At 42.4% G+C, this 70,795-nt stretch overlaps 2 protein-coding genes across 6 annotated transcripts; both read left to right on the forward strand.

Annotated features, from left to right (window-relative positions):
• Positions 1 to 20,456: 20,456 nt before the first annotated feature.
• SMAD1 (SMAD family member 1) lies at positions 20,457 to 44,905 on the forward strand. 5 transcript variants are annotated; one of them, XM_084263694.1, is made up of 6 exons: positions 20,457 to 21,093; positions 33,840 to 34,144; positions 37,208 to 37,324; positions 40,628 to 40,849; positions 43,063 to 43,319; positions 44,699 to 44,905. In XM_084263694.1, the coding sequence occupies exons 1-6, from the start codon at positions 20,645 to 20,647 to the stop codon at positions 44,840 to 44,842; spliced, it is 1,494 nt and encodes a 497-aa protein (XP_084119820.1). In that variant the 5' UTR covers positions 20,457 to 20,644; the 3' UTR covers positions 44,843 to 44,905. The 5 variants fall into 5 exon arrangements, with proteins under 5 accessions (XP_084119820.1, XP_084119821.1, XP_084119822.1 ...); XM_084263695.1 differs by having other exon boundaries at positions 20,457 to 21,044; positions 33,887 to 34,144; positions 37,208 to 37,366; XM_084263696.1 differs by having other exon boundaries at positions 20,457 to 21,044; positions 33,887 to 34,144.
• Positions 44,906 to 51,962: 7,057 nt separating this feature from the next.
• Positions 51,963 to 57,084, forward strand: RWDD4 (RWD domain containing 4). Its single transcript, XM_084263083.1, has 7 exons — positions 51,963 to 52,103; positions 52,417 to 52,497; positions 54,499 to 54,608; positions 54,717 to 54,861; positions 55,623 to 55,737; positions 56,684 to 56,733; positions 56,906 to 57,084. Exons 1-7 carry the CDS (start codon positions 52,080 to 52,082, stop codon positions 56,960 to 56,962), a joined length of 582 nt encoding a protein of 193 aa, XP_084119209.1. The 5' UTR covers positions 51,963 to 52,079; the 3' UTR covers positions 56,963 to 57,084.
• The last annotated feature ends 13,711 nt before the right edge of the window (positions 57,085 to 70,795 follow it).

A 70,795-nucleotide genomic window follows, 5' to 3' on the forward strand; every position in this document is an offset into this window, starting at 1 on the left:
CGGCAGCCCGGGGGAGACCCGGGGCCGCTTCCCCGCCGGCCGCTCCCGCCTCGAAGTTTGTGGGTAGGTGCCGCGTCGGGCCCGGCGGGCGGGGAGAGCCCTTCCCCGCCGGGAAGCCGCGTTCCTCCTCGGCGAGCCCCGGGCCGGGACTGCGCCGCAGCCGCCGCCCGTCCCCATTGTGCGCCCCGCGGGGGGACCGCCGGAGCCCCGGCCGGACGGGGCAAGTGCCCTCCTTTGTGTTTGCGGGGGAGAAGCCTTTCGCCTCCTACCTCGGCCCATCGCGCCCCTGCCCCGCCGTTTGACGGCGTTTCTTTTCCCCCCCTTTCCTTTCTCCCGCAGCCCCCTCCCCTCCTTTTCTCTCTCCCTCTTTTTTTTTTCTTTAATGACAAATCTCTGCTTAGAGGTCAAGGAAAGTTCACTTAATTTTTTTTCTCCTCCCTGTTAGGAGGCTTGGATGCATGAGATTCTCCTCTCCTTGGTGTAGTTTCTTCGAGTGCTTGGGCTCTACAGCTAAATAATCTTATCCTGAATATAGATCTTTAAAGCTTATTAAAATTTACTGGTGTGGAAATACTCAGTCATGCATTCAGAAGGATCTGGGCCAAATCCCGACTTCTTTTTTTTTTCTATAAACTGAAGTCAGTGGGAGTTCTGACTGAGGAAGGGTTGCTGTGCTTTCTCTTTTGTTAGTAGATCAGCCTGAAGAAGGTATGTGGTCTGGCCTTACAGTTTGCTTTTATCTGGATAATTAGTGCTTATCCCCCCAAACAATCATTATTTTGGTGTGTTATGAACAAATGATGCGCACTGCCCCTAAAAAAGGTAAAAGTTTTACTTGGGGAAGGAGCAGTGTTGGTAGATCCAGGTGAGGAGGTGTAGAAGTAGGTGCATGTTTCAGATACTAGCAAACAGAGAAGATTGTTGGGCGAAACGTGTGGGTGTTTATTGGAGGTCAGTGTTTAAAGGTAGAGCATCTTGAAAGTAACATCCTTCGGAAAAAGCTGTTTCAAACACGCTGTGGCTGAAGGTTCGAATCGCTTCTGCAGGGAGAGAAGACAAAACCAGAAAACTTTGTTTATTCCCTTCCCCTTCCCCCCCCAAAAAATAGTTACATGCGTTTTCAAGTAGCACTCAAGAATAAAGCTAAAAACGGAAGCTAAGCTAGCCCACGGAGAGCCCTTTTCTTTGCAGGCTTGTGTCCGTAGTTCTGCTTGTCTTCAGGAGGCTGGCTGGCTGCACCTTGCCCTGTCAAACAATAGGAACAAATCCTGTGGGGGAACCTGAGGTGTTAACACTGACTTCACTTTTTCTTTTGCTTGTCAGTAATTACTCTGCTGAGTTGTGGGAGATTAATTTGTTACTTACAACTGATTAATACTCGGGGTTTGGGTTTTTTTTTTTTTTACTTAACTGGAGAGCAGTGCTGTGAAGCATTTTAAGAGATTCTCTTTGGATCTTAGTGCAAGTTTTCAGTGCTTGCTTCTTTACTGTGTCTGGAAGAGCACCGTTATGAAAATGGAAGATATCTCCCCTCCTTTGAAGTCCTTGCTCTTAGGTATTGAAACCTTACAATTTACTTCAGACTGTGAGTAGGTGCTTGAGAGAAATTTCCTTTGATTTGGGTGATCCAGAAGACTTCCACAGCTACCAGAGAGGATCAGTTCAAGGCGCAATCAGGTTACCCTAAGGGTAGGGACTTGCTCTTGCTTTGGCTTTGACCCCATCAACCATTGGGTATGTTATCAAATACATTTTTTTCCTACGTTGTCCTGTTCAGCTTGCCTTTTTTGTATACCCTTGAAGATGTGATGATACAATGCATTTGAGAAAAGGGACCAAATAAACAGATGGAGATCTTTGTGCTGTATAAATATTAACCATCAAATCCAAATGTTTCAAAGCTGATGAGTTTAGTGTTTGCTTTTCCTCTGTAGTTTGAACACAAAGCAAAGAGTTGAAAGCGAAGAAAAGCAATACAAAGGTTAATAGAAGTGTTACTTGTTTCTGAATACTGGCACATCATTCAGATTAAATGATGAGTTTTTTTCCTTGTTATAAAGATCCAAATTTTTAAAAAATTGGGGGTTTTGTGACTTTTTTTTTCAAAAGGGGCTGTGACCTTTTTTAAAGCATGAATGCACAGCCTATTACGCGTAGCCAGTGTTCTGTTCTGTGAAGCCCAAGTTGCGTGCGTAAAATAAAAGCTCATTTGAGTAGCCTTACAAGCCTAATGGAGGCATCATCTCAGCTTGATAAATAATGTAAGTTGTGTATAATGTGGAGTCCCCAGAGACTGCAGAGAAAGCATCATTACCAGCCTTTTCAACCTGCTGGAGATCTTAAATTGATTTACAGCACTGAACTGGTGCAAAATGATACATCAGGATGACACGGGGTCAACCTGTAAAAGTCTATGATGTGAGCCCGTTAGTTCAGTCATCATAATTAAACCATATTATGAGGGCAGCAAAGCAAGTGTCTGTGACATATCCCCATTGTGCTTCAGATATGGGTGGTTTAAGAACGAAATAAAGCGAGGGCCGTGTTTATTATTTAAGTTATGCAGAAAGTAGTTGAAATTAAAGCTCGTGGCCCTGTGAAGAATAAATGCTGAACCAATTTAGGCTGACTCTTAACCTCTTTCTTGGAGTCATTAGCAGCTGACACAGATGAAGGCATGTGCAGCTTGGAGGTGTGTGTGGGGGGTGGAGTGGTTGTGAGTGAATATCTTTGGATTTTATGTATCTATTCTGAGGCCTCAAAATCAGTGTTGCTTTACCTGCAGGCTGTGCTGTCAGACACCAGAGGGACAAACAGGCAAGAAAGCCAATTGTTTAGGTTTCCTGCCCCCAGTATTTTTATCCTGGTAACGTTGAAATGCTCCTGCAGTTCTGAGTTCTTGTACAAGACCAGGCATCTTAGTCATATGTTGAACTATATGACCAAACTTATTTTAGAACAGAGACTGTAATTTTGAATATGGGTTGGCATAAGTCACTCCACTTTTCTTGGTGAGGGCAACCGTGGCTTCAGAGTCATGTTTCTGCGCTAAGTAGCTCAGTAGCATGCCAGAGATAGTAAAACATTTATTATATACGAAACGTCTTAGTTTCTCCTGATAAAATCCCTCTGAAGTGTTTTGGGAAAATCCTGTGAAAACTCCCCCTTTCTGCTAGTCACTGTGCTGCTTGGGGATTTAAAGGTTTTGCACGTAGTTGTGGTTAAATCAACTCTTCATACCTGCTTTGGTGTGAACTCTGTGCTGCATTTCCAGCGCTTCTCCCAGCCAACAAAGAAGCAGCTCTTATTTTTAGTCACAAATGTAACTAAAAAAAAACCAGTTTTGAGGCATGCATGCAATAGAAGCAGAGAAAATAAATGGTCACTAGTGGTGAGAAATCCATTAGCCTCCAGGTTCACTTTCATCTCAACAGGATGTACTTTAGCTAAGGTGCTTTCTGAGTGGCAGATAAAAGAATTAAAGCTCGCTTTTGGGCGCAGTGGATATGGAGCTCTCATCTGCTGTGTCAGTGCAGATGAATAAATGAGGCTGCCTTATTGAAGAAAGAGCCATAAAATACCTGAAAATGAAAATCAGATTTCACAAACTGCTTTATGGTTAATGAAATGATTCTACTAATGTTTGCATTTTGGTTTTAATTTCTGGTTTAGGTTTTGATGACAGACTCACCCAGTCGTGCTTTCAGAGAGGGGAAAGGTCTGTTCTGCCTTTCCCTGGCCTTTCTTCCACATATAGCAGTGGTTAAAAAAACTGAATGCATTCAAGTCTTAATGAAGATGATACGCAGTTCCTAGAAGTTTACCTTTGAAGCTTACTGAGCAGAAAATCGGCGTTTAAAACATAAACACAAAATTGGCAAGGGTGGCTTGAAGTGTTGGTGACTTACAGGCTCATCTGCGCAGGCATCCAGCACTTGTCTAGCTGTTCCGCTCGAGTTAGGATGGTGTAACTTTAGAACAGCGTGGAGAGATTTGATGTTAGAGCAGCGTTTTTTTGCTTGGGATGGGAAAAGTTATTTTAAATTGATACTTTTTAATTGATAGCGTTGTGTCTCTGCCGGCTGCTGAATAACTATTGCCATCGGAATGTCGCCTTTCTTCAAGATTCAGACTAAGCAGAGACAATGTTAGATTGGGCCCTTTGTGAAGGGCTTAGCGGTGACCGGATTCAGGGGTGAGGAGAAGGACACTCTTGGCTGCTAATGGCTGCCACAGAGATCCCTATCCTTTTCATCCTCCTCCTACCTTCCTCCTGGGACAAACGTTAATTTGCATTATAGAAGCTTTTTGGGTTTGTGTGTATTGGAGTGGGGGGCATCTTTGTTTTTTACAGGATAGAGAAGCCAAACATTTCATAAAATAAACAGGGTAGTTTGAAGGAATGCAAACCATCTTCCTGAACCAAACCAAATGTGCAGGATCTTGTCCTGCTTCAGTTTTATGCCTGCACGTGTTGGCTTGGGAAGTGCCTCATAGTCAATAGGGGCAAAGATTGAGCATGCAACTTCTAATTAGACTGTGTAAAGTCAAGTGTTCAGTGCACCTAGGGCTGCACTCAGCAGAGTTGTGTAGATGGGTCTGGTTTTATTCTTGCCAATGCAAGGAACCTGACCAGTAAAACTATTCTGGATACTTGCACACCTCAGGCTTTCTAACCTAGCTCTGTTACTGTTCTGGACTATGTCACTTTTATTCTAGTATAAGCTATCTGCTTGAGAGACTGATATTAGAGTAGATGTCACCAGTCTTTCCCATTTTGTTCTTCCCCCACCCTTTCGCTAGCGTGCGCAGGCAACGTCTGGAGTACAAGGAGGAAAACAAATTATTTTTAAACATGTCTTTGTATAAGTCATTATATTTAGGCACTGTTCAAAGCAGTATCATCCAAAGGCAGCTATTATGATGACTTGGCATGTAAGCAAATCATTAATGTGGTTCAGCAGTGATTTCTGAAGCATTATTTCATATTTCTATGCTTATAAAGGGAACACTCTTCCCGACATGGCAGCAGATGAGACTGACTGACTAAGTCAGTATAGACAGTCTGAATTATAGCACTGAATGGTATTCAGAAGTATTTAACATGCAAGTTTTTGTCATTAAGATCGTTGCAATGCCAATCCACATCAAAGCGATCTATGCACTATCAATCCCGTGCTGGGTAACTTGGAAATAAGATACCAGCGAAAAGTCTTTTTACAATGTTGGAGTGATTAATACACAGAATGGTGAGAGTTCTCACTGTCTCCTTGCTTCTGTCCCCAGCATGGGTAAGAATCACGTCTGCTTTCCAGCTTCAACTGATGGACCTTCTTTCAGTTCACAGAACTATCGTTAGAGAGGAAGCTGAAAATGTATCCTCTTAATACAGATGTTGTGCACGAGTAGAAGTTGGGTTTCAGGATTTGCAGCTCTATGGAGCTCCTTCTACAGAGGCTGTGAGACTGGTGTAGGTGCTTTAACACTTGCCTAGGCAGATGAAAGCAACGTGTGCACTGGGAGCGAACACTTGACGTTTAGGTAGCAGGTTGAAAAGTCTTTTATGAATTCAGAGAATCCTTTATGTTGAGATTGCTTGGCTCGTGCAGTGACCATAGCTGATCATATTTTTGCTTTCTTTTCTTCCTTGCTTTGCTCAGTATTGGGAATCAGTATCTTTTGTGCTTATATTGAAAGACTGATTTACCATCAATATTTTTCTTACCAATTTTTTCTGACTTCTGATTTCAAGCATTTTAAGGCATTGACAACAGTAGCAGCATTCTGTCTGGCATAGTGTGATGAACCTGGACTAAGAATAAGGTATCGTTATGCTGGTATAGGTGTAGGGTTATTCACACTTGGCAGGCATGCTGTGTGTGCACATCTGAATGCCTAAACAATCAGTGCTCTTGAAAGTTACATTGTTTGGATCAGGTAAAGATAGACTCAACCTATATATAGTTGAGAAGAGCTGTAAATTTACTAAGGTGTGTGTATGTAATAACTATTTATATATAAATACTTAAATGCTGCTTAAATGCTTAAAAGCATAAAATCATTTTTGGTTAAAGATGAGGTAATTAACTGGAAAATCATGTTGCAACAAACTGTGGCTTTCACTTAAATGCCCTTCTGAGGGTGATAGGAGGAAGAAACATCTGCTGTTTGGTCAGATGCTGTTAATGAGTTGCATATTTGACTTTCTTCTACCAACAAATTGAATCTTTAGGTTTAATTTGAATATTGATGTGGGAGGAATTACTGCTATGTCCTTGCTGGCTTGCATTTCCCTTACTATTAAGGACTTTCAGCTGACATGTTGAGTGACAAAATATGTGGCTTGTAACTAGCTGTATTTCCTGAGGCAGTGGAAAGAAGGCTCTCAAAAGAAAAAGAAAAAAAAACCAAAACTCCCCAAGACAAATTTGGAAGTGTGTGTGAGAGAGAGAGAAGGTGGCAGATCTCCTGATGTTTTACTTGATAGTTTAATTATCTGTGTCCATCTAAATTATAAAGCTGAAGAAAAAAGTTTCTAGCAAATCTTTCCAGCCCTCTCAAGATGTTGCAAAACAAACTGGAGAAAAATTTTGGTGGAACACCTATGGTCGCTGTTGGCAGTTGTCTTCTTTCCAAGGTTTTCTGAGCTATGTTGTACGAAGCAAGAAATTTACTTTGAAGTTAGGCCACTACTACCTGCTTAGAAGTGTAGACTGTGTTCACAGGTCCTGGGAAGTTGCTAAAACTGGCTCATCAAAAAAACAGTACTACTGAAATACCTTCCTCCTGATACCTAAATTCTCCCTTGTGAAATTTGACATTTCTGACATTGTTGTGGTTTCTTGACTGAAGTGTGCTTTGGGGAAGGCACTTTAGGGTGGGTTCCTTTCAGCCATATGAGTTGCCTGAGGATTTTTAAAATCTTTCTGATGGTTTTGCTCCATGTATATGAAGTCAATCCATCCTGCCTTTGCAGATGGTCTGGGAAACAAACAGTGCATTAATGTGTCCAAGGTTGCTCCTGGTTGCATAAGGTACTTGGTGCTATAGTGATCAGCATGGTGTGGGAGCCTCTGTAGATGAGAAACTTTCAGTAGCCAACAAGCAGTGGAACAAAAGGAGTGGAAAAGTAGCTTCACATCAGGACTGTATATGAAGCAAGGTAACAGCAAGTCAGACATCTTGCCTTTTAATGGAATGAAGCCATACACAAAGCCAAACTTCCAGGGTCAAGCAGTGAAGGAGGGATGAGTGAGGCAACTCAAAACTTCTGGATGCTTTTGAAAATGTTTTTGAAGTTATGTAAAATCTGGAGGGACTATTTGTTTTTCTCTCATTTGTCTTCTGCTCTTTCTGGTTTATGTTTGGAATTCTTAAGAGAAGTATAGTAAGGTCACAGGCCATTTTAAATAGCACTTAGTGAAGTGGTCAAAATTCAAGGAAACAGTGATTTGATTCAGATTTTCATCAGTTTTCCCAACCCAGTTGTTACTCTGATATGGACATTTGAAATGATTAGCAGGTGGTTGTTTTGAGAACTTCACGGAATCACAGGATGGTTGAGATTGGAAGGGACCCCTGAAGTTCATCCACTTGGACCCCCTGCTCAAGCAGGGGCACCTGGGTTGCCCAGGGCTGCATCTAGATGGCTGGTTTTTTTTTCCAGTTGTATGACAACAGCGTTATTATTTTGTCACAACAGTGATCAAAGCAGATTTGAAATTTAGCTAGACTTTCTCATAGACCTGACAACATGCACATGATGGCTTCAGGGACTGTTAAATGCAGGATGTGATTGCACTGGTTTAATTTCAAATGTGTAGTCTTTTCTGAGTCTCAAACATATCTACAATGTGTACTTACCTGCTCAGGGAGGAAAGGGGGAGGTGAGGGAGACAGAGACTCAACTTGTGGGGCTTTACTTCTCTCCCTTCACATAGTCTTTTGATCTTTCCTGTAGTTGCCAGATAGTTCTGGCTTTTCATCACTGAAGAGATAGATACATAGATAAACAGACAGTGGTTATGTCTTTGTCCCTGCTCTGTTAGTTACCTGGTGAATACAGTGACAAACTGTACTATTTTGAAAAATGTGAATTCTGACCTTTCTGAAGGTTTCAGCAAACCTGACTTACTTACAGGTTGCCATCTTGGCTGTTAAAGTTTCCTGTTTTGCATTTTTGCCTGCTGCTGGCTTTACAGTCTGGCATACTTAATAATAGGGCCTTTATTATCCATGCTAGCTGGTGTCAGTGTTAAGTGCTTCCACTTGGGTGTAGTAGCCAAAGGAAAAGGCTTTGTCTTTATTAACTTAAAAACCTAAGATAACATAATTATTGTTTCTGTAATGTGTTGCATTAGATTTCATCTGGAAAATATTTCATAAATACTCTCAGCTTAAAACTCTATGGTGTGTGGTATTTCTGGTCAGATGTACATAAAATCACTCTTTTTCTGAAGCTTGCTCTCTAGTTACGTAGAGCAGGAGGCAGTGGTAGCAGAGGTGGGTTGAAGTGCTTGCTCTGGAGCGTTCAGAACCGGTTAGAGCAGAGCTCATTGCTATGGGGGTGAGTTGAGTTTTTGCAAATCAACTCAGGTACTTAACGTCTGAGTGGCAATGATGTTTGTCCTGGATACTATTTAAAATGAGGGGGGTGGCTCCCCTCAACCCCAGACACAGATTTCTTAGTGTATGCTGGCTGGGTGCCTTTGGTGCTCATCCTGGTCTAAGCTGATCCAGCTGTTCTGCGGAACATTGGTTGTTTTGCCAGGTTAGGAAGGTGAATTGGCTGCAGACTGTAAGTGGGGGGTGGGAATTCTGTTGGAGTACCGAAGCTGGGACAGGGGAGTAAAGGGAAACCTTTTCTCTTTGGGTGGAAGCGAGCTGTTCGAGCTGCCCATCTGCTTGTGGACCTGTGACCTTGCTGGCCCAAAGCAGCTGTCGGAGGTAGCCAGTTATAAACGAGCACTGTAGTACTCCCAGATGAAGACTTCCTTAATATGCTTGCCAAGGAAAGGTCTAATTTACAGGGGTTTTTTCTCAGATGCTTATGTTGGTGATTAGCATGGTGAGATTAGACTGCCAACAGTTACGTCAGTCACAAAGCCCTAGTGTAGTTATATTGGCAGCACAGCGACAATGATTAACGATACAGTGTGTTTTATGGGGGGTGAGGGAGGATGGATGGGGAGGAACACTTAAACAAGCTTTTCTGGTCAAGTGCTGTTTTGCTGGTATAAGCTGCAACTGGTATGAGAGATGTTCTTCTAGTTTAATACAACCATATGAGCAGAGCACATCTCGTACATGTTCTGTGTGAGACAGGACAAATGTTTTTCCTCATGGGGAAGAGAATGTCCTCCAAATTTAACTTCTCAGTGCTAGGCACTTTCTTTTCCTCTCTGACTTGAAACAGCTGTCAGACCAGGTGCTGTTAGCATTATCAAGAAACTAGAGAAAAAGCTAAATATTAAATCCATTAAAACCCTTCTGTAATAGCAGGCTGGTGTTATCAGAAGCCACTGCCAGTGATGACAATTAGGGCACCTGAAGATGATATGTGCTGTAAGCTTGTAGCTCTGCTTGTAGCTTTCCTGAGTTCTGCACCACTGCTTAAGTCACTTGGATGTTTTCAGCTTTCAATCTATTTTTCTCAAAAGAAATTCAGAAAGCACTTGTTTCAATAGTACATAACTATGTTTTAAAACCCTTTTTCATGTTACTGCTAGCTATTTGACATCTTCAAACACTGCATTTTGTAACACATTTCCTTACTTCAAGGAATTAGTCTATACATTTAGAACAGAAACTTTATGTATTTTGCATGGTGTCAGGCCTGGAGTGAGGTTCTCACTGCGTTGTCTTGCAGCCTTTTGCTATGCCCAAGAACTGTCCTTGGGAACCCAACTGTAACTTACTATTTTTTTCCTCTCTCACTTGGCTACCAGCTTCTTTGCAGTTTTGTTACATGCAGAAAACATTGCCTAACAAACTAGCATAAACACTTCAGGGCTCTTTACTGCCGTTTCCTGTGTAACTATTCCATTTGCCCTTGCACTCGCTAGTTTATCAGCTATGGTTCTTATGATCAGACCTGATGCATCTCCTGTGGTTTGTGAACTGGGAGCTTTTGAGAACTGGGAGGGTTGGTAGCAGTCTGCTTTGGCTGAAGTCCTGTGAGTATAGGCAGATTTTCATCACAAGTTTGACTAGCTTATTGCCTCCCCTGACTTGGGATACACAGGGCTTTCAACCCTCTAGGCCAGCTGGGAGTCAGGGTAGTTTGAGCCTAAGGGCTTGTTATCTCAGGAACTGGGGAGTACTGGTTTCAGAATTTAAGTCGTCTAGATTGTCAGTTTAAAGAAAGGGGTCTGAAGTCTTTGTGTGCTCCTTTTGTGCACTAGCTTTCAGCCTAGAAGTGAGTAGTCTTGGAAAGCTCTAAGTCCTGGAAATTCATCCTTGCAATCTCCGTTTGGAGCTTGGAGTCCTTCTGTCTTCTGTACTAGAACAGCTATGACTGTTCAATAGCAGGCAGCAGTGGGAAATTTGGGCAGCATTGCAGCTGTTTCAGCTAGCCTGCTGCTGACCCTTCGGAGTGCCTGGTGTTTGGGAAGTGCTGTGTTTTGGTGTCTCAGCTGCAAGGTTGCAGTACTACAACTTGCAAAACGTGAACACTGAAAGTTTAACCGGCTCCTGGAAAATCATGGTGGAATGAATAATAAATTGCCTTAATTCCATATGCAGAATCATACAGGCTCTTTTAATAAAAAAAGGTCGCAGATAAGGAAAGAGCACCGAGTAATTCTTTATGTGGATTGATTCCTCTTCTAAAACCCTAAAAAGCTTACAAATAACCCGGGGATCCGATCGGTAGATTACAGACATCTTCTCGTGTTGTAAAACTTCCGTATTCCTGGTCAGCAATGTAGGAGGATATCTCCCACTTCCTTTCAGGCTGTGTGGTTGCCAAGTGCTGTATGAACTATCAGTTCCTATCAGCGGGCTGGAGCCTTTGTACAAACCCCTCCAAAGCCTTGATCTCAGGAATATGAGAAAACAGTTTGACATGAAATTCTGCAGATGTTCTGATGCAGGGCTGTGGCTGCTGCTTTTGCCTCATCCTGTATTTGGATTAAAAGAGTCCTGAGAAGGGAGCTTTTAGACTTCACTGGTGAACTGACGGTCATCGGGAAAGGGTTCGGCCTCCCAACCGCAGTAACACGCGGTATCTGTGTTGTTCCAAGTGTGCCTGCTGGTTCGGGCCAGAGCTCGTGCTCCTAACAGCTCGTCTTCAGTTGAACCAAGAACTGCTCCTTTGGTTATGTAGAGCGATTATCTGAATGAAAACATCTGTAGAAGTAAGAGACCACGTAAATGCCTTTGTAGTTGTGTGCCAATAGCTTTATTCTTCCATAATATAGTTTTTAATATTGGTGAAATGGTACCCTGTTCTGGGATACATTGGGGCATAGTTGAAGGCAGCTCAAGTTTTTAGTAGGCAAGTTCAGACGTACCTCACATTACCAGTAAAGGCCTTGATCAACCTAGATCTGTGTTTGCTGGTGTATTTTAAACACAAATCAAAAGTTTCATTGACCAGATCTCAGGAGGATTCCTATAAATTTGTGTTTGCCTGTAAATCATAATCATCAGAGTGTCTCATTTTCACTGTGATCTTGGCTCCTTCCATTTGTGGAGGGTCTGATCAGTTCAGCTGGTGTAGCAAATACCAAGGTGCTGCCAGGGATTATCTGCTGCAATGTGGTAGCTGTTCCTCGTAGTCCTGGGGCCAAGGAGCAGACTGAGTTTTGTGTCATCTTAAAGACCAGTCACGGTTTTTGGAAGACTGCTACAAATTAATGCTCTAATTAAACAATGTTTCATTGGACAGTGGACATCTGGCAAATCTTGATGTTTTGTTTCTGGGTTGTATAAACATGGCTTTGGAAAGCTGTATCATCTCTAAACACTTTCTCTGTCTAGAATGGTAGTTGTGAATTGCAGGACACTTTATGAAGTTTAATGTAGACCTTTTGCTCTGCCTCTCGGCGCTTTAAAGATGTGATGAAGGTACAGTTTATTAAAGCTCATTTAAAGCAAGAAATACCTCCTTAGGTTTTGCAAAGGAGGCAGAAAAGAGTAATCTAGACAATCCTTTTTAAAATAAGTAAAGCATGAAATGCATTGAAATGTCTTCAGTATTGGAAAACTGAAGAAAGAGGCTGTTCTTATTTCAAGTGTATAAATGGTGGGTGGGGGACTGATCTGTGAAAAGATTTAATTATTTCAAGTGTTCCTTTTTTGGTTTAATTTTCATCAGTTTATTCTGCTTTGCTGAGGCTTGACCTGATAATGTATTTGTTAGTGAATAAGTTATTTTTCCTTCTCAGTTTTTGTTGTCTCTTGCTTTGGTGAAACTTTCTGCTTTAAAGATGGGTATCTTGAGACGTAAGTTAACATCTTTACTTAATCTCTGATAAATAAGGTCTGGGTCAGTCTTCAGAAGTGGTTTAATGCAGCTGATGCAAATGTATTGGTGCACACTCTTAGTAAAAGGAATTGCTTGCAGGAGCAGTGGCTTGCAGAAGCCATCAGCTGAGTGCAACTGGAATGCATTTGGTGGGGTTTCCTCCTTAAAAGACGCCGTCGTACACTACTCCGGCTGGGGCTGGCAACCCCCTTGCTGAATCCACGCAGTCTGTGCTGGGCTGTGCTGTTCTGTGAAGACAGAACACGTCTTAGGAGCTTTATTAAAATAATTCGTTGCCTGAGTGGTGCTGAGCATTTTTATTTTTGCTTTCAAAGGTTTCCCTTTATTCTGCAAATGTATGTTTTAACTACTTTTTTTTCTTTTTTTTTTAAAAAAAAGGGGTCCCTGAAAGTGACATGTCAGTAAATTTTCCCCATCTCACCTGTGAAGGAAGTTTCTCCCGCCCTGTGCTGATGAATCAGAGGGAAATGCTTTTTTCAGCTGATAAAAAGAAATAAAATTCCATGCCCTTCCCAGAGGAGGAATTCAACAATTGGACAAGTGGCGTGGGACCATGTGTTGGTTTGTAAAAGGATATAGTTTGTAAAGATGTTTCCTTTGATGCCTGTGATGAATATGGATGTGTTTCCGTTGGAGAGGGTTTTGATTAAATTATGCAATTAGAGCTGACCAGACAGATCTAAATATAGGAAGAGGTTTCAGCTATCCTGCCTTTGTGTGTATTAACACACCCACACAGATGTGTGTTTGTTATTGTTGTAAACAACACCTGTTTTCTAAAGACAGTTCAAAAAGTCAGGAAAGGGAATGGCCTTTGTGGAAAAAGGGAGTTATATGGCAGTTTCACGATGAAAGGGACACCCTCCACCCCCATTTTCCCCAGCCTTTTGACCTTTTAGTAAAGGACTTTCAACTTACTTTAATAGCTAAACTAGTCATGGTATCTTTGTGGATGTCCCATATTCATAAAGCCGTAGCTACAACCTGATCTGTAGGTTGTTCTGTGTTTTTCAGGATTTCACCTGTGCCATCTAGAGATGCTGACTGAGCTCTTTGCCTGCTTCTGTACTCCTGAGTGTGCCTGGTGGGACAAGTGTGGAGTTTAAACACCCCACAGCACAAACGAAGTGGATAAAACTGCCCCAGTGATCCACGGTGAAATACTCACTGTGATAGCTCAGAATTCATTCTGTCTCTTGATAGCTGTTTAGGTATTTTTTTCTTCCAAATATTTTGTGTGAATTTGAGGATTTCCTTAAGAGACCTTTAGCTTCAGAGAGTGTGGAAAAATGAAGATCCTTCTCCACAGCCATTAGAAGAAAAAAATGAAACCCTTGTGAACACCACACTGGCCAGTTTTGTGGTTCATGGCACTGCGTTTGTCTTGCAGGTCATTTGAGTGAAGTTAATAGTTCTGTCACCCCATTTGTGCCAGAGTTTTGACTGAATCATCACACTGCAGTTCTTCCTCACTTAACTTAATATTTTAAGTATTAGTTTTATAGATTATTTTTGATAACATGTCTGATTCAGTCCAGCTGTTTTCTGATGCCAGAGTGTACAATTTGATATGCCCTGGTGTGCACTTGGCTTCTCTGGCTTCCTCACCAAGTCATTTGGCAAACTTGCTGCCTGTTTTCTTCATTGTAGTCTTGGCAAATCAAATCAGCATGGTGAGAAGAACCATGGAAAAGCTGGCAGTTTGTGACTTTGTGGAGTCTGGTGTGCATCTGAATGCAGGAGTGAGTAAAACTGCACGATGTGAGGATTTGGTGATCATTTAAGAGGTTGTATGTGTCAGTGTTCCTTGTAAACATGGAGGAACTGTGCTTTAATGAAGGTATAGATAAACCTCTTGCAGGGTGTGGTGGTTGTATTTGTGTTCAAGAGTACAGTTCAATATGTGAAAACAGCTGCAAAGGCATTGGGAAGAAGTGTTCTTAATCAGAAAAAGGGCAAATTTAATTGCTGATATATCTCTGTTAAAAATGGGAAAGCATCTTTGTTATGTTCTCTAGCTTTTTCACAATTTTGCATTTTCTTACAAAGACTTTTATGCCATTTTAGTTGGATTGTAACACAGGATCCAGTTTGATGTGTATGGAAACAGAGTATTTTCTCTAGAGAAGCAACAATGAAGTTACCCTACCATATGTCAATCTAGTAACTTCAGTTTGAGAAGGCAAAGTACAAATCCAGAAAACCTGTAAGAATTGGCTATTGTTTTGCTCCTGTAATAACGATAATCAAGACTTCCAGGACCAGGATCAGTGCTTCGTCTGCCAGAAGCTGGGCGGGTAGGCAAACAGAGGAAAAGCTGCAGTTCAGTAGGAACTGGCTGGACAGTGTGTACTTGGTTTGAACTGTGGAGAGCATTGGGAAGGAGCTGGCAGATATTGATAGTATCAGGTTATTTCTTCATGCTCTGGAGTAACTGAACTGTGGAGTTTTGTTGCTGTCGTGTTCTGTTCCCGTCCCATGTCCCCCCCTGCCTTCCTCCCCCAGGTTAAGCGTACATTGGCTCTACAGTCTTGTTTTGAGGAAGTGGTGAATCTGCTCGTTGCTGCTCAGGTCGTGCTGAGAATTCATGGATTTGATTTGGCTTAATGAACAATTAAAAGTTGTGCAAGTCTTTCTTCTAAAGACAAATTACCCCTTTGTTGAGAACAGCTAGGTATTTCTTAGAAGAACCTGTACAGGCTGCTGTTATGGTTATCTGGGGCAGAGTCTGAATCTGCTCCTTATGTGACACTCTTGCCTCCTGTTGTCTGCTAAACTAAAGGATGCATGCAGGTCTATAAAAGGATTTTCTCTGTGGGCTGAACAATGATTATATGGGAAGCAATTTGGGAATTGCTCAGCCAGAATGTGTGAGCGGTGGTCCTTAGAGGAGGTTTCTTAGGCCAGGTGCTTTCATCTGTCTCAGGATCCAGGCTGCTTTGCAGAACAGGCTGGAAGTATCCTCCTTACCCTTACTTACTCCCTAAGTAAGGGAGTCTAACACACTGTCAGGATAAAGAGCTACCCTTTCCTGTTAAGCTTGTGGAAGCATTTTCAGCACCAGTGTGCTCTCCCTTCCTCAAACACTCAATACATGTGTCTATTGCATATTGATGCCTACATCAGTGTAGTGTGTCGCAGAAGTTAACAAGATTGTATTTTTAAGTGATTTTTGGAGTGCTTTTTAATTCATTCTACCATGCCAAGAAGACCTAGAAAAGAGTTAATTTTTTTTTTCTTGGTTCTCCTTGTCCTTTTCAGAAATACAAGGGAAGCAAAGTCATGTTCTGTATGAACTCTCTAATGAGTTTTACAGCGGTGTGAAATGGAACTTGCTTTCTTTTTGCATGAGATTGTAATGCCACTGAGGCTTCTAACAGGCTTCCATGAGGTTTTTTCCAAGATGAGCAAGATCTGTTCTTCACGGTGAGAAGGTGCAAAGAAAGAACTCTGATTAAAAGAAGAGGAATTCAGCAGAAGACTCTGGACTTTCTGTTTTACGGTCACACAGATTGAAGAAAGAAATCGAAACTTTGCTGCTTGCTCCAAGAATAGGGAGCCAGAGGAAGTTAGTGTGCAATCTGTTGTAACACATTATAGCATTACAGCTGCTTAGGCTGCTGCTTTTTAGTAATACATGGAAATAGTTCTTGTAGGAGTAAAGGGACAGCTCCCTGTTTTCTATGCCAAAATCTGATCTTTTTTTCTTTTTTTTTAAAAAAAAAAAAAGGTTGAAATACTGTGCTGAGTACATGAGGTGCTGAAGTGATGTGTCTTTCAAAGTAGATAAATTACTAAATATTTTTTAAGAAGCAAATTAAAATCTCTCTGCTTGTTATTTCTTTATATTGTCAATAAGTAATGGACACTGGGAAGAGGTACACTGAATAAGATAAATTGGATTTTGAAAATGTAGTCAAAGACTAGACAGTTATCTCCATTAACAATTATGTAGATTCTCTTCACTGTGGTTCCTGCCCCTTTTTATGTCCAACTGTGCCAAGCATATATTAAAAATATATAATAGGATCCTTTTTGCCTTCATCACCGAGCCTGTAATACAAATAATGAAATTAGTAGAAGAGTTAGAACTGCTTCTTGTTTGCCTGAAACTTGGGCTAGGAGTTGTTTCACTTCCTTTCCCAGGAGAGGATCACGTAATTGTCCTAACCTTCTCACCACCCACCAAAAACAGTCATTTATGCAAAGTGGGACAGTTTCCTATGGGATCTCCTGTGGGAATTTGAAAGCAGTCTCACTGAATATTTTACTGTCTGCTTAGTGTTGCTGACAGGGGTAGAAAAATAGAGCTTCACTCTTAGGCATTTTGCCTAAATAGGTTTGTTTAAATAGAGGACTGCCTAAACAGCAATGTATATAATGCTTGCTTTACTTTTTTCTCACAAGCTGCATGCAGGTTTGTATGTTAGCCCAAAGATTACACAAAAGACAGCACTAGTGAAGGAAGACAAAGCAGCCTTGGGCTCTAAAAGAAGTCTGTTTGTTCCAGCTTACCCATCAGCAGATAGAACATCATAAGAAAAAAAAGTGCATGGGTTTTGGTGTGTAAAGAGTGGCTGATAAGTGGATAACAAATCAATTGCCTTTAAACTGATTCTAGGCTGCCTTTTGGAGTGTGTCCTGTCGTTTGGTGTAGGTTTCTGTTTCACCTGGACCTCGTACCTCATGAATAAACACACCCTTCAAGGGCTGATGGTCACACTGGAAATACTAACTCCTCCTTTCCCAGAAGGGCACGCGTATTTGGGGAAGAAAGACATGGACTGTGTCATCTGCTGACTTGCGGTTTAATCTTTATTTTGCACTTCCAGCTGATAAGACCACTTTGTGCAAAAGTAATACAGGAAATGATGCACTGCAAAAAGCAAGAGTGGCAGAAAGGGAAACAGAATGTCCTGGCAGGGACTCAGCGCTGGGGACGCGTGCGTGCTCTCCTTCTTGGAAACGAAAAACTCCACCTACGCTGCCTCTTTTTTTTTTTTCTTTTTCTCTTTTGTCTTCCAAGGTTAATACTGGTATTTGAGCTTAATGTTAGTAGCACACAGCAGCCTGTGGGGCTCCTCTCTCTTGTGGCTTGTTCCAAGCTTGGAGTGTTTCTTTGGGCAGGAGTCCCTGGGTTGGAGTCTGGTACCAGCTCGGTCCTGCTGAGCTGCGTTGCTTCCCAGTGTATCTACAAGTACTGTATCTAGTGCTGCTGCTCTTTCCCACAGCCTATTTCTTGCAGCAGTCCTTGCTACAGAGATGCCAACTGTTAAGATAATGGTGAAGCACATTTTGGAGTGTATGGTTGTGGGAGTGGGATGTGTGTGTTGCAGGATTTGATCCACAAATTGATGGGTTCCTATGGCTTGACTACTTGGGGCTGTGTCTGAATGTCATCTTAAGTCTTAGCAGAGCTTTTGTACTAGCTGATGTTAGGCTTGTGTTTTCAGGTGCTGGTATAAACATATAGTCTTAATGGACAGGACCTTTTCCTTTGTCAGAGCAAGTAGGTTGGCCACTTATTCTTAGAGCAGCTTGGTAGAAATGGGAAACACGTGTCTACATTATCAGTCTTGAAAGAAGTCTGGACTGAGATTTAGACTTTGTAGTTTCTTTTTTATTAGAACTTTAACTCAAGTCTTTTAAGTATTTTTTGCGAATGCAAATGGGTGTGAAGTAGGAAGGTGGATTTGATTACTTGGCCATGCATGTCTGGAACTTGTAATTTTTGTGTGTGAAACTTGTATCTTGTGTTTGAAAGATACAGAAAAGATACTTAGACTGTGACTCAACCAATATTATATATATGAGTTCAGAATAACTTGTTGGTTATAAACACATTTGAAACACATGTACTTGGGCTCTGGTAATAGGGTTCTTTAAATTAGGACAGTGTTTTAATTGCACTTCACAGTGTGTGTAAGGATCAAGTATACCTGGGGTACAGTCAGTGACAGGAATGGAATTTCAGTTCATTTAACAGCATAGCATATGTCCAGGTAACAAAACAAATTCTTAAACTTGCCCCAGGCGTGTGCAAATCTTCCACTGTGCTGATGTTACTGCTTCAAATGCAATTCTTGGTGTGAAAGGAAAGGGAAGTACCAGTACAAAGTGCAGGTAGACATGGTCTGTGTCTTAGATCATAATCATTATTTACATAAATATAGCTTATGCATTCAGCCTAATAAAACTGAACCTTTGCAATTAGATATTTGTTTTAGTGAGAAATTAATTTGAATCAACTGGATGGTTTTCAGCTTAAATTAATTCACGTATAGTGGTGCTCTGTGAAACCATTACAGCACACGATGGGGGAGAAGATAGATGTGGCAGAGCATTTACAATTTGAAGATCTGCAGTCTTTTCTTAGTATAACTGTAAAATTCTGTCTGGGAGGGTGTACCGACACCACCTATTCTGTGTGTGCACGGGTTGTTGATTGCTTGGGGTGGGGTTTTTTTGCCTTTCTGATGACAACAAAAACATTCATATCCTTTTCCCTTTCCCCCCTCCTCTGCAACCTGTTGGTATCCAGTCCAGGATATGTTTCCTGTCTGTCTTCATGCTCTGTTTGAGTGTTAAACTGCTGATTTTCTTTGTCTCAGTTTCCCCTCCCTGCCTGTGCAGGTCTCTCCAGATTACCCTGGCAGAGCCTTTTGCTGCCTCCTCAACCCTGGGCAAGTATGACAGTTGCTGCTCATAGCAGGAGCTTCTTCATGTACAGAGTTCCTGCCCTTCTGCACCCATTGCTTCATCCCCATTCCATATTTCTCAACTCAAGGACCACTGCACCATCTAAAATCCTTTTATCAGGACTTCCTCCCCCCTTCCTAGTCCTTCATGTGTCCTTGAGTACATCAGGCAGGCATTGCAGTGGGAAGGGGCGGGATGTAATTGGTGAAGTAGCATTTATGGTGTCTTTCCCTCACAGTCTGCTTAGGAGCTGCAAGGGCTTTTCGGTGGGGTGGGGAGATGGAGTTTTCTTTCTCAGGTGAGTGAGGGCAAGAATCTTTCTAGTTTCTTTTTTTCTGTTTTGGTTTGTTCCTCAAAGTAAGGGGGAGCAGCAGTGTTTGTTTCGGATCGTAATATGTACAAGGAAGTTTTAGGCAGTTTTTGGTTTTGTTGTTTTTTAGCTGCATCGCTGGAGAGAGCACAATGCTGGGTGGCACAAGGCTGTTGGGGCGTGTTGCTTACTTAAAGAAATTTAAAAAGCACTAGCCATCTAGCACGGGTTCATTAGGATGTTTTGCTGGTTAAGGTTGCCACAGCTGATAAGGAGAAAGGAGCACCCTGCACACTTAATGGTGAAAGAGGAAATCTGAGGAACTGATTTAGCTAAATTTAATGTGAACTGCATTTTTAATATAGCACCCTTGACCTTCTGTGGAGTATGCATGGGAACACAGCCATGTCTTTTTGTGTTTAGGCTTTGCTTTTTTTTTTAACTGAGCTTCTCGTGGTACTACCTGAGACCATGCTTGGGCACTGAGCAGGAGTATTGTTTGAAGCTGGCAAATGCAGTTACTGTCCTTGTTGCATGGAACAAAATTCACTGAGGCAACACAGCAGTTTAAATGAGGGAACTGAGCTGATGGGGAATTGTCCCACCATCTACTTCTACCCCCACTCTTCCCAACCTCTTTCGGTTTTGTTTATGCTCTCCCATTATTTTTCAGACTGATTACCTCACTGACTCTGGGCTGTTGTGGGGAGAGGGATATACAGGGCACAGCAGCAGACCCTGCTTCTTAAAAGCCTTCATCAGATGTACTGAGTCCAGTTCTGGAGGCTTTGTGTTTTCTTGTTGCTGTTTATTAGTTTTTTTGGCCACACCATTCTTGTGGTTTGGGCTGTGTGTTTTTAACTGCTGTGTGTTCGTTTAAAAGGTAAAATCCCTTTTTTTCTCTCCCTCTGATAATCTGCAGGTTCTCGGCCAGAAGGGTTTAGAATATTGAGAAGGTTGTATCTGTCAAGGGGGGATGTCAGCACTGCCTTCCTGGGACTGGAGGACTGAAAGGAGAAAGGACCAGAATTATTTGAGGCGGGCTGCTTTTGACTGCTGACGCAATCTGCTGTACCTTGGTTGTGCTGGAAGAACAGGCCAGTCTCTCCTGCTTGGTTCTGTGGTATTGCTGCGGCGGGGTCACCATGAATGTGACAAGTTTGTTCTCCTTCACTAGCCCAGCAGTGAAGAGGCTGTTGGGGTGGAAGCAGGGGGATGAAGAAGAAAAATGGGCAGAGAAAGCTGTTGATGCATTGGTGAAAAAACTGAAGAAGAAAAAAGGTGCTATGGAGGAGCTGGAAAAAGCGTTGAGCTGTCCGGGTCAGCCCAGCAACTGTGTGACAATTCCCCGCTCTTTGGACGGCCGGCTTCAGGTCTCACACCGGAAGGGGCTCCCACACGTCATCTACTGTCGCGTGTGGCGCTGGCCGGACCTGCAGAGCCATCATGAACTGAAACCACTGGAGTGCTGCGAGTTTCCCTTCGGCTCTAAACAGAAGGAGGTTTGCATCAATCCCTACCACTACAAGCGAGTGGAGAGTCCTGGTAGGTTCTTCCTTATTTGTACCTGTGCACCTTATCTGAACAACGCAAAGTATGGCAATTAGTCACATGACTCATCAGCTTAAATAAGCAAAAGTGGCCGTTTACACATGTCACGTTCTTCCTCTACAGTTTATCTGGATGTAAGCATTAATGAGTAGTTTTCCCTTTTACATGGTGAATGCTTCACTTGTAAATGTTTTATCACTATACAGAGGCACAGTCTTAGCATGTGCCTTGAGCTGTCACCACTATCCCTCAATTTCTTTTACTGAACTGTGCAAATCATGAATCTGTATGAAACATTGCAAGGCTAATGTGAAGGATTATTGCTCTCACTCTGTGCATGCAAACCATTCTGATGTACTGTGCTAGTGGTATACTAATCATTTCACTCCTACCAATTTTCTTTCTTCATACCCAGAGGATAATACTATCTTTAGAATCTCCCAGATTTTTGACCTTTTGAAAACACTGTGATTTTAGGGAGCAGAATGTAGTCCCCTCAATTCAAAGCTTTGACAGCAGTGTTGGACTGTACATGGGGTTTTACTGTCAGCTGTTCTGTAAGTGCAGTTTGCTTGTTACCCACTTCCCCACTTTTTTTTTTTAAGGTGTAACCCATTCTCTCTGTCTTCTCTTCAAAGGCCAAATCTCTTTGCTTAATTTTATTAATGCAAGTTTATTATTACCAAGGAATGCTTCCAGGGACTAAGATGAAATGTATTGGACACATCCGTGCTAGTCTCCAGCTACTTGAGAAGTTGTACAGGGACATATGCACTGCAGGTGTGGGTGCACTTCCCTGGTTTAAATCTGGGACATCTATCTGTGTTAGACATTTCATGAACTGTGAAACTGTCTGCAGAATGGCATGGGCAGGTTAAGAACTACAGTAGCAATAAGATTGTTGCAAGATTGCTTTTTTTGTGGCTGGAAATGGCATTTGTCTTGGATCGGCAACACGTAGTGCATATCTAGATGTTAAATATTTCCCTTTGGTGTGTTAGTATTAACTTGGAAATCATGTGAATGGCAGAGGTAATACCCGTGTGTGTGTATGTATGTATGTATGCAGCAGAAGCTTGAACAAAAAAACTCTGCACTGGAAAAACAGTTCTTGAACATTTTTTTTAAATTTTAAAAAAAATTCTTAACAACTCTATGTTAAGCAGAAGTGGGATAGTAAAATAGTTGTGTCCTTGTACTGCTAGCTGCCTGTACTAGTTCCTTGTATTCATTATTACAAAATGCTGAAAAAAAGATTCCTCAAAGATGTCTATTTCCATCACATTGAGCAACAGTTGGGCTCTTACTGTAATGTCAAATGACATGTTCTAACTCATACTGCTTTAATCTTGGAAACAATTACTAGGTTTGAGAACTTTTTTATTTGGACCACTTACACCATATTTAAAAATAGGTATTTGTTAATGTCCTGTCACTTCAATGAAATATGCAAGATAAAAATAGAATAAAACTTTCAAAAGGTGTCTAACTAAAACATACACTCTTAGCTGAGTGCTGCTAAGTAGTTTAAGTGGTTGAAAAGCTGGGTTCTGGGTGTTAAGTCAGCTTACAAATTCTGTGTTTGGGAGATGGAGCAAAAAGTCATTAAGCGTAAGCCTGAATTGCAGGTTGCTCTTAGGTTTTGGATGAGACAAAATTTTCTCCATTCATGTAGCTATAGCGTATTTTCTGGGGAAAAAAATACCCAAAAAACAAAGCAGTAACTTGATTAACTTGGAGATGGTAGAAATAAAATGCTTCCTTTTTTGTTCAGAGTGTACCCTTCTTCAGGGAAAACTAGATATTCTTGGTCAATTGTCTAATTGGCAACTGCAGAGTTTGCTTGTAAAAATTAGGGCTGTAGTCAGTTTGACACAACACCCGGTCTTCTCACAAGCTCATTGTGCTTCTCCCACCTCTTAAAATATTCTGGAGATAGCTGCCCAGCAGGAACTAACATCCACTTCTGAGGTGCTCTGTGATGTCAGGGTCTGGAGGTACGGTGCTCTACGCATGCTGAAGTCATGTCTTGACTTTTCACAGCTTGCCAAAGTGGCGTTGAAGCCCACTGTGGTTTTACTGAGGTCTCTGGCTGGGTATGTAAAGGAGGAGGGGTTTATATTTATTCAGCCACGGATCTGCTGCTGCTTTGAGGGATATTACATGGAGCTGAGTGGGAAAATGTGGCTATTTGAAACAGGTGGCAGCTGAACTCCCCTTTGGCTTGGAGAGCCATGCTTTCTAATTTATGACATCTTTTTTCCTGTCCTTTCTTTGTCCTCCAAGCATTGTCTTTGTCTTCATTTCCTGACAGTCACTCCCAAATTCTGTTAACCGTTTTTCCCATTTTTGTCAGGACATTAAAACATCATTATTGCTGCATAAGTGCTTACACTTTGCGATTAATGGGCAGTGGGAATTCACGCATGAGTCACTGTTTCCAACAGCCTGCGGGCTCGAGCAGATATCAAGGTTTGTGTTTCCAAGGCTATCGTTGGCAGCCAGGAGGGTTAGAGAAGTGCTTTCTCCTGACAAAACAAAATTGGAAGTTCATATTGTGCACGATGCACGTTTTGTGTGCAAGGCACATCATGAAATTCTGGCTCTGGTGCGGTCTGTATCGAACTGCACTGTGCAGATCCAGTTACCAGACAGCTGAAGCATACGGTGCGTATATGGAGTGGCATCTTTGCATTCACACTTCTGCTGGCTATCATGTGATTTGTTTCAGGGTTGTGTAAGTTTTGAGGAAAGGATTAGTGGTAAATCCTCAGATACGTAAAACCAGGAGGTGCTCTGTGTTGGGAAATTAGTGCTCTGGACGTGTCCCAGGTTTCAAGGTGCCAGGGGGATGTGTGGATTTCCTACCTTGATACTTTACTCCATCCTTGCTGTTTAGCTTGAGAAGATAAGGTCAGAAATCATGAGAATTGGCTTGTTGCAGTGTGTCTGCCAGCTACAAAAGCTACCCCTGAATCCAAGCGAGGTTTTTTCTATTAGCCAGGCTAGATAGGAATCGGTTGTAAACAGTTGAGCAGAGGTGGAAAACTATCAGCAGTCTCTGATCTGGAGCCTCCCAGGTGTCCCTGAGCACGGGCTGTGCCGGCCGCCCTGTGCAAGGAGGGGAACGTGGCGTCTGGCAGGCACGTGGGTGTGACGTGGCGGTGGTACCATAGTCGTGCCCAGCCTGACCCGTGGCTTGGTGCAGGCACGGGTGCCCATCTGATCCTGCGGTGAGTCAGTCAAGGCAAACTGAACAGACAGAAAACTGCGTTTTGGCACAGTGAGCTTGGCAGGCTGGGTGCCCTCAGCTCACTTGCTGTGGGGTCAGATGGGGGCAAGGCAGCATGGGGGCATGGGGTGAAGGTGAGGAAGGGTGGCCTTCAGCAAGCTGCCCCCCCAGGCGATAGAGACGCAATCCGTGTCAGGGTGCATAAACAGCTGCTCTGGGTTGTGCCAGCACAGCTGTTTGCGTGGCCTTGTGCTGAACCAGGTCACAGTCACTTTTTCCCCTGCACTGCAACGTTATCTGATCAGAGCAGCACTGGGGCTCAGGGAGTGGCTGCAGGAACATCTGCACCAACACAGCCCTGCAGAAGATATGTAGGAAGGAGTGGTGGTGGTGGGAGAGGAGAAAGTAGGAGCTGTTTTGTTGCTGGGATGGGAATAGAACTTTGTACTCAGCTGCCAGGAAGAAATACCACCTCGAGCTGTGTTACAGTAGCTCTCTGCTGCTGTTTGGTATGTCTGTTGTGTGCAGAATTATTTCTGGTGCAGGGTGGTTAATGGCTGTCAAATTTCTCCCTTGGCAAGCCAAAGCAAAGCTTTTAATTAAGGAGGGCAGGGTTTGAATTTGATGCTTTTTAAAAACTGGCACGCTCAGCTGAACTGGTGTGTTCACTTGGCTGAATCTGCTTTTTTTCTTTTTTTCTCTCAGTTGTAAAGATCTGGAAATTGGGCTTGTACCTGGTTTGGGACTATCCTTAAGTACAATCAAGATTTGAGTAATAATTAGGTGTAGAGCATATGTAGAGGCTGTGAGGAAAAAGTTAACATCTTTCTCTGCAAAAGTTGCAGATAACCTCTCAGGTTTTCCTAGAAAATGTATGAAATTACATTTGGAAGTCCTTCCTAAGATACTCCCTTCCCTTCTTTCATTCCTTTGGTTTCTGTGGAAATAAAGCTTCTGTCCTCAGTTATATGAATGGGATCAGGTAAAAGATGTCATCTGGAATTTTTAGGGAAAAATATTTGTTATGCCTTGATCCCAGCAAAACAAAAGGAATGGGACAGGGAGCAGAGAGGATAAAGAGGTGCTTAAATAGGTACTTAAAAACATAAATCACACCTCTAGTGTGGCTTTAAAGGAGGAGATTCAGTTCTTTTGCCTTAGCTAAAGGGAAGGAAGGTGAAGAAACAGAATACTTCTTTTTCATAAGCACTAGTGAGCACCGGCCCTTGGTTCCATCTGCTGCGGAATTGTCTTAGCCTCTGCTAAGCATCCTTGCTCATCAGCCTGCTAGGTTAGAGAGGATTTGAGTTTATAATATCTTATGAAGAAGGTAAAAGAGGATTTAACTTTTCTTTTATTCTTCATGTGTAGAAGTGGTTGTAGAAGCCGAGTCCTGCCCTGCAACTGAATCCTCTCTCCTGAGGGAGTCCAGAATCTGCTGATAGCCCCTTGGGGCTCAGCCTTGGGAGAAACCTACTCTTCTTCATTGGTCTGAGTGAGCTTAAACCTGCCTAGGGAGATGCAGTTGTTAACTTCTCGATACTCGTTTCTGGAGGTGCTTACTGATGCCCTGTTGTGCTTGAAGCACGCGATGCCAGGGGATACTAAAACCAGTCAGTCCAGAAGCAGCTGATCTGTCTCTGAAATATTCTGGTTGTGTGGATCAACCCATCAGCACAGCCACTTGGAAGCAGAAAATAACGACACTGGTTCAGGTTTTTTGCATTTTATTGATAAGTGTTGATAAAAAAGGTTGGGTGATTTTTCTTCTGTTAAACCTCTTGTGAGACCTGGCTGCAGTCTGCTCCACATCAAGGGGCTTTATGAAGCTGATGGTGCCCATTTTGCACCCAGATTGGGGGATGAGCAGAAGTTCTTTTTGTGATATGGACAAATGCGCTGTCAGAGCAGTTGAATCTTCAATTCTGCCTGCAGTGATGTTCCTTTCCATTACAACCCTGAATTCAAAGTGGATGTCTGCTTCAGCAAGCTTGTGTTTGGCAAGAAGCGTTTCACCTGAACGTACAGCTGCTTTTTGCCGCAAGAACAGGCCAGGTCCTGGGGCTCTGAGGAGCGCGGTAGGTGTGTCGTGCTGTTTTTCCTCCCGGCATGGACTCCTTGTCTATGACTTCAACCTGATTGTTTTCATATTTGTCTTTGATCTCCTCTGCTCTTTGCTCTAAGTGAGGCTGCACAGCTACTGCAGGCACCAGGGGTGCAGAAACAAACTTGAAATGGTGGAAATCCTGGATGAGGCAGGTTTAAACTCACGCGATCCTGGAAGTACATGAACGCTGCTTGAATGCTCCCCTGTACAGTGCTGCACCTCTGGTCCTCAGTGAAAGCAAAACAAGCAGAGTTCAAATGGCATTAAAAAGTTCCTTTAAAGTCACACAGATACTTGGTTGTGCATACTGGTCTGGTCATAACTTGTGAGCTCACTCTGTAGGTACTTTGACTTTTATTTTTCTGTAGTCAGCCTTGTCTCTCCCCTCTGTGCTTGACTGGCCAAGGATCAGTACATATAAAATTAACATTCCCAAACTGTTTCTAGATGGGATAAATTAAGAGGATCTTTAGAAACCCCATCATGGCATGCTCTTCCTGTGCCTCAGACCTGACACAGCCTGTTGTGACAGGTCACCAGTCAGATTACTAAAGCCGCTTCTGGCAAGTGGCAGGAGTCAAATACAGCACCTGGGACCGCCAGATTGGCAGGGGTGCAAGTCTGTCTAGATTAAATTTGGAGCCAGGACAGAAAAGTTGGGAGTAAGCGGTGACTCCCTTTGGGATTCTGAGTTTGCCTGGCTGGGCTTTTTGTGGTCCCAGGGCTTGCTTGGTGGCTCCCACCCCACAGCACCTGGGAGAACAGGAATCAGTGGGAGAATGTCCATGTGGTTTCCGGCCAGGTGGAGCTTTGATGGCCTGATCTGGAGGGATCCCAGCAGAGCAGCTGTCAGTGTGACTCCCACAGCAACCAGACATGGTGAAGGATACTGCCAGCAGTCAGGGAGGGGGAGATGGGCTGGGGGAGTGAGGGTGAAAGGGAAGCTGCTCTGGGAGACACGAGGGAGGGGAAAACTGGCATGTCCCCCTTTCAAAGTTAATACATTGAAGCAAGTTAGAAAAAAATCCCTGTTCCCAGGTGATTTCTGTAGCAGGATTTGTGCACCTCTGCAGGCTGGGGTGAGGGAGCGGAGAGTTTCGTTGCTGAGAAGTTTTGCTGCATCGCAGTGTAACCCTGCTGTTGGGTGTAACTTTAAAAATAGTGTGCTGCAACAGGTGGGCACAATGATTGGATGGTTCCCCAAAATAGCGAGTAGCTGTCAGTTTGCTTGGTGAGTAGTATAAAACTAGCTTCATTTTGGTTTTGCAGAATCTGGTTCTAAAGTTTCCTAACGGAACCAACCTGGGGAGAGGAGTTGAAATAGGAAGGCAGAAAGGAGGGAACAGCTGCCTAACCTCACCATGTGTTTGAAAAACCAAGTGCAATAAAGGGATATATGTTGTCAAGAAGATATGTTGGTGTCTTATTTTTTCTTTTCCTTTAAAATTTACGAGATTCAGATGTTTATTCTTACTTAAAAGACCAGACTTCCAAGTTTAAGCTACTCGCTAAGATGGTGACTGTGGCTTTTGTACAGGTAATTTGAACTCTGGTCTGTGTAAATGTCTGAGTTAATATACACTATCGCACTGTTACTTCCTGCTGTATCAGGGCTGCTTCTCCCCTCAAATCTGCTTAGAACAACTCCTTTACTAATGTGCATGCAGTTAGTACTAAATTCTGAAATTGGCCTTGACAAATGTTAGCTTATCAGAGCATCTGCAAATAAAATCTAATGTTAGGTGAATATTGTAATGCAGGAAATGTACTAATATTACTTGCCAAATGCATTTAGACCAGATGTCCAATATAAAAGTAAAGCCAGTAAAGCAAGTCTTAGTTGTAACTGTGTAAAATGGCAAATCAAGCTGTGGGGTCTACTGAAACTGCAAAATAAAATTAAGACTTGAGAAAACAAGACAGCTCTCTGCTTTTTCCCGGAATGGAAAGTCTGGCGTGTTTGTCCATCTGTCACCCAAAGCAGGCTGCTGAATAGCTATTACTGAGCCTTTTCAATTGCAATTACTAGAACACAGTTTTGGAGCAGAAGTCTAAAAGGCTGGCACTGCTGCTTTTGGGAAAACAGTGAAGTGGAGCCGTGCCACAGCAGCCAGTAGCACAGCCTTGCTTAAGCCAGGTGGTATTGGAACAACATAAAGCACTTAGGTCCTCAGAGACTTATTTTGCCATGACACTGTTGGGTTGGGGTTTTTTTAACCAAGAGTAAACTATCTGAAGTGTAGGCACATAAGTGTCTTTGTATGTGAGAACTTGTCCTCTGGTCAAAGAATATTTAATTATGCCAGGTCATGTTTTAGGCAACATGGGAAACCCTAATGACATTAAAGTTCTCTTTCTACTTGGTGGTTTATTATGTACAAGAAGAACTTGGCAAGACCTTTCAGTCAGCATGCTTCAGTGGCTCTCTAGTGCTACAGACAGCAAGCACAGCTGAGATGGTGAGCACGTTCAGCTGAGCATGTGCTGGTACCTGCACTGTGGGACTGCACTGCTCACTAGGATGCCACAGACAATTTCAGCTGCTGTGGCCTCAAAGGGAGGAAATTGAACTAGGAGGCTCTAGGACAGTTGAAATGTGTTAGTTTAACACTGCTGCTGTGGAGCTTTTGTTGTTAGGTTGGTTTTCTTCTCCTAACTCTTCTCTTTTTTTTTTTTTTTTTTTTTTTACAACTTTGTCTTTGCAGGATTTTCTAGCTGGAGTGTGGAGTACAAGTGGCAAGTTTCTACCCCCAACCCATGTTTTCATACCCACTTCCAGATAGCATGAACTGGTGTGTGAGGATTTCCCTCCTTCCCAACCTACAGTTCTGTTTTTCTAGTAAAACATAAGTGGCTTTGCATAAATGCATATGAGAAGACAGCTATATGATGCTTGCAAATTAAAGTGCACTGTCTAATGATAGTGCCCTCAGGCCTTCATTAGGGCTGAGGGCCCTGTTGTGGTAAAAACCTGCACAAACCCTTCTGCAGAACATACCTTGACCAGGTCATCAGGATTTTTGAGAGCAAAAAGTGGAACAACAATTGCTCTTTTTTTAAAAAAAAGCCCTTTATTTATTTTATAAAGCTCACAGAAGAAGTAGCATCTACTTTGGCAAGTAAAGATGATCAGTGTCTGCTTGCTTACATGTGGGTCCTTGTATTTCTTTACTTGGTCTGTCAGTTTTCAGAAAGAGAAAGATACCTACCTAAATCTTCAGGTAACTTGCAAAGGGGAATAAAAATGAGCCCTTGAGGGGAAACTAGCTGTCATCTGGGCTTCTGTAAGATAACAAAACCCATTTGGATAGAAAATATGCTACTTTGGAAGTACAGTAGGTCCTTTGGCTTGGATTAGTTTGCTGTTGGTTCGTTTTTTTAATTAAGAAACTTTTTTAAAAGGTATATTCATAAATTAGGTTTTCTCTGCTAAAATCATTATCTCTGGAATGTGAAAATAGAACAAAAAAGAAACCCAAGAAAATCTTTAGGACAGCATACCTGTTGGTTTTCTGGAGAACAGGATGACATACTGGAGATACAAAGAGTAGAGATCAGTAGCTTTCTTCAAAGGCCACCATTACATTTCCATAATAGCATTGCTTTCTTGGTGTGGTTAGATGGAACATTTATCTGAACAGCCAGGTTGTCTTTGGTCTGTCTTCAATATTTTTGGCAATCTTGGCACTTAGATGAAATAGCCCTATGGGTGAAGTTGCCCTGTGGCTGTAATTTCTTTAATACAGCTCCCCTTGTTTGGTACGGGCATACTCTGGGTATTATTTGCATGGTAAAAACAAGCTACCTAATTCCCAGGCTGTCTTGACAGGTACAGAATCTCTTCTTAGCTACAGCTCCACTAACATACCCAGCTTTGCTTCCAGCTTGTTTTTCTTCCTCTTAAACCAACACTAGTAGCCTTACTGCAGGTAGTCATGTATTACCTCTCAGCTCCAGGTCCACATCAATGGAGCAAAATCTATCCGTGGTACAGACCATAAAGCCTTTTCATCTAGTGTTTGAGAAAGTACAGAAATCAAGCTGTTGGATGGCTTGTGGTTCTATTCCATTAACTGGTCTTAACAATTTTAACGAGGTTGAATTTGCAAAGCCATTGCAGTAGCTTTTTAAGGCAACAGTGTATTGAATGGTGTGTTTCCTTTAAATATATGTATCCTAACTAAGTAGAAAAAAAAGATAATTTTTTTTAAATCTCTTTTTTTATCTGAAGAAGGCAAGGAGGAGGGGAGAAACTGTCTGCAGACTGTTAGATCAGCATCCCATGGAGATCCGCAGAGCAAAGATGTATGTTGCTGCAGTATTTTATAGCAACAGGTGTGCTGGCTTAGCACAGAATAACTCTCTCATGCTTTCTCCCCTTCAATTATACTTCTTCCTGGAGCTGGCAGCTGCAACAGAGATCAGCCTCCTCCCCTGCTGTACTGAGCCTTAGTAATTTGTTATTCCATATGGTTGAGGTCTGCAACCTGACCAGAAGCTCAGTGCCTTGTGCAGGGGTGAGGGGAGCAAGAAGGGTGTGCATCCCCCTTTAAGTTTTGAACTCCTGGCATCCTTCCATACTTGTGCAGGGCCGGGTCCTCGCTGGTGTCTTCACTCTTGAGTGAACAGTGCTCAGACTAACTCCTCTGTGCCTCCTGTGGAAGCAGCTGGCCAGCAGAAAAGCGCGTGAGCTGCAGAGAGATCACGTTATGGCAGCAAGTGACTGTCTTAGAGTTGGACTAACTGGAGTGCTGTAGCTTCTGTCCCACCTGATGTGGCCTTTCAAGGTTTTTCCTTCTCACTTAAGGTTGTATGTATACAGGGAGGGTATGAATTAGGAGTGGTACTGAAAGTAAATTCTGCAGTGACGTTTTTTAATCTGTGCTGTATTAATACCAGTTGGTTTTCCCCCTTTCCATGTGTATTTTGAAGAAGTTGTCATTTAATCGCTTGAGGTTGAAGCAGTTAGACAAAAAAGTGTAGATTTGTGAGAGGAGGGAGAGCTGGGAAGAGGAGACTTGTTCTTACTTTAAGTCATTCTGAACTTCACTAGTGGACCTGCCCAACAGGAGAAAACTTGTATATACCTTGGGAAAATCTGGCACTACTTTAATTACAAAAAACATACAGAAAATATCCTGTTCTCCTGGTATTTTAAAGTGCTATAAATTGTGTGGCTTCCTGTGATGTCATGTGTGTCATTGTTTAATGTGAGGTAGGGGATGGGAAAGGTAGAGGATGTACTCTCTACACAAATCAACTTCAGAAAAGTTAATGGTTTGACCTCCATCCATAGGAAAGGAAGAGATAGGAAAGCTGTGTTTTTCTAATGCTTGGAAAGGTAAGGAAGATTCATAAAGACAGGAAAGGGAAAATACTTTTTAACACATGATCTCATTGTTACTTTTTTCACTGGTAATTTATTAGCCCAGCAAATGTTCACTATGACAATTAAATAGTGCTTGATCTCACTGCAAAAAGGACTGCTAAGTTTAACAGATCGAGCTTAATTCTAGGAGAGCCTAATATTCAGAAAAATTATGTTTGACATTTGCTGTGTGGTGAAGTGAGGGGATTTGTGGTGAAGCTTTTTTTTTAATTATTAAATAGCCTTTTCTAGTGATGTGTGAATGCTTGCATTAGAGGCAGGGGACAGTGCACAGCAGAGGGAGTTGCAGCGTCTCGGGTGTCTTGCAGTTGAGAACAACTACACCATGGCAGATGGTTGTGTTTTGTTTCAGAAAATGACATAAACAGGAATTTAGATTCCTTGTAAAGTTAAGTGGGTTAAAATTTTCACATCTCAACAAATTATTTTTGGGTGACATCTGCCGCAAATGTTTGAATTCTATTGGAACCTCAGTTAGATTTTTAAAACCTGCTACTGATTATAATGGTCAGCCTTAATTTGGGGGACAGGGGGAGGGAGAAGGAGGACTTTCAGTCTGTTCAAGGAAGATTTCTGAGGTCAGACTTTCTATGCATTAATCCCACTAGTGGGGAAAAAAATACTGAGGTTTAATATCTTTACTGGATGTAGGTGCCAGGTTGGGTCTGTCCATCAAGCGGGTTCCTGATGCTCTGACTTCACATGGCTCACATACATGTATGCTTCTGTGTAAGCAAAGTGCTGGAAGAATAAAGGTGCCCCAGTGTCTTGGAAGAAGCTGTTTGTCTTGTTGAGAGGATGTTGGATTTTTCTTCAGTTCCTTTGTCATTCATCCTTTAGATGAAGCAGCTGTTTTTGAAACACCTTTCTTAATCTGAGTGATGGCTGTATCTGGGTAGACTTGTTGTGAATATGTGCTCCTGTTTCTCTTCTGTGTGTCCACCAGACATTGGGGACCGGGCACAGGGTCTTGGGGAGCAAGCCTGGCTTGCTTTTGCTGTCTTTTTTTGTTCTTTCAGCACCTTCCCTTGAAGGCTTTCTATCCTTGGGGGATTGTTCCAGGCCTGTTCATCCATGGAGCTGGGAAATGAGGGTGCTGAAGGGGGGGGGGGGCACATGTGGAAGGGAATAACTTTCTTATTTCAACTCTGCTTCCTTATGCATAGATCTCCCCCCTGCCCTTGCTCCTCCTCTTCCCCCATCACCCAAACATTTCAATCTACAAGATGACTAGTTTTTAATCTTTTGAGTAGCTTGGACTTTGCTATGAGGCATTTCAGGATAGAAGCTGAGGCACTTGGAAAAGACCTGATTCTTTTATCTTAGTGTACCTGGTGTCATGTTCATATTCTCACTCAAAGAGAGACCTTTGTTTTCCACTGGTGAGGAGGCCATGGGAGTGTGGTGAGACAAGTAGTTTCTGATGTGTGTTTCTCTGACCCCATAGTAGTGTGTAGTTGGAGCTCAGTTGCTGCTCTGTTGGTTTTTTTGAACTACATAATTTTGTTTAAATTGCACATTTTGTAAACTGACTTGAAGAGTTAATAACTGGTTTAATAATAACTTGTAAGAACATAGGCCAGGTTAAAAATAAAATTACAGCTGCTTGGGACTAGGTTGAGTTCAAGGCATATTAGTATTGTCTTCAGAAAAAATACCTGTCCTTATTAGCAAGGTTTTGGGTTACAGGCCATTACGTGATTAGCAGGATCACAAGTGCAGCAAAATGAACTGCATGTCAGTGTTGTAATGCACCTACTTCCCAGCGTTTGTGTGTGTGGACAAAAGGAAAGCGCAGAGTTGCGGTTTGTTCTTGGCGCTCTTTCCCCGGCCCTCTGTGGAAACAAGCTCCCACCTGGCAAGCCAGGCAGCTAGCACGATGGCTGTGAATTCAAGCTATGCAGTGAGCGGATGTATGGAAAAGAGTTCTTGCTTAGACATGTGCGCCTAGATTTGCCTGCCTTGTTTTGAAGACAGATGTGCATTTGCCCTAGGGGAGGAAGAATGTTTTTGGGTTGGTGATAGGGTTTGTGTTTTTTTTCCCCCTGTATAGTCCTTAAGAACTGAGTCTCTAATGTTGTGGCTTTTCCCTCTTTCTCCATTTCCAGTCCTTCCTCCGGTGCTGGTTCCAAGGCACAGCGAGTACAATCCTCAGCACAGCCTCTTGGCCCAATTCCGCAATCTGGGACAAAATGAGCCCCACATGCCGCACAATGCTACTTTCCCGGACTCTTTTCAGCAACCCAACAGTCACCCGTTCCCCCACTCGCCCAACAGCAGCTACCCAAACTCGCCTGGAAGCAGCAGTAGCACCTACCCGCATTCTCCAGCCAGCTCAGACCCAGGAAGTCCTTTCCAGATGCCAGGTATGGTAAATTTTTATTCCTCTTCAGAAGGGAAAAGGTGGTTGGAAGTCACTGGTACGATTTTTGTGCTCAGTAATACCAAATTATCAGCCAACACTTACGTTCAGTAGCAAATTGAGAATGTAAGGTAATAAAGACTGTGTAATTGCTTTGTCTAGTAATAATATTGAGGGTGTTAATATAGAACAATCACATAATTGTTTCAATTGGAGAAGACCTTTAGGATTATCAAGTCCAACCATAAAAGTCCAACATTACCAAGTCCACCACTAAACCGTGTCTTTAGTGACGTATCTACATGTCTTTTAAATCCCTCCAGGGATGGTGTCTCAACTAGTCCCCTGGGCAGCCTGCTGCAGTGCTTGTCAACCCTTTTGGTGAAGAAATTTTTCCTCACCTCCAATCTAAACCTCCCCTGGCACAACTTGAGGCCATTTTCCTCTTGTCCTATCACTTGGTACTTAGGTGAGACCCAAGAAACCAAGGCCCATCTTGTTACAACCCCTTTCAGGTGGCTGTAGGGAGCAATAAGGTTCCCCCTCAGCCTCCCCTTCTTCAGGCTAAACAACCCCAGAGTTCCCTGAGCCACTCCTCACAGGATTTGCTCTCTAGACCCTTCACCATCTTTGTTGCTCTTTGGACGTGCCCCAGCACCTCAGTGCCGTTGCTGTAGTGAGGGTGCTCAGAGAACAACTGGTCTCACTAGTGAAGACTGAGGCAAAGAAAGCATTAAGTACCTCAGCCTTTCCCTTGTCCTTTGTCACTATGCTTTCTCCCACATCAATAAAGGATGGAGATTCTCCTTAACCCTCCTTTTGTAGCTGATGTATTTATAGAAACACTTTGTATTGTCTTTTAGGGCAGCAGCCTGATTAAGTTCTAGTTGAGTTTTGGCCCTTTTTATCTTGTTCCTCTTGCAAGACAGTTAAAACATTACAGTAAAACTTTTCTGGGGTGGGGGAGGAATTCAAAGTGATTTGGGAACGAGTTCGGTGGTTTAGCCCACAAAAAATAGTACTTAATGCACAAGAAGTGTAATGCTGCAGATCATCCTTGCTTAGGAAAGAGGTGATCGTACATTCAGCACAAAGACTTCAGTTCTGCAGAAGAAGGATGTTTCTCAAGGGGATCATGCTACTGCTACTTGATAAAATTTCTGCACATAATGATGTAATTTCAGGAAACAAATGCACTTCAACTGAAAGGCGGTTCCTTAAGATCTTGAGAAGAAATCTTTAGGCTGTTCTACTTCCTGAAGTCAAAGTAGTAACAACCTTTCGTTGTAGACTGATGTGCCTAGGAAATTCTGTGAAGCTGTGTCTTGGTTTTTACATGCAGAAGTAGTCTGTGATGGATTTCTTCATCTAAGTGCTAGGAGAAGGACTCCATAGAAATCTTACTGATGTTCTGTGTGTGTGTTTGGTTTAGGGGCTGAGGGAGGGTGTGTGTAAGCAAAGTGGCAGGCTTGTGAAAATCTGTTTTCTATTATGGGAAATGAACATCCATAGATTTCTGCTGCTGATAGTTGTTTGTCTTCAAAATTTGCCTCTTGTGAGTGAAGACTACTGAATTTGCAGGGGCAGGAGGGAAGGAAAGAGTTTGTATTGTCATTTCATTTTTTAAAATGTGAAAAGTTGCTGGAAAACCAGCTGTCTTTCCTGCCTTTTTTTTTTTTCCCTCTAATATGATTGGTGTGGTTGGGGCACTTCCAGCAGAGATAAAGGCTTCTCTAACAAGGACTTCCTGAACACTGGCTTGTGGAAGTTCACTTGATCTTTGAGGGGTCTGTTCTGCCCGTGTGCCTGTAAAGACAAGTCAGCAGCTGCAGTGAAGAAATTGAATTAGAGGAGAGGTCAAGATACTCATGTCCTTGATTCTTAGCTCTGGACAGTTGTCTGCCTTGCACTAATGGGGAAAGAGGCTGGCTTTTGGAAAATACAAAAAAAGGAGCAAAGCAGTTATCCAGAGATCTTCAAAGCTTTCTAGATACTGGCTAACTTGTTTCCTGTGGCTTTACACTCTTGTTCCCCTATCTGCACGTCACTTACATCATGCTTGCATGCACGTGGACACGTAAAACATGAGACTTAAACTCCAGTGCAGACTGCTAAACTTTTAGTGCAGTCCTGATATCATCTGTTTTCTCTGCTGCTATCTTGTCCAACTGAGGGTATCCGAGGAAGGGAATTAGCAGTGTACCAGCATTCTCAACAGAAGATCTTCTAAAGAATAATCAGTTAATAGATTTTATTAACTTGTGCTTTCTTTAAAAAGAAAGAATTAAAAAAGGCACCCCCCCACCACCACCACCCAAATCCCCCAAATTTTACACAGCTACATTATGGTTCCTGCCTTGTGTTGATGCTAATTCAGTTTTCAGGGTTTAGGAAGCTGTGGTAGTTCACAGACCATGCCCTCAGTGATGGAAGTAACTGTGGGATGAGCAGCAGCTATGTCCACCAGAGATAGTACAGTGGTAATCTAGTCTTGGGTTTTGCAGCATAAGCTTGTGGGGGTCAGGCAGGGTTTCTCTCTCATGTGTACCTCTGTGCCATTGGTTTGGAGCATGTCCCCCAGTGCATTGGGAAATTGTGACATTGGCAGCTTCCTGCAGCTTCTAAGCAGCTGTTTGGGAAGCTGTTCCAGGAGTGGAATAAGCAGCTGGAGAGCAATGCAAAGTACCTGACTGGGATGATTCAACCTGGGCTGAAAGCATCGTGTTAGCGAGCACGGCCATTGCACACCTTTTTGTGCTCTTAACACCTGTATGGCACTTTCAGCCTGCAAAAAGCGCGGGCTGGAGACATAGCTGAGCTTCCTTTTGTGGCTTGGTGGCAGGGGGAAGTGACTTGTTTTTATTGTAGTTGTGCTTGATGATATGCACAGTAATTCTTTGCTTTCCTGATAGAAGGTCTGTGATTGCTTTCTCGGATTTCTGGTGGGTGGAAGTTTACAGCTGAGTCAGGCTGGAAGCATTTCCAGGCTCAAACTGTTTGTGTGGATATGTATATATACTTTAAGGACAGGAAAGGAATCATGTGTATTTGCCTATTCTATATTTAGCTGATACTCCCCCTCCTGCTTACCTGCCTCCAGAAGATCAGATGACACACGATACCTCCCAGCCAATGGATACCAACATGATGGCACCTGCAATTCCTCCTGATATACACAGAGGAGGTAAAAACACTTCCTTCTTGTCTTCTGCTTTGCTTCTCAAGAGTAAAGAATGTTCAGAATCCACTTTTAATAAGTGAGTTTTAATTTATGGAAATTTTTAGCTGTAGAAAAGGAAAAAAGTAGCCATGTAGTTTTTTTCTGTTGTTCTAAGGTAATGGTAAACTTAGAAATAAAATTATGATTCTAAATATTCAGCTAGAACAAGATGCTATCACATGACTCTTCCGAAATGTAAAATGTGTGGGGTTTATTACTGTCTTGCTCCCAACAAGCTCAGCGACAAAAGTAATTTTGTTCTGTAACTAGAACCAGTAATCACTGAATAGAAACCATTCCTATGATGCTGCACACTAGTGTGTGCAATGCTGAAACTGCACGTGTGCAAGGAAAGGAATCTCTCTCATTATTGCATTGATTTATTCGTATGTTAAGCCTACTAAATTGTGGATGGGAATGGTCAAGTACAGCTCTCCCAGCAAAGATGTGATCAAAGGATGGATGCTAATGCTGTTAGTTATGTAAATACCCAGAGACATTTTACATGGGCAACTGGAATATCTGTGTTTTTCCTCTCAGGCAGTGCATGTCATAAAATTATAGTGTTATATTTTTTTACTGAATTCTCAACTTCAGTCCTTAAAGAGAATGCTTTTCTAATAATAATTTACCCTTCTCCTGGTCATAAGGGTGCTTGGGTGTTTTTCTGTTTTGTGTTGTTCCATCTTCTCTCCCCATTTTTGTTCCATCTTTGAGTCAAGCAGTGATAACACTAGGCTTAGAATTCAGAGCTGTCTGCTTGAGGTGTGGTATTGCTACAGACTTTACAATCTGTATTAAAAAACCCCAACGTATTGCTTTATGTGCTATGACACAGACATCTTTTTACACATTGCTTTTTAAAGCCTTTGCAGCCAGGCGTGACTGCTGAGTAAAGGATTTAGTGCATTCATCACGTTGTGAGAAATAGCCCCTTTAGAGAACACATAAGCTTACACAGTTGTGGCCCTTGCCAAGAAAGAGCAGCAAGCTGGATGCTGTGCCAGAATGATTATCAAGATCACAAGTGTATGAACAGTTTAACTGTTGCTGGATATCTTTAAATTTCTTTTTTTTGGGGTTCTTGTTTTGTTGCTGAGCTCAATGTCTGGTTTTAGGAAGGATATTTGCCCAGTTAGAATAATGTGCATTGCTTTTGTGCTAACCTATTTACTTTGTGTGGAACGAGTTTGGAATGTGATAACCCCATCTGTAGCACTTCCACTTTTTGCTGATGCAGTATGCTCTGTGTCAATGCACAGTCGTTGCTGGCCCAAGTTTATATTTTTCATCTTCATCACTCAACCATCTCAAAATAAAGACTCTGTCTAGTAGTACTTTTTTTTTGTCAGTACAATGGTTTTCCACCTCTGTCTTCATCTTAAAATAGAAAAAACCCTTCTGTGTGCCTTCATGTTCTTATTGTTCATATGTGTAAGCTGTTATTGCCCTATTTTTATAACCTGCAGCAGATTTTTTTTTTAAAGAAGAGTTTTTACTGTGAACTTACTACAACATTTTTGTTGCAGGCTTTTTAGAAGCATGTTCTTCATGGTGATTTGTTAGTCTTAAGAGATTTGATTTAACAAGCTGCATCCTGTCAATGAAGTTGGGTAATTTCCATTGTTGGCCCATGCTGGGAATAGAGGGACTAAACGCACCTGCTCTGCATGACTTAAAGCAAATGTAAGGAAGTTAGTATGAAATCTGCGAGGGAGAGATATGATTCATCCTGCAAGAATGGCCAGCTGGCAAGTTTTCTTCCTTGGAGAACTGGGGCAGAGCTTTGATAATTGCTGGCATCTTCATGGGAATTAAAAGTGTAGTAACCCCTTACTAATAATTAAGGACGGATGTGTATTGGTTTTATTGGGGGAGGGGAAGTGGGGAGTGTTAGCAGTGCCATGAATGGATAAAAAAATGCTAGGGTATCAGGAAAGATCAGAGCCTTTTTCCCAGTCTTTCAAGCAAGTTACTGGTCAGCAACAGACACTTGCTCAGAAGTTCTGCGCAGTGATGTAGGATGTGGTATCCTGCTTTTGATTATTTGCCACCTTTAGTATCTGCTATGTACTGCTGGTTGGGGGGGAGACTTTCTGTGTATTTTTGTAGATGTCAGAAAGCTTATAGTGGTATGATCTATGAACAGAGGAAAATATGAACGCTGGTCTTAGTTGGCTGATTTCAGGAATGACTTAGGACTGGGAGAGGGAACCTCTGGCCACAGAAATGAGTTTTCCCGTAATACGAGTCTGACTTTCATTTTAGCACTTGGACCTGTAGTTGGAGTCTTAACCTGCAAAGTTGGTATCTTAGCAGCAAGTCCAACTGCGCTAGGCTTAGCAGTGAAACAGTCTCCTTCGTTTAAAAATGACCACACAAAGCAACCACATCCCTTCGCTAGCCTCCTTTTGTTTGCGGGCAGTTTAATAATTTGTAGCTGTATTTGGCACTTGAAAGAATGTGCAGTGGGTGGAGGTAACTGGAGAAGCCTGTGCTGTTGTTGGACACCCACTGGGAAACTCTTTTTGGTGAATACCTTCAGTATCATCTGGAGAAATTGTTCCCCATGCACAGTCGCAAGTGTTACCTCAAGAGTTCCATGTGTTTCAAGAGCTTGATGGGTGGAAGTCATGAACCAGAAATGTTGGCATTCTGCACAGTTCCTTCTTTCTGTTAGGAGCTCCTGAGGAGCAGCTTCTTGTTACCAGAGTCTGGAGAATCTTGCTGTATTTCTTTGTACCCAGAGTAACAAATGGTCTCTTGTGCAGTTGTGTGCTGCTGTTTCTCCCTGCAGCTATAGAACTGTATAACTCCGCAGTAAGCACAGAGGTGCCTTATTTGATAGCTGAGTAAAATGAAGTGAAGTAGAAGTTTGTTTACTTGAACTGGAAAGAAAGCTGAGCTGTAGGATTGCAGTGTTCTCTGCTGTCTGGGCTCACGCCTTACTGTGTTGTAGAAAATGTGACAGGGATATGTGGGCACTGCTTTGTATGTGCCTGGGAGCTTCCTGCCCTTTTCTGTGGATGTTGTATGCCATCTTCTGACTCTTCTGAGCCATGTACAAGTGAAGCTGACGTGAAATTACTCTGTTGTATGTGGTTATGAAAAGTTTTGAAAATAACTGAAGATAGAAGAGCTTTCATTGAGCTATAATTGCTTCTCCAGCTCATCCTTCAGTGATTCAGTGACTTTCAGCCAAAATCTGCAGGTTTATGAATCTTCACAGTGCTGTCAGGTTGTAATGTTTCCGTTGTTGCCGTACAGATGTGCAGGCAGTTGCTTATGAAGAGCCGAAGCACTGGTGCTCCATTGTCTACTACGAGCTGAATAATCGTGTCGGGGAGGCATTCCACGCTTCTTCCACCAGCGTCCTGGTGGATGGCTTCACTGACCCCTCCAACAACAAGAACAGGTTCTGCCTGGGGCTGCTCTCAAACGTTAACCGCAACTCCACCATTGAGAACACGAGGCGGCATATTGGCAAAGGTGAGGTCTGGGTCTTTGCGTCCATTTTTTTTGGGGGGGTGGGGGTGGGTGGGTGTGGAGGGTTGTGCTTAGACATGACCACCTGGGATACTTGCCTCAATAGCAAGTTGGTCTCCGCAAATAATTGGGACAAGTGCTTGTGCTGGGAATGATTTAATTTTCTGGCTAGGTTTTATAAGCAAAGTATTGTTCTTATCTGGTGTGTAATTACTGGAAGGTTTTACCCTTAATCAATTTTTAATTGTCCAGAGGCTATCATAATCTTAATTAGAATGAGAGCTTAAGGCAGTTTGTCTGATGAAATGTCTTGATTTATCTTGATTATTGGTGTATGTGGGAATCAAAATCTTGGCACCAAACTTTTGCCTAGCCTTAGTTCCTTTTGCTATCCTAACATGTATTTAGAGAGACAACCTGATAAAAAAGGTTTTCCAAATTACTTTTTCACAGGTTGGTGATTCTTTCAGTGGGGATCTTGTGCTTCTCTTCTGTGGCTGTGCCAGTGCCCTACAAAAGAGAAAAGTCACTGTTTTCTGTCTGATTTATACACTCTTCTGAGAATATACCTGTAATGCAAATGACAAGCAAAACTGACGTTGCCCCCTGCAGTGGGGCATTCCTGACAAATTTACAGTATTCGTTAACTCTGTGCTTTCGGAGACAGTGGAGAGTTCAGCATGCCTAAGCAGCAGGGTGTATGTTGTAAGTGCCAATTAATGAAATATCTCCCTTGCCCTTAGAGGAGGAAAGAATTGAAACTGAATAGGAGTGTCATGTCTTCAAGTTTGAGCCCCTGGTCTGGAGAGCTTTTCTCTACCTGAAGGACTTGTGCAGCTCTCAGCAGTACACCACACCTGTGCTGTGCCACTCAAGTCCTAATATTTCTTCTTTTCTTCCCATCCATCTTACTGAGCAGCAGGATATTTATTTAACCCTTCATTTATTTTCCTGTTAAAAGTAACCCAGCTGCAAGCAGAGTTCTGCTGAAGCGCTTAACTGCGTGTGTACTGGAGCAGAGTGTGCAATACACAAGGATACTGTTGAATAAGTAAACATGTACAAGTAATGATGATATAGAACTGTTAGTAGGAGAAGTAACTCCCAAACTTGAAGGCATAGCTGTAAATATTTTTAAAGATCAAGGGGGAGTATATAGGTATCCATGCAGGTACACGCATAGTCGGCAGCAAAATCACAGTGACAGAGCGCAGTCAAAGCTTTCTGACTTGACTGCAGTTTAGCTTTTAAATTCTACGTTCATTTCTCTGACTTGTGATGTCATTTAGCAGGAAATAATTTTTAAACACAAGGCAAATTTCTTGCTTCCTCAAAGCCTTTGGAATTGAGCTTTATTGATAGCAGATTTCCTTCCAGGTTCCCTGTATGTCACTCTTCTGGGGCTTGCTGCTGTCGGTGTCAGGTGAAGGGAGCAGGCAGTAGAAGGGGAAGGACTAAAATTGCTTGTACCCTCATTTGACAGATGCATCTGAGGAATAATGAGTCACATAATCGTTCAGCTTGAAAAACATCTTTAAGATTATCAAATGCAGCCCTTAACCTAGCACTGCCAGGGCCACCACTAAGTCATGTCCCTAAGTGCCACATCTGCACATCTTTTAGATACCTCCAGCGATGGTGACTCAACCACTCCCCTGGGCAGCCTGTTCCAATGTTTGACAACCCTTTCAGTGAAAAAAAAACCTTTTCCTACTATCCAATCTAAACCTCCTCTGGTGCAACTTTTAGGCTATGTAAGGGCAATTTTATTTTCCAGCTTTTTGGAATTAAAGTGAGATGAAAAAAACCCTTGCTACCCAAAATAGCATTCAGGACTCTTCCAGAGAACCCAGCCTGGGGTTGCATTCCCAATTCTTGTTTTACATAAGTATAACTAGAAAACAGTTCAAGCAATCAAGCCATCCAATGTACTGCATCAAAGCTACTGCGGTGGTTGCTCTTTTATTGTTGTTGAATATACAACATGTTAAAACACAGTAATTATGATTTCCCTCATTTGTACGGACCCTCCTCAAATCACCCACTGATGAAGCAGAAAAGTAAAAATCAAGTTTGAGGACAGACAGCTGGTGGTCTGATATGAACTTAATGTTTATCTCTTTAAGCAGGAACATATGTCTGCAGAGACAGAGCATGACTGATAAACATGCAGCATGAATTTGTCTAACCTAATCACATCAACCATCTCCTCCTAGGTGTTCATCTCTATTACGTTGGTGGGGAAGTGTATGCTGAATGTCTTAGTGACAGCAGTATCTTTGTGCAAAGCCGGAACTGCAACTACCATCATGGGTTCCATCCCACCACCGTCTGCAAAATCCCCAGTGGCTGCAGTTTGAAGATATTCAACAACCAAGAGTTTGCTCAGCTTTTGGCTCAGTCAGTGAACCATGGCTTTGAGACCGTGTACGAGCTTACGAAGATGTGCACTCTCCGCATGAGTTTCGTAAAGGTATGTGAAAATCTGCTTGAGATTACATGGTAAGAAAATAATTTCTTTTTTTCTTCATGTGGTGATTTTGAATGGTCCAGTGTCTCTCTCGACCTGTACTAGCTGTCAAATTTTAAGTATGGAATAAAGTTCATTAATGTTGCATGGGTGGTATTTTTGGAAGAGTTGAGCTGGGACTGCAGTGTAAATTGTTACAGCAGTTGTGGGAGTGTAGAGAGCATAATCCTCTAAATCTGTCTTGACCAGCAGCTCCCAAATTAGGACCTGTAGTGATTCTTTAGAATAATATACATACCTTTCTATTCTGAGTGGTGGGGGGTGGGAGGCAGGCAAAGTCCAGATTTGTGATGCAATTGAGTGTCAACGTGTGTACTGATATGAAAGGGCTGGTTGCATATATGAAGGTAGTTAAGTGAAAATGTTAATGTGCTGAAGTGCTCTTCTTGACAGGGGCATAGAAACTTTCAGGTGTGTTAGGGCAGGGGTTCCTAAAATGGAATAGGCCGTTTATAGCTCTGCATCCCTTAGAGCTGTAGAGCCGTGTTGCCTCAACAGTTACCGTCCTTTGTATTGGATGTTGTGCCGCACAGTGTTTAGAGTTGCTGCCACCTGTCTGGGGAGCTGGGTAATCCCTGCGTTTGGGGTTAATACAGAGCAGAGCAAACTGTACCTGCAGTTGTCTTGTTTCCAGATCTGCCCCAAAAATTATTTTGAATGCTGTTTAAGTATCTGCTTACATCTTTGGTAGTTACTGTAACTGAATTGGGTGTGAGCTGAGAGACAACCTATCTTGTCTTGAGACGTAGCCTGCTGGGGAATGACCGTGCACTCTTTCTCCAAAGAGGGATGTTTCTGGCTTCCTGCTCGGTTTATTGTGCACATCCTGCAAACGATGCTTTGGTTCTTGTCAGACAGATGCCTCACCCCCATTTCTATAATGTCAGTCTATGACCTCATTTTTTAATTTGTTGATTTGCTTGGCAGCATTTCTGCCCAGTTTGTTCTATTTTTGGTCTTGGCAGTGAAGACTTGATTATCCCCCTCTTCAGAGGCTTTATTAGGACATCATGCAGCTGGCAATGATGTACAGGGAAACTTTTCACTGCCACAGGTTATGTCTTGAAGGATTTCCATTCTGAGACATCAAGAGGCGGAAAAATGACACTACCTCCAATTTTTTTTTAACCTTCAGATTTGTTTGTTGAATGTGATAGTAGTTGGTGTATCAAGGGCGTTACACTATCCCGATGATAATAACTGTTGAAAAACTAGAGTATTTTGGTAAGAAAGAAGATGAAATATGCTTCTCACGTATTTGATATTATAAAATAAGGTGATTTTTTTTTTCTTTCTTTCTACATTTATGTTTCTGCTTCCAGGGTTGGGGAGCTGAATATCATCGCCAAGATGTAACGAGCACTCCGTGCTGGATAGAAATACATCTTCATGGTCCCCTTCAGTGGCTGGATAAAGTACTTACTCAGATGGGCTCTCCTCATAATCCTATTTCTTCAGTGTCTTAAAAGGTCCTAAGCTCCTGCATTTTGGAAACAATTGAGCCTTGCATGTACTTGAAGGATGTATGAGTCAGACACACATGGTTTTGGGTTTTGGCTTCTTGGTTTTCCCTCCGAACTGGCAACAGCTGAATAAGAGCCTTGAAAATACTTGACTTCTGCGACCAACTGTTGGATTCAGGAAAAAAACAACAAAACACACCACAGCCAACCAACCCACCCCTTCGATATACTGTTGGTATCAAGAATTTCAGTTTACATTGTAATGTACTATTGTAAGGTTGACTTGCAGGGCTTAGTGCAACAGGGACAACCAAGCCAAAACCACAATCTGTTGACTGAGTTTCCGAAGGATCTTCCTGTAGCTGGCACTCTGCTGTTTTCCCCTGGGACCCCTGGGGCTAAGAGCCAACATTGGTGAGGTCTGCTTTCTACAGGCTCTCTGCAGTACATTTTAAAACCATTCGCCTAAGTTGATGGTTGCTGTTCTCTTTAAAAGAAGAAAAAAAATTCCTAAGGTTTAATCTCAATGACTATGTAATAATCTTTGAAATTGTGTCCTGACCATACTGCTGTAAGAATACTAGGTATGGTTTTTGCTAAATGTATGTACGGTGTATTTGGAAGTTTAGAAATTAATTAGATTTAGACCAGAGAGGAATTAGGAATATTTGAATGGGGGGGGGGAGGTGGGAGTGGGAAGGGAAAATGACAACTGAACTGTAGAATATATTGTAAACATAGCTTGTTAGTTTAAACTGAGATCTGAGTTTTGCTGTGCATTTCATTTTTATAGTGGCTTCATCTTGTTAATTCTGACTATTTTTGCCTCTTCATTTTCCCCCAAAACAATTGCGCAGCTGGTTAATTTTTACCTGTGAAGAGGACAAAATTATTAATTCCTGCAGTTTAAAGGCTGCAGCTCTATGTATTTCAAGACAAAATTGTACAGAATGCTCTTTAAATATTGAGCAGTTTTATACAGTTTATGTAAAAGAAGTTGGCTTTTAATTTTGTAAGAGAATCTTGTTTTGCCAAACCTAGTAACTGTTAATTGTTTGGAGGACTTCCAAATCCCTTTCAAACTTAAAAAAAATATATATTTTTAATTTTTACTTTTTTTTACTGCTTGGTTCATCATCATCTTTGATCTTTTATATTCATGTAAGCTGTAATACTTTTAGAACCTTTATTCCAAAAGTAGTGGGTCCTCTTTACTGGAAGTTTTGAATAAAACCTGTTGTTACTGCTTACATTTGATTAAAACTGTGTCTTGTCCACTTCTTGGTAGAGTCTTGACAAACCAGATAAAGATACGGTCTCAGAGGAGGAACAACTAGAAATGAAGATACACTGAGCTTAGACATTTATGATTAGTACAGGTTAGTAATCTTACTAATTCAAGTATGAGATGAGAGGAAGATTTCTTAACCAGGCAAGATGAGAGTGGATGCAGTATGAGTGGAGTAACCTAGCCACCTAGTTAAATTTCTGTGAGGTTTTAACATACAGTATCTGTATGAAAAGAGATTTTGCTGTGGTTGCTGTGTCAGCAGGCTCTCACTGCTCCTTGCCACAGCTGTAGTGAAGAGCTTCCACTCTGGTTTCCCCACACACCTCTGCCTTGGCTCCAGGGAGCAGTGAGGGAAGGACTGCGCCATTGCAGCTGCCGTGTCTGGCAGGTGCTGGAACGATGGAGTTTGAGGCTGGGAGTTGGCTGGAGATCTGTGCCTGACTATAACAGGCATGCAGTGCTAACAGGAGCATGACAGAAAGCTGAGCAACAGAGATGAATGTGTGTTCAGCCAGATGTATGTGTATGTATGTCACTGAATTGAGTAACAGCCCTTTCTGGAGACTGTGACAATCTTCTCTTTTTAAGTTAATTTCACTTCTTCCCCTGCTAAGGGAAAAAAAATTCATAATGTCAACTTCCCTATTTAGGAGATCTTGTTTAGGGAGTCTTTGTATTTGTTACTTCCAGGAACAGATTTTTTTAAAATTCAGTTTAACATTTATTTTTCATAACAAAACAGTCATAGAAAAAAAAAAAAGTCCTAAAGCAAAATTTAAAGATGACCAAAAAGAGAAAGAATGCTGTTTGCTGTTCAGTGGCTCTGTTTTTTTCATCTTCAGCCCCTGCTATGTTAACTCCCAGCTGTTCCAAACCAGTTTCCTTCCTACTGTTGGAATACAGCACTGAGGTGGTGACTTTTTTTTAAATCAGTGCTGTAGCCACCCATCATGCGAGTCTAAAGGGTGTTTCTGTTAAGATACTTTCATACTGGGATGATCCCATGCAAGTTTTGGTAAAATTTGAAATAGCTTTGGAGTAAGAAAAGACAGTTTTATGCTGTGATTGTTTTGGAATAGTCTTGTAGATTTTGGGCTATAATGCCTCTCTGTCTTTCCTAAACTGGGATTAAAATCAGAAAATACTAGTGCTGCAGTGTCTCGTTTTCAGTGGTCATATGTCTGCAGGGTCACAGTTTTTGTAAGTTCCTTCTGTTGTGAATTTTTTTATGCTGTTGATACTGTTGAAGTGCAGCTTACATAAAACTTTCTTCATCTGTTCTCCAGCTTTCTGTTTGTGGTGAGACATAAGGTGTAAGGAAAAAGTATACCTTCATGTGATGGCACAGAGTATCCCAGCTGCACTTTATTAAATAAAGCTGAGAGGACCTGAGACTAATAGCCAGAAAAATAGGAGGTAGGACAGAAGCTGCCTTGGGGAAGGCAGCTGCTACCCTGAGGCTCGTGTGAAGATTTTTTTTTGAGTATTATGCAGTTTTCTTACTGATTTGCCCCACTTCAGATAGTTGGAGTCAGAAACCTGGGAAAGGATAAGAGAGAAGGAAAAGTTTCCTGCTGACCTCTCAAAAAAACAGAATGATGAGAGGCAAAAACTTAAGAGAGCCTACAGCACCAGCTCTCTAACCAGGTGAGACCCTCCTGCTTATTTGGTTTCATTTCCCTGATGCAGTTCTCTGACTATTGTCGTTTGAAGACAAGAAGTGAGTGCAGAAATGTCTGAAACGTACAGGCCCGTTTCTTGGTGTGCCTGTCTCCTTGATTTTTCCTTTGTTTTGCCACACTTCAAACCTTTGATTGACATCTTGGAAGTTAGCTATGTTTTGATGGTCTCTATTAATTGCTGCTGGTTTCTTGTGTTCAGCACACTGTAGCCTCTTAACTCTGCTCTTGAGATTCATGATTTATAACTATGAACTGGCAGTCACAGTTTTCTGGATGAGTGCCTAAATATACAACATAACTACCATCACCAGTCAGGGTAGAGCAATCTGTTTTTTACACATACCACCTCACAGTTCATTCTCTTCAAATACATTTGTAATTCTGTGCAGGAGAGAAGTGACAGTGGCTCTTATATTACTCTGTTCCTTTCTGTCCTTGACTTAAACAGCTCAACAGAGTGTGCCATCCTTGTTGTGTTATGCTTTTGGGACGTGCTCTCAGCTGTTTTCTAAGCCTCCCTACCTGACTCCTAGAGTCATACTTTCCTTATTTTTGTGATCTTTTTGCAAATAGCTTTTTGTCTGATTCTTTTCTCATGCCTGTTGGACACTGTATGTTTCAGTTAGACAAAGAGCCCTCTATAGCATGCTTGCCAAAGACAGGTAAAGAACTAGGGTTACTGTAGGCGCTGGGAACCCACCTAAAAGGATGTGCATGCTTCACAAGCAGTACTGTCTCAAATACTTTTTGGAAGATGAAGGTGAAGTGAGTCAGGCTCATGCTTTTTAATTTCACTTGGGATTATTGTTTTAAAGTTTTTTCACATGTATTAAGGTTCCCTTCCCTCCTCTCTGTGATAGTGTGCCACTTCTTTGCATCTAACAAACAGCAGAAATTGTTAGCCAGTGGTGTTGCTCCCTGGCTGCTGCCTTCAGCTTCACCTGTGAGCCTTGCACTTGTTCTTGTCATCTTTTTCCCTGTAGGCTCTAGGATAACCAACATTATCCATGGATAATGGTCTGTAGAAAGAAGTTGCTGTACTCTCCACCGCCTTTGGTGACTTGGTCAGAGGGGAAACACCTGCAGGACAAATGGCAGCTGCATAGGGGCTGCTGCTCTGTGCAGGCTGGCTGAAGTGGTCCTTGTTCCCAGGGGCTGCCGTGCTCGTGAGGTTCTGTGCCACTCCAAGTCACTCATCTGTGTGGTGCAGCAAACTGCCACCTTTTTGTGTACCTCCACCTGCTGTGTTAGCTGCTGAGGTGGGGGGCTTGGACTTCCCACTGCTGGTCAGTTGCATTGAGGTGGCTCAACTAACAGAGTGGCTAGCAAGGTGGCTCCTGTTCTGCTCGTTCCAGCCGTGGGAGCAGATGATCTCCTCAGCTGCAGCACACCTGACAGGACGTATATGGTGGATTGGTTTTCGTGAAGCAGTTGCAATGGAGAGACAGCCTCCTGATCAAGCCTGTTGTCAACACTAAAGTAACACTCCATTTATTACGTAGACAGAGATTTGTATATAGAAATAACATTGTGGCAGAAGGTAATTGAAACTGGATGCAGGCTGGGCCTAAGGAGTCACGACCGGAGGGAAATTAGAGAGATTTGGACTCAAATTTGGGCCTGAGAGGCTTGAAATGAGTGTTCACACTCTAGCCTCTTTTTTTAAGCAATTTTAAGTGACTTCGTTTAACATGAGCAGTGCAAAACTCTTTGGAAGAGTCCAGCACAAGACCATCAAGATGATTTAGGGAGTGGAACACCTTCCTAATGAGGAAAGGCTGAGGGAGTTGGGCCTCTCTAGCTTGGAGGAGACTGAGGGGTGACATTATTCATGTTTATAAATAAGTAAAGGGTGAGAGTCAAGAGAATGGAGCCAGGGTCTTCTCAGTGACGGCCAGTGATAGGACAAGGGGCAAGGGGTGCAAGCCAGAGCATAGGAAGTTCCATGTGAACATAAAGAGAAACATTTTACTGTGAGGGTGACAGAGCACTGGAACAGACTGCCCAAAGAGGTTGTGGAGTCTCCTTCTCTGGAGACCTTCAAATCCACCTGGATGCATTCCTGTGTGAGTTAGTCTAGGTGATCTTGCTGTGGCAGGGGGATTGGGCTAGATGATCCATCGAAGTTCCTTAAACTCCTAATGTTGTGTGATTCTGTGGTCCCCTGGCCTTGGTGTAGGTACAAAGATGAGCAGATCTGTTGCAGTGAATGATGGGTATTGTTCTTACTTGGGTCTGATAAATGCTTTACAGTTAAAAATGGTATGTGAATACCCAATGTCTGTTAACGTTACGTGTGGCTGATGGGATCAAAGTCATGTCAAATTTTACAAACAGTTCAAAAGTCTGGAATTTGATTTGGTTATCTTTCAGAAATGTAAACATTTTTATTCTAATGGGTGCAGGTACCTAAATTTCTCTTAAAAATTAGTTTGCAATTTCTCCTTTTCATCCTGCTGCTAAGGTATGAGTTGAAAAATCTCTACCATCTCTTCGTGATCGTTCTAGCTCACCTTTAAGTTTGTAATGCTCAGGGGAGGCTGCTGTAGGTAAGTTTTGAAGAAGTGAGCACCTTCATGTGCTTCAGATTGTAGACAGGACATAAGATCTCATAGCAGCAATTGAAATCTGTCGCTTACAACTCTGTGTTGTAGTAAATGTAAAATGAGCTATAATTGCGTTACAGAAGGGACTTGGCACATGCCAAACAGAGTTGGGTTTTTAGGCAGGTCACTTGCTTAGATATGGTGGAAAAGGCACAGTTGTGTTTGTAAAGAATATTCTGATTTTCCTGTTGCAGCTTCTTTCTTTCCCCAATATTCCTGTAACATGTAAAAACATTATTTTATAAGAAGAAAAATGGTGTCCCTAACTTTCCCTTTCCTTACACTTCCTTATGTGATGACTTTGAATTCCCTGGTTTTCTGTTGCTTTAGATTTCGTAGTCAAACTTAGTCTAAGCAGGAGAATGAGACTTGGTGTGTGTAATGCTGCACTTAGACATGCTGTTTTCCCAGAGCACTCGGCTCTTGGCACCGGAACAGGGTCTGTCTCATCTCTGAGCCCTTCACTTCTGCCTCCTGTCGGTAGTTTTGGGTCTGGAAATCCCGAGTGTTTTCAGATACATCTGTGGAGATTGGAAGATGGCTGCTGTCCCATCAGGTATTTGTTTGAGCTTGTGGACCAGTCTCCTCAAGCCAAAAGCACCATAGGCCATAGTGTTGGCAGCAGCACATTTTAAAACTGGCTTTGTTTTGAAGGTGACTCGGTGCTCTGACTTACCAACTGACTTTACAAACCTCTCAAACAGGTCTTGATCCCTGCGTGTGTTGGATTTGGTCCACGCTGCTGTCTAAAGCCCCGCGCAAAGAGGCCACCTTGATCTGCGTGCTCTGAGGAGTTACGGTTCCAGGAGCGGGATTTTTATCTCCTGCCAGGAGAGCAGCTTTGCAAACACAGGAGTACAGCTTCCAGCTGGGGGGCGGGGTGTCTCTGTACCCCTGCTAGTGAGGGTCGGCTTGGCGCTCACTCATAATACAACCCGGGCGCTGGGGCCAGGATTCTTCGGAGCTGCTGTGCTGCTCCTGGCTTTAGGGTCTCGGGTCAGAGGCACAACTGCAGCGACCGGGCCCAGGTCCCGTGTGGGGAGCTCGCGGGGTAGGCACCAGCTACTTGAGTCATTAAGCACTCGGGCGGCGTCAGGGCGCTGCCTCGCCGCGCGCAGGGCTGTCAGCGCGGGCAGCTTCCCCGGCCCCGCCCGCCCTGGCTCCCGGCAGCCCTCAGCGCCGGCAGCCCCGGGTTAACCCGTGCGGTGCGCGCTCCGCAGCGGCAGAGCCAAACAAAGCGCACGCACCGGCGGGCGGGCGGGCACTGCTCACAGCCTCAGCCGGGCGCTGGCGTCACAGGCTGGGCTCTTAGAGGCGTAGCGGCCCGCGCTGCCCCAGGCCGCCCCCTTCCGCGGGGCACGGCGCCTCAGCGAGGCGGGCAGCTCAGAGCGGCGGTGGGGCGGGCTCCCCAGCGCAGCCAGCCCGTGGTAAGGCGGGAGGAAGCGACGGAGGAAGTGACGACGGGACGAGGGGTCCAATAGCAGCGAGCCGCCGAGTGCCCCCTCCCGCCCTCCGGAGAGGCGTGTCCGCCGGGCGGGGCCTCTCGGGCTTCCCCGCGCCTGACCCGAGGTGCCGGGCCGCTCTAGCGAGGCCCGCCCCAGCCCCGCCGGCGGCGCGGGGGAAGGAGCGGAGAGGTCGCCCCCGCCCCCGCCGGGCACGCCATGGCGGCCAACGAAGACCAGGAGGTGAGCCCCGGGCCTTGCCCGTGCTGGGTGGGGAGGCCGTGAGGCGCCGCTGCCTGAGGGGAGACAGCCCAGAAGATCCCCCCGCAGCGGAGCCTCCGTTCGGGGAGAGGGGCCTCGGGACCGAGGGTACCTTGCTGGAGGGAGCGGGGCGCAAGGGCCGGCCGCTGGAGCGGGCGGGGAGGAGGGAGCCGGGCAGCGGCAGGGCCTGGGGGAGGGGGGAACGGGGTGGGAGACGGACGGGAAAGCGGCCGGGCCGTGGGCAGCTTCGTGTTCGCGATGAAACCGGTCACCCCTTCTCTGCTCCCTGCTGCAGATGGAGCTGGAAGCGCTGCGCTCTATCTACGAGGGAGACGTGTGCTTCAGGGAGCTCAGCCCGGTCTCCTTCCAGTACAGGGTAAGGCAAGGGAAAGGGGCTGCGAGTTGCAGCAGTGCGGGCTTCGCCTCGGAGCCACCCTGCTGCGCCGTGGCTGTGGTGTCAGTGGTGTTCTGAAACGCAGGGGTCTTCCCTGCGCAGCAACGGCTAGATCCACAGGCCGGTCTTGGGCACAGTGATGCCTGATAGCTCCGTGTGTGAGACATAGGAACCTGCTCCCAGCTTGGGTTCATTGTCCCTTAGCCAGACATCCTGCTTAGGTGCCTGTGTACTGCATTGCTAGAAGTGTCATGCTGAGTGGCACTAAAACTGCTGGTCACAAGTGTCACATAGGGACGCTTTCATATGTGAGGACCTGAACCTTCTGTATTGCTCAGCTGTAAGGTTCTAGTCTCTTGTCCAGAGGTAGCTGTCACGCTTTCTCTGCCTGCTAAAGAGGAAACCCACAAAATGCTTTGGGTGTGTGCACTGGCATGACCTGCTCAGCAGAGACCTACAGGGAGTGTGGAGCCTGAGGTGTGTGATTAGATTCTGGCAGGAAAATTCTTGCCTGCTTTCTCAGATTTAAACACCTGGAAGTTCTTCTGGACATGGACTGAGACAGATATTTGGATGGCAAGAAAACTTCACTGATGAAAATGTAGGCACCCACGAGGCAGAATGGAGACTTCTGAAAGTACTGTATCCCTGTAGTGTGGAGGAGGCATCTGTCACCTTTTGTGACTTGTCAAGTAACTTCAGAATTACATCAGTAACTGTAATGAGATAAGATGATCTAATAATAGCATTTGAATCCTTTCCATGTAAGTGCAGGCTTCCTTCACTGATAGGACCATTATTAATGAAGTTAATTTCCTCCAAAGAGCAAATGCAGTTTGCTTGTAAGTCTGCAACATATCATTCTATGTTTTCACTAGCTTTTGCCTTACTGATTTATGTTAGACAAAAAATAACTGTCAGAAGTTAGAACTCGATTTAAATACTGTAAAACTTAGTGTCAAAGGCAGTCGGGCATCATTCCCATGAAGAGGAATCTGTATTACAGGAAGGCATAAGGCATAGCACAAGTGAGTGCAGGAGAAGGTAGAAGGAATTAGGATGCCATTTTTCTGAGCCTCCTTTGTCTCCCACGTGTCTCACATCCAAAACACAACTGTTTTGTAATCAAGCAAAGCTACCCAGTTTTTAGGTTGCTCTGTCAAGGAGGTGCACAGTCACACAGCTCGCTCTATAGGTTTGCTCAGTGCGCAGACAAGTACTTCCCTAAGTGAAGAACTCTAAACCATACCACCAGTTCCCTTCTTAGCAGCAATGGGAACCTCATTGCTACACTGTAGATGATGTCTTGATAAATGTTGCAGATTTATTTACTATTTATTTGACCTCTGTAACAGATTCTTCTGAATGTCAGTCTGTTCTGCTGAAACAGACACTTGAAAAAGCACCACATTTTTTGTGATATGAATGATTATTTATATTATTAAAGTGTGCCTTTTTTTTAATGTTGTCCTTTTTTATCCAGTCTCATCCTACTGACTTCAATTGAAGTCAGTATGAAATGAAATTGTTAGCTTTTATTTTTGCTGGTTTGTGTCACTAGTTTATTGTCTGTTTCAGTGGTGGCTTGAGGTTTGCTTTCATATTGCTGTGTGCTAGGATGTTGGGGGTTGGGGGAAGAAGGCTTCATCTTTTCTGCTCTCATGTACAGTTTTATAATGTTTAGCTTGCAGATGCTACAAGTAGATATTAAAATTAAATGGTTAAAAAATAGTGCACTTTGAAGGTTTCTGTGGCTTTTTCTAGGCAGAAAACTGCATGGCAGAGGTTAATATTGAAGCTATAAATGTAGCACTTTTTTTCCTAGATAGCAGCTTAATTTTCTAACTGATAACTTCATTAAAATAGTTGTTACCTAAGGAACTTGGTTAGTCTTAAAGTAGTGCAAGACTTGCATATTGGCACTGTAATCCTTAATAAATGGCTGGCAAGCGCTGACTCACAAAGTTTTCTTTTTCCCTTCAGATAGGTGAAAATGGAGATCCCAAAGCCTTTCTAGTAGAAGTTTCTTGGCCAGAAACATATCCACAAACAGCACCAGTCATATCGATGGACGCTTTCTTCAACAACACGATGTAAGTGTTTGACAGCTTCACTCCCGAGCCTTATCTGTGGGGCCTTTTCGATTGACAGGCTTTGCCTCATCGGTCTGGATTGTAGATGACTTTTATGGCTTCTTTCAGATCTTCAGCTATTAAACAAAGTATATTGGATAAGTTAATGGTAGAAGTTGAAGCAAATCTTGGAACTGCTATGACATACACGCTTTTTGAATATGCCAAAGATAATAAAGAGTTATTCATGGAAAACCAGCCTGTTAACACTGTGGTAAGTAGATACATTCAGATTTTAATCTCTTGCTCTTAAAACTGAAAAAAATGGTTATTGCAACGGTAAACACTTCATAGCTCTGTGTTTAAGTTGCTAATGTGTTGGTTATACACATTAATGGCTAAACAGTGACACACAGAGTATGCTACCACAGTGCTCTGTGGTCTTAATTGTTCCAACTAATTGTAATTTTGCTGTTGTACCAAAATGTTTGCGGGCTGCAGTTCTGTCCCGCAAAGCAACATAAAAATGGAGACTTGGAGCAGAAGCAAAATTAAAGAGCTGAAATGGAGATTAAAGGCCTCTGCTCCAGGGCAAATTGCTGTAACCTTCCTGGGTTGCATTGGATTGCGTAAGTGCACCTTCAGGGTCTTGAATGAGTCAGGCTGGGTCTATTCGTGGCTTCTCTGTTGTGTGAGGACATACTGGCCATTGTGGTGCTGCAGATTTGCTTTGTGGAAGAAGGAACAGTTTCCATGTTTGAGAAGTCTGAATCCCATCACACTAAATTGCACTCCGTGATCAAATATAAGAAGTGCAAGAGGTGCCCTTTGCAACTCTGAAAGGGAATAATTCCAGTCCCCAACACATTTTTTAAAGCTACAGTCCTGATGATATGTTGATTAAAAGCTGCCGGCTGCTGACCGTGTTACTTCTTTCTGACAGGACGCTTCAGTACATCAGGTTCAGTAATCACACACAGAGGTGTCTGTAGGATTAATATACAAAACACTAACACCCATTTTTATCTTCCTCAGACTTCAGTAAGCAATAGTATTGCAATTGGAACTCCTGATGTGCCAGCAAGTAAGAAAAAAGATAAAAAGGAGCAGTTATCCAAAACCCAGAAGCGAAAGCTAGCCGATAAAACAGGTTTGTTCACTATAGTATTGTTTTATTTGAGCAGCATGAGAATCCAAATTTTATAGCAGTGAGTCTTGCTAGAGTCAGAAGTAGTCATTTGTTCATTAGATTAAGTCTTTTGTCTCTGTTTTGCTTGTTTCAGATTAATTATTCTTACCTAAGATGTTAGTTCTGGGCAAAGCAGCTTTCCATGGAGTAAGGATTTCAAGATGTAATTGGTTTTGGTTTATTTTTTTAATTTCTAATTTGTGACCAAAAAATTTTTAAAAAGTACTCGTGGGAGGAGAGCATTTGGGACTTCTGAAAATTCCCTTTCAAAAAAAGACATGCTTTGTTGATGGGCCCTCATAAATAATTCACGTTGCTAAAAATGTACTTTCTAAATGAAAGCCTTTATTTTGGAACCCAAAGCAGAACGCTTAAATTAGTTTGCATCATCAAAATAGAGGTGCATCTGCAGATACTTCATGCTTTCAGTTAAGCAGTAGGCTTTTGATTAAAAAGCATTACAGTATTTCAGCTAACACCACTGATGAGTTTCATGTGTTCAGTTGTAATTTGTAATAATGGTCTGGATAATGCTGCCCTATTACAGTAGTATGTTGTAGCCTGTGATAGCAATTCCTGCGTGTATTCTACCTAACATATTGTATGATTGACAGATTAAAATAAAGGAAAAGCTGCATTAAATTTTGTTCTATGACAGAATTCATCATCGCTGGCCAGTTGGAGTTGCCTCCTAAATTAACGGTCAGGTGGACGGACTGAGGTGTTTTTATTTAAACAGAGTGACTGTGAAGAGCAAGATGTGTTTAAGACATGAACTTCTGTCCTCGTGGCTTTGTAGTGGAGAAATTAGGGTTTTGGATCTTTAGAATGGTGTGTGTTGATTTTAGAGGAAGATAAAGATCCCCATTAGGTTGTGTGTTGAGAAGAAATCCTTCTTACTCTGCAGATAACAAAGGAGAGCTTCCCCGGGGATGGAACTGGGTGGACGTAATCAAGGTAACGAGCCTGTGTTATATGCACTTATAAAAATGCTGTCTGTGTCCATAAGAAATCATGTGTTCTTAAGAGGAAATTTTCTCTTTCTGAGGAAAACTAATCTGATTTCTTTTTCTTTTGTTTCTTTCTAACTTTGTTTGGATTTGACTGATTAATTTCTGTATGCATCCAGCATGTAAGTATTTTCAAGTTATCTTTTTTTAACCTTAAAAAGATTCCCAAGAAATAGTAAGAACTGCTGCTTATTTTTGGTTTCTAATTTACATATTTCTCAAATGCTTTAAGATGCTTGGTCCTTCTGAATTTTAGAGTCACAGGGACTTTGATTCCTCATAGAACTTTGTTGGCTTAGTGGGGTTATTTTAATTATTGAGCAATTAATTTTTAATTGTATTATGAGAGAGCTTTGCTAGCTGAATGCACTGCATATGTTCTGTCTTCATCTGGCAACAAGCTGTAAAATAAAGTTGGCGGTGCTGCCAGGTTCTAGAGGGCCATGGGTATGTAAACAGAAAAAGGGAGCTGTCCCAAGTGGGAGCACCTTGCTGGCTCTTACAAGCCTGAGTGTTCTCTGCCAGAGCCCCTCCGCTGTATAACTCTTTTCCACTTGCTCCCTGAGCATTGATATTTTCTGCCCTCTCATCTTTGCTGATTCAGTGGAAATCAGTGTAGCAGCTTGACAGTTTTGAAAACAAGACTCTTATTTCTTGCAACTATAAGTGAATCTTGGTGTAAGACATAGCACCAGTTCCAGCTGTTCAATAAGAACAAGTAAATGATGATGGTGGTTTCATGCAGATCCTTCCAAGTTAAAAGTGACTGTTTGTAGATTTCACAATAGATGAACTGCATTTAGTGATTCAAAACTTAGCTTTACTAAAGAAAAAAGAAATAGTAAGTCAACGTCTCTTTTTGTATTGTGTAAATCTCTATATGGAATTTTCCTGGAGATACTTTTTCCATTACTTCATCTTTTTTGGTTTGGAGAGGTGGTGACAAAGTCTTCAAATTAAATAGAAACAGAACCTTGAGGTTTTTCTGGGGTTTTGTTGTGGTGGTGTTCTTTTTAAAAAAATATTCAGGAAATAAGCTTATTTAGTGCTTAAGCAATATTTTTTTTATGCCTTTCAGTCTCTTGGTACAGTAGCACAGCCTGTATTATTAATTAAATACCCGTGTGTTCTATGTAAGTTGGAGATAATGTTGTTCATTTCCTAATAAATGGAATGGCAGTCTAAACTTTGAATACTTTCTTTTTGTGTCTCTTTTATAGTTAAGCAAAACTGGTTCTAAAGATGATGAATAAAGGACTTTGGTACAAGGAAACTCCACCTTTTAATACAGTGCAATTTTGGGTCACCATCTTAATAACTTTCGTATTCGTTGAAGTAAACATTTTATAAAGCTCGATTTCCTAACTCGCAAACCTAGTCACACAAGTTTATCTAGAGGCCACGTGGTCTTCTTTGGAATAAAAACAACAAACCTGCCTTAAATGAAGGTTAGAATGTGACAAAGGATGTAGAGAGCCAACGTGGTGAAGTGAATAGTGCTATATGCAGTGTTTCTTAATTTATATTTTACTCTGTAGTAAAATCCTGTTATAGTGAACCCAGTGGTACTGTAAACATTTCCTGATGTTTTTATTCCAACTGAAGAAAAAAGCACTACAACAGTGATTGGTCACTTGACAACATAATTCATCAAAATAAATTATTCCATGGAAACAAGACCTTTGTCATTTGTTTATCTAATACGACTGTAGAAGGAGAACATAGAAACCGTTACATTGCAGTACAGAACTAGAGCTTGTGGTCCAGTTTTCACCAGTTACTGGCTGAAATACTGAATTCTGGCTGAAGCAAGGCAAAAAAACCCTATTCTAGTCTGCTCCAAAAAAAAAAAAGGCGGTTACAGCAGGAGTGTGTCGTCTTTATTCTCTGTGGTATCCATCTGTTAGTCTCTCTCCAGTGCACATCTTTGCAGAAGGTCGGATGTCTGAGGGGAGAGCAAAGCGCTTTCTTGCACGCGGCTCGGTGAGCGCTGGGATTTTGTAGCTCGCTCGTTGGAGAAGCGGGCATTCCTTGGAGGGGTGTGCTGTCTGAGAGGTGGGACGGTGGGAAGAAGTCAGCATGCTGCCCAGTGTGTTGGGAGGACTCCTCCTTTTTTCCTCATCTGCTCCCTTGCATTGGGAAGAGAAGTCATCTTTACTATATGAACGGTTCCCGAATACAAGATGCCTTAATGTCCTTTATAATTTTTGTTTGTTTTGAGATGAACTTTAATAAATGCCTATTTATCTGTTGTGGTATGTGTTTATTTTTTGTGTTTTAATTACGTATTTCCTGCTGCACTTCTAGGGCCCAGTTTGAATTTGCAAAGGATTTTCTGTTGCGAAGGATTTCCTATTGCAAAGGAAACGTTCTTAAAAATTGGTGGAAGAATTATGTTTTCCCTCCTTTTCCATCCACACTCTTCAGGGTAGCAGTGTTTGTTACGATCATGAGTGTCAGTCAGCCTGCTGGGAGTCATAGGAGAATATCCCTTACGTGCAGCAAGTCCAATTTGCCTTTGAAAGAATGCACTCTGCCACTTGTGCTAGGTACAGCATTTGGTGAGAGGGATGTCAGAGGTGCAGGCCGGATGCTCTGATCAGCAGTGCTGAGATAAGAGCCCGTGTAGCCAGGACAGGGTCATTTGTGGTTGTCATGTAAGGACTTCAGTTGATGGAGTGGAAGAATTTATGCTACTGCCTATGTCAAGAGAGCATATATACAGCGTGTGTTTAGTACAGATCTCTTCAATTCTTTAAATATGTTGCAAAATTACTGCTTGACTTCAAATATATAAAGAAAAAAAGTTATATGCAATGTAGCTGCAGGTGAAGAAAAGAGAATTAATTTATTCTGTGCTTTCCACTCCTCTGAAGAGACTGGAGTTCCAAAAGAAGTACGATCTGTACTGCTGTCATCCAACAAGAAGCTGTAGTTTTTAATGAAATACTCGAGTTACAGTCAGTAAATGTATGTGCTTCCTCAAAAAGGAAAATAATGCTAATTCTTACCAAATTCTTGATTTTAGAAAGTCGTGATTGCTTTTTGGACTTGGCTCACATTTAGTAAAAGCTAGTAAAATGCACACCGTAGTATGTTCTCCAGACGATGCCCTCTTGCCGCTGACATAAACCCAAGGCTCAGGGCTGCAATCTGAGCAAGAGTGTGTTGCAGGGAGTAATGCTGCAGGGAGAAGCAGCTCTGTGATGGTGTGACAGATCCTTTAGCTTTAGTCTCTGCCAGCACCAGAATGGGCAGGACTAGTTCTGTTGGCCAGCTCTCCTAGGGGTATTGTCATTGCTCGTAGCCGGGGTGTATAAATCGAGTTGCCATGAGAATTTATCTGGATAGGTTAGGGATGGTGGGGGAAGGACAAAGAACAGCCACATCTCTTGCTTTTATAGTGTTACTGTGTGTCACAGTAAACTTTTTAACCTTGTGAAATGCCTGTTTTTTCAGCTGTGGCCAACAAAGAGCGTGAAGATACCCAAGCAGTCTCCTCTGGTACAGTTAGTGAACATGTGTGTGTTTGGAGGCCTAATTCCAAGGGAAATATTTTCTATTGGGAATCTTTTTATCAGTTCTTTGCTTCTTTGTAGATTTTGAAAGGTAATTTGTGGCGTTAAACCATTTTCTCATACAACATGATGGTTGGAATGCAGTCATTTCAAGAATGAAGGTACTTGGTATTAAGGGGAGGCCTGAGCGCTGGGAAGTGAGGGGAGGGAAAAGGTAATTATTCTTGCCAAGAAAGGCACAACTGTAAACAGAGATCACAACTACTAAGGGAATCTGAAACACTTGAAAAATTTGAAACACTGTTGAAAAATGTACCACTATCACCCTCCCTTGAAGTGAAAAACCCTGGCTAACTACTTGGAAATCTCCTCTGATCAAGCATAGCTTCCTTTTTCAAATTTGTCCCAGAATCTTTCTTCGAGGAGAAGTTTGGTGCGGCAATTGAAGTGGCAGTGCCAATGTTTAAATGAAGTTTAGGGGTTTTAACTGAAATTTAAGGTAAAATATTTTTTTTCTCTTCTGTCTTTTAGTGCATACTTGAATTGGCTAATATTCACAATGCCTTTGAAAGATAAATAATTCTAAGCTACACTTTTTTTTAATTTTCCTTTCAAATCTTCTCTCAGCAGGCTATCATTTTGCAGTAGGTTTGCTTGCTTTTAAGGAGGCAGGGCATCTCTTTCCCCTCCCCATCAGTCCTTACTGTGCCCTGGAGCACATCACTAGGCAGCACAATTTCCAGGCTCAGCCTACAGGAGTTGTTAGTATGGGATAGATACAGTTTTTGCTCTACAATGGTTTGGTACCCCTGAAAGAGTGAACTCTTCTCAAAAATCTTTCCAATTGTTTCTGTTGTTGGGTTTTTTTAATGTATTTGAAGAATGGGAGGGGGGATGAGGGGGGCAAGTATGGCAGGGGTACAAGAACTGTCACGTTGATATTTTATACTTTATACTTGTATACTTTATTTCAGATGACACTTCAAAGAAGCCTTTGGTTGTATTTGCCTGATATTCAGTACAAGTTCATTCAGGGCTGTTGGTACCAAGGCCAAGGATGCTCCATTGCACTGTAATGTATGAAATGCAAGGGAATAATGCAGGCTGCCTTCAGGTGGGCTGCTTGGGGGGGTGATGGCTGTGACTAACCAGCAGTGCACACCGAGCACATCCTGCTCTCTCCTTCGTCAGCCCGGCACAGCTCGCCTGGAAATCAAGGCTGCTAATGTCTGTAGTACCACTGCAACTGGTTGGTTGTAGAGTGGATAGGTAAAGCACAAGCAACTGATGAGAAATTACTGTTTGCTGAGTAAAAGAACAGTAGGAAAAAAGAGTGATTGTTTCTCCATGTAGGACCTTTGGTAGAAGCGCTAACGTAGGGAGACTGTACTCATCTCGTCTGAGGCAATACAAGTGGTTTGGGGGGTTATACTGTGAGCTTGTGCTCTGAAAATCATTGAACTGAAATAGTTCCCCCATGGAAAGTGTGTCCCTCAGCTATGCTTTGTGGCTTATAGTACAGCACCCTAAGCACTTGCAGTTAGCAGCAGGATGAAGGGAGGAGGAGATGTTCGTTCAAGAGAAAATACCGCAAGTACGAGAATTCCATTCGGATTGCAGAAGGAAGCGCGGGGGGAAAAACATCCTCGTGTGCAAAACTAGAAGAGCATAGGGGATAAGTCTTCATTGATGCAGGACAGAGAATAAAACAAAAGCTAAACCTGTGGCTGCAGAGCTCTATGTTCTGGCATTAGGTTGGGTTATGGAAAAGAGAATTGCAGGTTTTCTTTCTGTCGTTGTCACGTATTCTTTCACCAACATGGATTTGGCTTCATCTCAGAATGGGGCTGCTCTCCAGTTGTGAAAAGAATTTCTGTTTGTCTGACTTATGCTTCCTGTTAGGTACACACTGGGAAATTATGTTAGAATATTTGCTGTGGGTGAAAGAAAGAATTTTCTTTTCTCTCTCCTTCACTCAGAACAAAGTGAGGAGCGACTGCAAACAACCGAATTACACAAAACATGGGAGAAACTATACCCAGACCCCAGTGTGCTATGCCAGACTGAAAGTTTGTCTAGTTTAAAGTTTGGCATAGCTGTCCCTTGCTGCTGTGTCTGAGTATCTGTGCTTGTGGTTCCCACAGAAATATGTGCTTTAAGTACTGTGTAGGGCAGAAATCTGAAAACCCTTACTGTGATTGCCTCTTGCAAGTTGCTTGTGTTGTGAGATGGGAGAAGGTCACAGCAATGAGAAAGCCAAACTGTAACTGCGCAGCCTTAGTGGAGAGGAATGGGGTTGTGCAGGTGTCTCTGAGGGCACAATTTCTTTTGCAATATCTTTATTACTGGTAATGATGAGTGAAAGTCAGTTTAGGATGAGTTCGGAAGATACCGTTCAAGAAAATATAAACTCTTCCTTCTCAAGCAATTACCTGTTGTAGTGTCACTGAGAGGCGATAAAGATAACATAGTTTGTCTGGGGTCACTCTTCAGAGCAGGATCTTACTCCAATTCAAGTAATTGTCTCTGTCAGTAATGCATTTTACGATTTCCTGCAGGAAAAACAAACCTGAAGAGAGCATTACTATCTAAAGAGCTCCTGTCTCCGCCATAAGGAGACATTTGTTCTCTACTTAAAAGGAAAATGATGGTTCACTTGACCTTGAAGAGAGACGTTTTATAATGGTACAGGGAAAATGTAGAAACCCATTGATAAAAAGTATGTAGCGTCTGTAGATGGTTAATAAATTTGCACAGCATTATTAATTTTATGTTTTTCTCTGAAAATTAGCACTAGAATATTACCAGACTTCAGTTAATTGGTATACAGCATGATTATGATTTTTCCCCTTGTGCCATATGTCTTTAGATGATAAAAGTACAGGATGTAGTATAGAAATTTATTTCCTAGATTAAAATAGTGTTAAATCCACGCAAAGGAAGGAAATCTATATTACTCAGAAGTAAGGATGTGCCAAAAATAGAGCTGCCTATGCAAACTTTATATGAAAAAGACCCACATAGGAAAAAATTCATTCTGTCATTACGTGTTTTTTGGGCTTGCTTTGGTTGTTTTTTCTCCTGGTAGTGTCCAAGCAGATGCTTAAGTGCTTTGCTCCCCAGTGTCCCTGTCAGCAGGAAGGCAGTACAAACCCCCAAGTTTTAGCATGCTCCTAAATCTGAACTGGGAACAAAGATTTCACTTTGTAGTGAAATAAAGTAGTAAATAGTAAAGAAGTAAGTACAGAACTGTTCCCTGGAACAAAGTGACATTTAAATGAGGTGGCCAGGTATAGACACAAACAAATTGGCTTTATTAAAACTGACTGGACCTGAGTGGCTTTAGTGCCTGTTTCAGAGTCTGTCTTCATGCTGTGGATCTGTGACAGGTAAATGCTTATGGATACTTTCAGGTTGACTATATAGCTGCAGTCCATTATTAATTAAGCATTGCTTTCAATAAATTTGTGTTATGAAGTCATAGTCAATTCTAAGGTATTGTTAATGAGCTGTAGTTCCATCCCTTTTCATTTGATGGAAAGAGAGGAGATGATCTTTCTCCTGGGTGAAAGAAGTCTGCAGGCGTGCTGTCAACAAAGGCAGTCTGGACGTGGTTAACAGGCATTACAGTCTGAAAGACTTAGAAAGGTGAAGTTCTTATAAGATAATGGTGGTAGTTTATGTGAATGTGGATTAGAGGTGTAATGGGAAGAGTGAAACTAACTGAAATAATGAAAAAGCACAAAAATGCTGGGTGTCACATCTCTTGGGGAATCAAAAGAGGCAGTCCTGACTGAGAAAGCCATTCAGGTGGGTGGTGATCAGGCAGGTGTTACTCAACGCTTTTTGGAAACTGGCAAATCATCGAAGGAAAATATAACTGGAATTCACTGTAGCAGAGAATCCAACTCAGACATTTCAGATGAGCAGCATCTGTTTAATGTGTCACCTTCATTCCCCAAGCATAAACCTGCTGTAGAACATGACAAAGAACTACAGCTTCTTAACCAGCAGTAGAGGCAGGTTTGAAATTTTGTTTCAAGTCAGCCTGCAGCCTGCCAGGTTAGCGCTGACTTCCTTCTGTTCAGAAGTTGTTTGGTAAAGGAATAAACTCAGTTTTCCTTTCAATCCATGAAGGAGATTAATTTGTTCTTTGTTAGTCTGAAAGTCATTCACTTTTTTAATCACTGGAAGTTTTATTGCTAAGCACTTGCATGAAAGAAATACCAAGACTGGAGAATTTCCTTCAACGTCATACCCCACAAATTAGCAGTATCTTTATTTAAATGAGCAGCAGTGCTTTTCTCATTAGAGTATGAAGTGCAGCATCAGAAGTTACTATTTGATGAAAAAATTCCCCTGAGTCTTTCTCAATGATGCTGGTAACACTGTCATCAACTAAACATGTGAGGTTTTACCTCCCCATTAGAGGTGGCATAACTGAGACCCAGTTGAGGTAAGGGAATAAGACTCAAACCTGTATCTGTCCATCTGCCGAGCCGTGCAGTGCTTTGATGGGCTAGAGCTGCACCTGCCTGAATTAACCATGTTCTTTAACCATGTTTCGTCATTAAATCAGCTTCTTAATTTTCCGGAATGTTCTCACAGCTTGTCCTTTACTCATCTTCACAGCACGTTTTGCAGGGATATTTCCAGGAGTGATCCTGCCCACAGGCAGCAAGCAAAGAGCAAGTGGGGGAGTGCTTTCCAGAAACTACACTAGAGATTTCAAGGGTGTGCTCCATTTACTCTCAGGGAGGAAGGAACCCAGAATGAAGAGAGGGGCACTCAGCTGAGATGATCAGCAATGCATTCATTCCGGAACGATGGAGAAAGGTTAGTTTCAATGATAAAAGAAGCTAAAGGAGTTAGAGACACCACCAGTTTTGGCACTCCTTGGAATCTTGTGATAGGACAAGCAGTGCTTAAGTAAGTATATTACTGCTGTAATAAATAAAATAGAACCTCAGATGTTCCTTCTCAGTAACCACAAAGGCCTTTTCCTGTTCAGTGTACTGTTTAGTCCATGTAAACATATGTAACTCCTTTTACAATCTGCAGGCGACTCTTTAGTCCCTATGAAAAGCAAAAAAGCCTGGAGTTTGGCCAAACAAAACAAAACCCATGCTGTGAAATCCTGTTTAACTGCAGAGAGAAAAATGACTACTGCAGAATAACAGCAAAACCACACATATTAATGGGGTTTTTTTTCTACAAACAGATTTTTTCTGTTTTTTAATACAAAGGAGAAAGGAAAATCAAATGTTTTCACTAAGGTTCAAAGTGGTTGTGCATCAGAGCTAAAGAAGTAATTTAGTATGGTTTTCTGCCACCCTCTCCACAGTATGGTGCCTGTAGTGCTCAGATGAACAGCTACAGCATTTAGAGAGATCATAAAGATATTAGCCTTAAATCCAATAAAGATAGTTGCTCCTTCTGGGATATATTTGGGTTTATTTTTATATTTGAAGACAATCCCTGTTGGCTACTGGTTAGTGTGATTTAGATCAATTTAGTTCTTAATCAGTCCTTGTGGCAATTTTGCTGCTAATCCAAGTAGTTCGTTGATGTTCTTGGCCTGCCCTCTACTTTGTTGATACCTTTTCCAGTGTTTTGTAAGTAAACTCAGATTCTTATGCCAGAGCCACGCTTGGTCACAGATTGTTAATGCCATTCCATAAAAAGACCTACAAGAAATCCATAATCACGTCATGCTACAGACATTTCCACACTCAGTTCCACTCTTTCACAGTATTATTCTCCTGTAGATTTTTTCTATCACTTAACATGTTTTCCATTATGTTACCCTGACTCACACCAATTAATTGCATTCCAATCAATAATTTGGTTTATCAGAATTTGTTAGAAGTTTTCACTGGTTTATGGAAGGGTCTAGTGTTGCTGCAAGCATACCAAGACCTTTAGTGCCATCTTCATGCATGCTATCTTTCCAGTGTAACCTTTTCTTGAATTATCTTGATGGTAACTTTAAAAAAATGGAGTTAAGAATCAGAATATCTTTTCTCTCTCAAGTCTTGTGGCAAAGAGATGATCAAGGATTCAGGGCTCTCCAGAAGATCACTATTCCAGCAAGAGGAAGACCTGCGACTTAGAATACAAACTATTAGGCAAGCAGCCTTCAAATTGTTTTGACATCCTCCTTGTGAAAACAGAGGTTAATGAAAGGAAGTATGAAGCACTTGAGAGCATCATAGAAAGCATCCATGGACAGGTACACCTCTAATCGCTTTCCTTTATTCACCTCTGCTGGGGATTTCTTTTCATCATGTTCTAGAGATTTAAACAGGGAAAATGGCCTTGAGACTAATAAAACAGAACACTGCTTACTTTGTGAGAACGTTGTTTACAACATATTTTAATTTCATTAATAGATGAACTGAAGAATACTTAGAAAATCAGCTTGGTAGATTTGGGGGAAAGTAAACCCTTCAATTAAGTTTCACCTTTCCTTTGTCTCCATGTGACACTTAATACAAATGTATAAGAAATTTTTGTTGTTGGCAACTCTACAAATCGATTGGGTTGTCCACTAAATGTCATCTTAGAGATATTGACCCATGTCTCTGAATGTGCCTAGGTTAACGAGGGCAGCTGAAGGTAATGGCATAGTTTGAACTTACAGAAGGCCTGTGTGTGCAGTGTTGTGAAGAATTTGTAGAAAGGGCAGCTGGTTTAGGAACATAGTTTGCAGGTTTAGGTAACTTTCATCTGCGCTTCCAACACCATTATGAAATTATAAATGGTGTTTGGGTTTGCCGTTCATGGGTCAGGAAGTTCTGTATTTACTTGTAAGGCTGCTATTACTTTCATAAATAAAGGAAAAGGAGAATATGTTCAGCAAAGGCTTCCTCTCTTTCTGTTTGCCTAGAATGATCAATTCCAAGTTTTTTTCCCCAGAAATTCTACGCGTCAGGAGGAAAAGGGAAGTGTTTACCATGGGGATGAGGAAATTCTGGTGCATGTTCAGCAGGGTCAAGCTCTGTGACTTCAGCAGCAAGCTGCCATTAATTCAATGTTCATTGGCACAAAACTAAGTTGGAAGTGGTGTGTTGGAGAAAACTTGGAATATCTCACCTGTCTGTAAAAAACAATGAGGTTTTTCCCTTTTGAGAGTAGCTGTTTGCTTGGTTTTTCTTACTTTTTTCTTTTCCTTCCCCAACATAGGTTCAAAAGTACACGTGTGATTCAATAATAACCAGTTTGTTAAGGGAGTCCTCCTTATAATCCTAAAAAGGGACACCATATTCAGTGCAGCTGGAGGAAAGACAGACCCTCCAAAGTTGTAATGGGTCTGACATAGGATTTCTTGACACATCTCACCATACACATGGTCTAAAGCTTGGGCTTTGAACGCTAAGGGTTTTGTGTGCTGCCTCAGTGTATTGCCACCATTCACCCTCTCTCACCCCATCTGGTTTCCATCTTTCAAGGAGAAAACAAAACGCTTTCCCTCTCAAATATACCTCATCTGAAGCGTATCTAGTACGTGTCTATATACCCAAATACATCAATACCCAGGAGGAGTCGGTCCACGCGAGGAGGGGCAGTCTTTCGCCCCAGCTCTGCAGAGGAATACCAGAAGCACGAAGTTTGCTTACACACATTATCTTAGCACAGAACTGAGAGTGTTGTAAGCAGGTTGGTACAAATCTCTTCTGTCTGCAGTCCATGATACACAAGCAGGAGGATTCATAAATTTACAGATTAATTAGCCCTCAGAGACCACATGGAGGACCCTGTCCCACATGTCTACAGACAGGTCAGTCTGCACTGCATATAAGTTGCATGTAAGCCCCTCACTCCATAAAAAACTTTATGCTAGCTAATGTAAGGTGCAAACATATAAAGAAGCATAAGGATAGTAATTAAAATAATTCCAGAAGAGGTTTCTAGGGTATTTCATCCATTGCTTAGAATTCCAGTTAAAACTACATGTCTAGTGAAGAGCTTTTGATATCAGATTCTTATTTGCACCTGAAAGTTAGATGGTTTCCTTTTTAAAAGGAGGACAATATTAATTCGAAAGAAATGGATTTGGATATTAGGAAAAGCCTTTTCACTGAGAGGGTTGTTAGGCATTGGAATGGGCTGCCCAGGGAGGTGATGGAGTCTCCATCCTTGGCGGTATTTAAAAGATGATTAGATGTGGTGCTGAGGGACATAGTTTAGTGGTGGTTGGCAGGTTAGTGTGATAGTTAGACTTGATTATCTAAAGAATTATAGAATGACCATTCTATGGTTAATGAATAGTCATTAGTTATGCCTTAGTTATCATAGAATAATTTGTGTTGGTTATCTAGTTCCAACCCTTTGCCATGGGCAGGGACACCCTCCACTCTAGCCTGGCCTTGAACATTGCCAGGGACGGGGCAGCCACAGCTTCTCTGGGCAACCTGTGCCACACTCATTGTAAAAAATGTGTTCCTTGTAGCTAGTCTAAATGTTCTCTGGGTTAGTTTTAAACTATTACCCCTTCTCCTGTTGCAACAAGCTGTGCTAAGTACTTTGTCCTCATCTTTCTTATGGGCCACCTCCAGGTACTGGAAGGCTGCAGTGAGGTCTTCTTGGAGCCACCTTCTCTCCAGACTGAACAGCTCCAACTTTCTCAGCCTGTCTTCAGGAGAGGTGCTCCAGCCTTCTGAACATCTTCGTGGCCCTCCTCTGGACTTGCTTTAACAGGTCCATGCCTGTCTCATATTGAGGACTGCAGAGCTGGATGCATTAATCCAGGTGGGGGTCTCACCAGAGCTGAGAAGAGGGGACCTCTACTCCTCCCTGGACCTGGTGGTCATGCTGCTTTTGATGCAGTCCAGGATATAGTTGACCTTCCGGGCTGTGAGCATATATTGCTGGCTTGTGGACAGCTTTTAATCCACTAAATTGTCTTTAAATATGATGTAACTCTATGAGTAATTTAATTAATAGACTATACAGGTGTTTAAGTTGGTATTTTTTAGGCACAGGATCAACTTGGTCCACTGAAGATCATGAACTCATGACCATTCTTACCCCAAATGTTCTCACGCTCAGTTACTGTTTTCTGATGGAAACATTGTTATTTTCACAACAAAGCAACTGTCCCTATGTGTTTCAGATCAACAGGTAAGCTTCTGAAAAGAAAAAATAATTACCACAGGGCTGCAAGAGTTATAATTTGATTTATTGGTGCCACGTATGAGAGCAGAAATGTCCAATTGGTTCTAAGCCTCTGCTGTCAGCCTGATGATGTTTGAAAAATTTCCATGCGTTTTTCTGAGGTAACCAACTTTCCAGTACTGTTTTGTAGTGCTTATTTGAATATTAATTATCACCAATTGCCATAACCCATGTGTTTGGGGTACTGCAATATAGTGTGCACATCGTTCTTGTGGGAGGACTTAGCTTTGTGCCCAGGAACATAACAATTACAAAGCTTCTGTTGTTTCAGCCGGTAAATGTATGGACGTGTATGGCTTGTGGGTAAGAGATCACAGATTAAAAAACATATTTTTTTCTTTTTTCACTGTAACTAAACTTATAGAAAGTAAAGAGTCTTTGGGGTGTAAAATTTGTGTGATAATGGATATTTCCTGAATCCTGTAAACAAAATGTTTTTGAGAAACTTCAAGCCTCAAAGTATCAGTCAAGAACAGATACCTGAACCAATGTTCTCATAAGAAATAATAATGTTGAACTAGAATGGGTCAATTTGCAGCTTAAAGCTCAGATCTGACAGTCATTATTCTGCTGTTGTATTTCTGTACGTTTACAAAGAACACAGCAACCTGCATGTTTTGTTACCTTTACCAGGAGACGCTGTTCTCTGCAGTGCGCGTTACCCACCAGAGGGAGCTGAAGCCAAAAATTGACAGGTTTTCATACAATGTTTAGGTTAGAAAGACGGGTAAGCTCATTGAGTCCAACCATTTGCCTAGCACTGCCAAGTCCACCACTAAACCATGTCCCTAAGCACATCTGCATCTCTTTTAAATGCCTCAATGGATGGTGACTCAACCAGTCCCCTGGGCAGCCTGGTCCAGTGCTTGACAACCCTTTCGGTGAAGAAATTTTGCCTAATATCCAATGCAAACCTCCCTTGGCACAAGTTGAGTTGACCTTTCTATTCCCAGGTAGTTCCTTCTACTATGTTTCACAGGGGTTTGGATTTCAGCATCTGTCCTCCAGTTAGCCTGGCAGCAGATGAGGACCAGGTGGTAGGAGATCAGTGTACAGGGAGGTGCAAAGTTCTGACCTCTTTTGAGAACCGTCACTTCAGGGTCTGAGCAAAGCAAAAGCTTGTGATGCACATGTCATCATTCTTTGGAACGTTGAAACTTCCCTCAATAATAGGCAGATTTCCTTGCTACATCACCAACTGTGGGTGAACAGTCAGCTTATTAGACCAGCTAACAAAAACGGTAGCAGCCACACCAGATAACCTCAATTTCAGCTCTGGTTTCTGTTCCTTGACAGTATTTTGTCAAGTCCTTC

The sequence above is a fragment of the Gallinula chloropus genome (assembly GCF_964237585.1).
Source record: "Gallinula chloropus genome assembly, chromosome: 4".
Taxonomy (NCBI): Eukaryota; Metazoa; Chordata; class Aves; order Gruiformes; family Rallidae; genus Gallinula; species Gallinula chloropus.

Coding starts and splice junctions, on each gene's coding strand:
- RWDD4 (XM_084263083.1), top strand. CDS start 52,080: ATGGCGGCCAACGAAGACCAGGAG. Junction 52,104..52,416: donor CGGCCAACGAAGACCAGGAG/GTGAGCCCCGGG, acceptor TCCCTGCTGCAG/ATGGAGCTGGAAGCGCTGCG. Junction 54,862..55,622: donor ACCAGCCTGTTAACACTGTG/GTAAGTAGATAC, acceptor TATCTTCCTCAG/ACTTCAGTAAGCAATAGTAT.
- SMAD1 (XM_084263694.1), top strand. CDS start 20,645: ATGAATGTGACAAGTTTGTTCTCCTTCACTAGCCCAGCAGTGAAGAGG. Junction 37,325..40,627: donor TCCTGATATACACAGAGGAG/GTAAAAACACTT, acceptor GTTGCCGTACAG/ATGTGCAGGCAGTTGCTTAT. Junction 40,850..43,062: donor GAGGCGGCATATTGGCAAAG/GTGAGGTCTGGG, acceptor ATCTCCTCCTAG/GTGTTCATCTCTATTACGTT.